We start from the raw sequence: 72,089 nt of genomic DNA, 5'->3' as shown, positions 1-72,089 counted from the left end.
TGGATACACACACACACTGGACACACACACAAAAATACAATTGATACACACACACTGGACAAACACACACACACACTGGACACACACACACACTGGACACACACACACACACACACACTGGACACATTTCCATGTGTTGGATGTTGATGAAAGGAAATCCCATATAGCCTACTGGACAGGACTTTGCTATGGCATCTTCTGTTTGGGTGTCTCAGGTCAGGTCTGAGCCATGATCAGAATGTGTCTCTGTGTCTATTTCCAGCCCTGCCATTTCTACCTGTCCTGATCTAGTGTTTCACCCCTGACCTCCTCACACCGTCTCACTGTCCATGTCTGCTTTTAGCTCCCACCTCTACTTCACTGTGTTATAATGGACCTTATGCTTGTTATGTCACCTCTGGAACCAGTTATCAAACATACTGACCTTTCTGACCCTATCCCATGGCCCTACTTTCTAGAAATGAACATTTAATGAGTTTTGTTTTGTGTCCATTTACTTATGTATTTGTTGTATATTGGGGTTGTGCTGCAGAGCATCATGGGGGTTTGTATGTGTTGAGATGATCACGTTCCAGATAAATGGTTGAACTGATTCCTGTCTCCTGTCTCATCATTATTGAATTGTTATACAGACGTGGTTATGAAACCCACCAGACATAACAAAAGATTGGTGATGAGTAAGTCTGAATCTACAGGAACTATTCTGTCTGGAAGAAGTGGGTTTTTACAACTGTTTAAAACTGTTATTTTCTGGGGTACAGAAAAGGCTAATGTTAGCACAGTGTATTGATAGCAGAGGCAGGTGCATAGTCTAGCTAGCTAAGAGAGAGAGTTAACAGGACTGGAGACGGACGTCAGAGCGGGAAAACAAAATTATTAAAAGGGAGGAACATACAGTGATTAATAATAATTGGTCATTTATCAGACGCTCTTATCCAGAGCGACTTACAGGAGCAATTAGGGTTAAGTGCCTTGCTCAAGGGCACATCGACAGATTTTTCACCTAGTCGGCTCGGGGATTAGAACCAGCGACCTTTCGGTTACTGGCACAACGCTCTTAACCACTAAGCTACCTGCCGCCCATTAAAGGAAAGGACATTTATTCTACTGTGAAGATGAACTTTGGAATAAAGAATTGCTAAATGAGCGAACTTAGGAGGAAACGTCAGTGAGTGAAGTGAATGAAGATCACGTGACTGAGGAAAATATTGCTTTGGTTGAGGACAATATTGAAGTGAGTGACAATCAGGAGCTTAATGAGAAACTAAAAATTATTGGAATTGTTGGAAACATTGGACAGTTTGATGAAAGTATTGAACAGTGGAGCTCATATACAGAACGGTTTGAATATATTGTTCTTGTAAATGACATGGATGAGGATAACATTGTGCCTACAAGTTTTAGTGTAATGGGGCCAAAGACATTTAATTTACTAGGCAGCCTGCTACAGCCAGACAGAACAGGTAATAAGACGTATGGGGATATTGTGGAGATACTTAAAGGACATTTTTCACCAGAACCACTAGTTAATGCTGAAAGGTTCAGGTACCACAGGAGACATCAGGAAGAGGGAGAATCAGTAACAATGTTTGCTGCTGCATTAAAGAAACTACCAGAACACTGTGAGTTTAATGCTGTTCTAAATGACATCATTAGAGACAGACTAGTATGTGGGCTACGGAGTGAAGCTACACAAAAGACACTGTTGACTTGTCATCAGCAGTATCCTCATCTCTAATCGTCAGGTTCCTCGTAGCCTTCTGTTGCATCGGTTGACATGATACCTGTTCAATCTCCCCTCTATCCATACCTCCGTTGGTGTAGACTGTGTGATGATGCATGAACATTCTTCCTTCACTAGTTCTATGATCATGCAGAGTCCTTCTCCATTTATCACCGTCTCTCTGTTGTTGTGTCCTTCTGTCAGCGTACCAATAGTCTCTGCTGCAAAAACACACAGACAAAACAAAAACAATGCTCCGCCGAAGCGGTGCCACCTTCCTCCTCTGCGTTAGAAAAGTCCTACAATGGTCCATATAGATCTAGGAATCTCTCTCTCTTACTTGCCCCTCCATCAAGGTAGCCATCAACACCTATTACTAACCTTCCCACTTGGGTGTTGAACATCAATTACTTCCTTAATCCTTTACCACCACATCGTCTCCAAGTCGCAGAAAATGTCCAGATTCTCCTGGTAGGTCTGGCAGACAAACCTTCACCTTTTCTAAAGAAAGTCTGCATAACATTGTTAGTTGAGACACAGCATGCTACTTCATCCTGTCTTCTTATCAGTCCTGATCAGCCTTTTATATTAGGAAGTACACATTCTCAGTTTGTTACCTGTATAAAAGACACCTGTCCACAGAAGCAATCAATCAATCAGATTCCAAACTCTCCACCATGGCCAAGACCAAAGAGCTCTCCAAGGATGTCAGGGACAAGATTGTAGACCTACACAAGGCTGGAATGGGAATATGTGGTCCTCTGTAGCTCAGCTGGTAGAGCACGGCGCTTGTAACGCCAAGGTAGTGGGTTCGATCCCCGGGACCACCCATACACAAATATGTATGCACGCATGACTGTAAGTCGCTTTGGATAAAAGCGTCTGCTAAATGGCATATTATTATATTATTATGGGCTACAAGACCATCGCCAAGCAGCTTGATGAGGAAGGTGACAACAGGTGACAACAGTTGGTGCGATTATTCGCAAATGAAAGAAACACAAAAGAACTGTCAATCACAAAATCAGCAGGGGATCAAATACTTTTTTCCCTCACTGTATGTGTGTATGTATGTGTGTATGTATGTGTGTATATATGTATATATATGTATATATATATATATATGTGTGTATATGTATGTGTATGTGTATTATCTCCCGAGTGGCGCAGTGGTCTACTAGAGATCCTGGTTCAAATCCAGGCTCTGTCGTAGCCGGCCGCGACCGGGAGACCCATGGGGCGGTGCACAATTCGCCCAGCATCGTCCAGGGTAGGGGAGGGAATGGCCGGCAGGGATGTAGCTCAGTTGGTAGAGCATGGCGTTTGCAACGCCAGGGTTGTGGGTGTTCGATTCCCACGGGGGGCCAGTATGGAGAAGAAAAAAAAAATTATGTATGCACTCACTCACTCTGGATAAGAGCGTCTGCTAAATGACGTAAATGTAAATATGTGTGTGTGTGTATATATATAAAAAACATGGGGGATTGGAAGTGATGCAGACAATTACATTGATGGAAGATACAATCTATCTGCAATATTAAACTGATCTACCCCCTTAAAAAAAACAAATAAATAAAATAATAATATTAATTACCTGAAAATTGTATGTCATCCAGTCTTAAAATGTCTGCAAAAACCAAATATTGAAATACTGTTAAATATTTAAAAAACCATTGTTATCCATTGAGTGAATGGTTATCCATTGAGAGAGGGATATAGAATAGTATACTAACGTGCTGGGTAATTTTTTTCTACAACTGTGATGTAACTGAACATCCACTAGGTGGAGCCAGTGGTCCACTCTTGATTAGACACTTCACATAAAATATAAATTTGTTTGGTAAAAACAGTAGGATAAATACATATGTAGGTAGATATATATATATATATATATATATATATATATATATATATATATATATATATATATATATATATATATATATATATATATATTATACTAACATTCTAGATACACACACACACACACACACACACACATATTGAGGGAAAAAGTATTTGATCCCTTGCTGTCCTTCAATTGACTAGTAGTTTTTCTATAACTGTGATGTAACTAAATATCCACTAGGTGGAGCCAGTGGTCCACTCTTGAGTAGAGACTTGGTTTGGCATGCATTTTCATGGGTTCTGAGACACCTTGAAACATGTCACATAAAATTGACATTTGTTTGGTATAAACAGTAGGATATATACATATGTATGTAGAGTCCATTCTCGTTTAAAAAAATCAATAAAACAACATCTCATTCATTATATACCATATCATTTTATACAATACATTATTAAAAACATTCATTTATAATATACAACATAATATATATATATATATATATATATGCATAGTTAGATATAGAAGCCTTCATCATATTGAAAATTCAACTCACCTTCAAAATGCTCCATGAGGAATAAATGATTCAAGGAGTCTCTTTAAGATGTATGTCTTCAGGCCTTCTGGTCCTCTGGGTCTTTTTTCTTGGTTGACTGAGACATCCCACGGATGCTCTTTTATGGGGTCAAATGGATCTGTTTAGGTCAGCAGTAAAACGGGACATCTTAAAGAATACAATTACCTTTTTTGTTTTTTATTGACTGAGACATCCACTGGACATTCCATCCTTGGACGCCTCCCGGACATTCCCGGACGCCCCCCCCCCGAGAGCTATTTTTAAAAGGTTAAAGGTTAAACAGGTTTAAAAAAGTAGTTTCAACGACACTTGGGGGACCCCATGTGTACATACAGTTCCCTTGTGTGTAAGGGACTCCCTAGATGAGCAAACTGTTGACCATTAAAATATGGATAGCTGAGAACTCTTTCTAAAAGGGTTAACAGGTTTAAAAAACAGTTGTTTGAAAGACACACCACACACGCTCACACACACACACACACAACCCAAGGATGATGCTACAGAAATGGAAGCATTTATATACAAGTGATTAAAGTTCACTTTACAATATTGAATATTAAACTATGACACTAATGTTTACTACTAAACCTTTGTATAGATCATAAAGTGTATTATTACACAATACTACACCGTACTAAACAATACATATTTAAATGTATAATTATTATAATAATTTTTTTCTTAGAAAGAAAGCAGAATCAGCATTTTTCTCCTTTTCAGGGGCCTTTTGTAACCCGACACCCGCATCAGTCTCCAAATCCCCGTCTTCAAGCTGTGAGGGACTCAGACGTTGCCTCTTCCACGCAGGCTCTCCATGGCCTTCAAGGTTTCACATGTTTTCTTTTCGATGATAGATCAACCTTCTTGCCGATAAGCCCAAGTTTTGTCTTGAGGACAGAAGGGACCATCTTCGTAAATGTTCACGATGGTGGAAAAACTGTTGCACTTGTTTCATCATATCAAGCACCTTAAACCAATCTCGCCACTTGAAGCTAAAGACAGGCACAAAATAGCTGACCTCTGTGCAAGTGTTTTGACCTCACCCTCTCACCGTCCCCCCCTACTCACAAGGCAGGCAATACGCTTGACCTCATCTTTACTAGATGCTGCTCTTCTACTAATCTCACTGCAACTCCCCTCCATGTCTCCGACCACTACTTTTTATCCTTTTCTCTCTCGCTCTCCTCCAACACTACTCACTCTGCCCCTACACAGATGGTAATGCGCCGCCGCAACCTTCGCTCTCTCTCTCCCACTACTCTCTCCTCTTCCATCCTATCATCTCTTCCCTCTGCTCAATCCTTCTCCCTCCAATCTCCTGATTCTGCCTCCTCAACCCTCCTCTCCTCCCTTTCTGCATCCTTTGACTCTCTGTGTCCCCTATCCTCCCGGCCGGCTCGGTCCTCCCCTCCAGCTCCGTGGCTTGATGACTCATTGCGAGCTCACAGAACAGAGCTCCGGGCAGCGGAGCGGAAATGGAAGAAAACTAAACTCTCTGCCGACCTGGCATCTTTTCACTCCCTCCTCTCTACATTTTCTTCATCTGTTTCTGCTGCTAAGGCCACTTTCTACCACTCTAAATTCCAAGCATCTGCCTCTAACCCTAGGAAGCTCTTTGCCACATTCTCCTCCCTGCTGAATCCCCCCCCCCCCCCCCTCCTCCCTCTCTGTGGATGACTTCGTCAACCACTTTGAAAAGAAGGTTGACGACATCCAATCCTCTAATGACACTTATGGTCCTGCTCACACTGCCCTACCCTATGCTTTGACTTCTTTCTCCCCTCTCTCTCTAAAATCTTGCGACTTGTGACTGCAGGCCGCCCAACAACCTGCCCGCTTGACCCCATCCCCTCCTCTCTTCTCCAGACCATTTCCTGTGACCTTCTCCCCTACCTCACCTCGCTGATCAACTCATCCTTGACCGCTGGCCATGTCCCTTCCGTCTTCAAGAGAGCGAGAGTTGCACCCCTTCTCAAAAAACCAACACTCGATCCCACTGATGTCAACAACTATGCTCGCTATGGCAAGCTTCTATGCTCGCTTCGAGGCAAGCAACACTGAAACATGCATGAGAGCACCAGCTGTTCCGGACGACTATGTGATCACGCTCTCCGTAGCCGATGTGAGTAAGACTTTTAAGCAGGTCAACATTCACAAGGCCGCAGGGCCAGACGGATTACCAGGACGTGTACTCCGAGCATGTGCTGACCAACTGGCAAGTGTCTTCACTGACATTTTCAACATGTCCCTGACTGAGTCTGTAATACCAACATGTTTCAAGCAGACCACCATAGTCCCCGTGCCCAAGAACTCTAAGATAACCTGCCTAAATGACTACCGACCCGTGGCACTGACGTCTGTAGCCATGAAGTGCTTTGAAAGACTGGTCATGGCTCACATCAACAGCATAATCCCAGAAACCCTAGACCCACTCCAATTTGCATACCGCCCCAACAGATCCACAGATGATGCAATCTCTATCGCACTACACACTGCCCTTTCCCACCTGGACAAGAGGAACACCTACGTGAGAATGCTATTCATTGACTACAGCTCAGCATTCAACACCATAGTGCCCTCAAAGCTCATCACTAAGCTAAGGATCCTGGGACTAAACACCTCCCTCTGCAACTGGATCCTGGACTTCCTGACGGGCCGCCCCCAGGTGGTAAGGGTAGGTAACAACACATCTGCCACACTGATCCTCAACACGGGGGCCCCTCAGGGGTGCGTGCTCAGTCCCCTCCTGTACTCTCTGTTCACCCATGACTGCATGGCCAGGCACGACTCCAACACCATCATTAAGTTTGCCGACGACACAACAGTGGTAGGCCTGATCACCGACAACGATGAGTCAGCCTATAGGGAGGAGGTCAGAGATCTGGCCGTGTGGTGCCAGGACAACAACCTCTCCCTCAACGTGACCAAGACAAAGGAGATGATTGTGGACTACAGGAAAAAAAAGAGGACTGAGCACGCCCCCATTCTCATCGACGGGGCTGTAGTGGAACAGGTTGAGAGCTTCAAGTTCCTTGGTGTCCACATCACCAACGAACTATCATGGTCCAAACACACCAAGACAGTCGTGAAGAGGGCACGACAAAGCCTATTCCCCCTCAGGAGACTAAAAAGATTTGGCATGGGTCCTCAGATCCTCAAAAAATTCTACAGCTGCACCATCGAGAGCATCCTGACTGGTTGCATCACCGCCTGGTATGGCAACTGCTTGGCCTCTGACCGCAAGGCACTACAGAGGGTAGTGCGTACGGCCCAGTACATCACAGGGGCAAAGCTCCCTGCCATCCAGGACCTCTATACCAGGCGGTGTCAGAGGAAGGCCCTCAAAATTGTCAAAGACTCCAGTCACCCTAGTCATAGACTGTTCTCTCTGCTACCGCACGGCAAGCGGTACCGGAGTGCCAAGTCTAGGTCCAAAAGACTTCTCAACAGCTTCTACCCCCAAGCCATAAGACTCCTGAACAGCTAATCATGGCTACCCGGACTATTTGCACTGCCCCCCCACCCCATACTTTTTACGCTGCTGCTACTCTGTAGTAGCAGTATTTATGCATAGTCACTTTAACTCTACCCACATGTACATATTACCTCAACTACCTCAACTAGCCGGTGCCCCCGCACATTGACTATGCAACTGTACCCCCCTGTATATATAGCCTCCCTACTGTCACTTTATTCTATTGTATATATAGCCTCCCTACTGTCACTTTATTTTTACTTCTGCTCTTTTTTTCTCAACACTTTTTTTGTTGTTGTTTTATTCTTACTTTTTTTGTTTAAAATAAATGCACTGTTGGTTAAGGGCTGTAAGTAAGCATTTCACTGTAATGTCTGCACCTGTTGTATTCGGCGCATGTGACCAATAAAATTTGATTTGATTTGAACTACAGACCAGTATCCCTTCTTTCTTTTCTTTCCAAAACTATTGAGCGTGCCGTCTTTAGCCAACTCTCTTGCTATCTCTCTCAGAATGACCTTCTTGATCCAAACCAGTCAGGTTTCAGGACTGGTCATTCAACTGAGACTGCTCTTCTCTGTGTCACGGAGGCTCTCCGCACTGCTAAAGCTAACTCTCTCTCCTCTGCTCTTGTCCTTCTAGACCTGTCTTCTGCCTTTGATACTGTGAACCATCAGATCCTCCTCTCCACCCTCTCCGAGCTGGGCAACTCCGGCGCGGCTCACTCCTGGATTGCGTCCTACCTGACCGGTCGCTCCTACCAAGTGGCGTGGCGAGAAGCTGTCTCCGCACCACGTGCTCTCACCACTGGTGTCCCCCAGGGCTCAGTTCTAGGCCCTCTCCTATTCTCCCTATACACCAAGTCACTTGGCTCTGTCATATCCTCACATGGCCTCTCCTATCATTGCTACGCTGACGATACACAACTAATCTTCTCCTTTCCCCCTTTACGATAACCAGGTGGCGAATCGCATCTCTGCATGTCTGGCAGACATATCAGTATGGATGACGGATCACCACCTCAAGCTGAACCTTGGCAAGACGGAGCTGCTCTTCCTCCCGGGGAAGGACTGCCCGTTCCATGATCTCGCCATCACGGTTGACAACTCCGTTGTGTCCTCCTCCCAGAGTGCGAAGAGCCTTGGCGTGACCCTGGACAACACCCTGTCGTTCTCCGCTAACATCAAAGTGGTGACCCGATCCTGCAGGTTCATGCTCTACAACATTCGGAGAGTACGACCCTGCCTTACACAGGAAGCGGCACAGGTCCTAATCCAGGCACTTGTCATCTCCCGTCTGGATTACTGCAACTCGCTGTTGGCTGGGCTCCCTGCCTGTGCCATTAAACACCTACAACTCATCCAGAATGCCGCAGCCCGTCTGGTGTTCAACCTTCCCAAGTTCTCTCACGTCACCCCGCTCCTCCGCACACTCCACTGGCTTCCAGTTGAAGCTCGCATCTGTTACAAGACCATGGTGCTTGCCTACGGAGCTGTGAGGGGAACGGCACCTCTCTACCTTCAGGCTCTGATCAGTCCCTACACCCAAACGAGGGCATTGCGTTCATCCACCACTGGCCTGCTGGCTCCCCTTCCTCTGCGGAAGCATAGTTCCCGCTCAGCCCAGTCAAAACTGTTCGCTGCTCTGGCACCCCAATGGTGGAACAAGCTCCCTCACGACGCCAGGACAGCGGAGTCACTCACCACCTTCCGGAGACATTTGAAACCCCACCTCTTTAAGGAATACCTGGGATAGGATAAAGTAATCCTTCTAACCCCCCCCCCCCCCCCCAAAAAAAAAAATAATAATAATAATAATTGTGAAGTGGTTATCCCACTGGCTATAGGGTGAATGCACCAATTTGTAAGTCGGTCTGGATAAGAGCGTCTGCTAAATGACGTAAATGTCAATGTAAATGTAAAAATACATACGAACTAACAGATTGGGTGGCATTTGAGCTATTGAATTCAGAACAACCTAAAATTGCCACTTTGGAGTCTGGACTCTACACTACTGAAGAGATTCGTATGACTTTCAAATCATCTGGCCCACAGACTTCCTCTTCCAGTGCGTACCCAGGCAGGGATGTTCCATTCAGGGCCTTTTAGATCTGACATAGAGCAAGTCTTATCTTAAGCCATTCCCTCATGCGAAACGCAGGAGAAAAACTCCCGGTTTTTGGCTGAAAAAGGTTGTTGAGACAGCTGTGTGTGAAAAATTTTCACTGTTGAATCGTCCGGTTGGCCTCCACTCATATCAATCCCACCATTAAAACAATCAGGTGCATCACAAAGAATGGCATCGATGGTTTTGTCCTTGTGGCCCAGACATGAAGGACACAACACATCTAGAATTGGTCTAGGAGACGTGTTTTCTGGAGTTTTCTGTGGTTCATCTCTCTTGAGGTTTTTTGTCGCTCGTAGTGTTCACAGGACAAGTCTAACACTTACTTATACTCAGGCAGACCTACCCAGAAATTACTTTTTCATTCTACAAGGGGTTACAAGCTCACTACACAGCAGCTCCATAAGTTCACTACAAAAAATTCCCAACTGTTTCACATTTTTCAAACAGTTCATACTTGAAGTTCAACTAGGTCAATACACGACACATCAATCACCAGGACATTACTTTTTATTTCAAACATGTTGTAGAGGGTTCTTTGCACAGTGCTGATATTCTCTTATTCTTAAACAAACTTTAAACTTTAGAAAATGACACAGACAACGGCTTCTGAGTATATGTAAAATATCCTTAGTTATGCAATTGCAGGCAGAAGTTAATACAGAGTCAACAGGATTTGTATAGCTCTTCATTAGTTCTGCAAATTGTCCAAAACAATCACTGCTTTTCAAACAAGCACGCCCTGGCAGATCAGGAGCCACCTTGTTTTCTTCTTGTGGCTGTATGGAAGCAACGAGAAATTGAAACAATACAGGTCTACCTGTTCCTCCAGTTGATCTCTATCCCATGTCCTTGACTACACGCCCAGACCAGCTGCAGGGAGCTAGAGGGAACCATCCTTACCAAAAGCACAGCATTGGTAGTTAAGAAATGTCTCTGCTATTGTTAATCATATTCATTGTTAACTATTAATATTTAACAAATCAGGTGAATATGTGCTCTTTCTCTCACAGCATAATAGATCATATATTCCCCATCAATGTGCTTTACTTCAAAGAAACAGCTGCACTATCAAGTTACATAAGCACACCCTAAATAGTGAAGAGAACGTCCAGACAGGATGTCCTTAAAAGGTCATAAACACAGGACACAGGAAAACTCACCAATCACTTTTTGACAGCAACCGTCTACTATATTCTCTCTCACAGGAGTCTGTGAAACAAGACAGTTGGAGATTGAAACATTGTATGTGTATTCCCTTCCCCCAACTGTTCTGTTCACCCAGACAAACAAACCAGACTGCAGTTTCCCACGCAAGAATTGACTTCAAATCCTAAATTACTTGATATCTTTCAGAAATACATAATTTCCCCCTCCTCATAATTCCATAGGTCTATAGGAGTGTCCCAGGTTTTCATTACAACCATTTCTAGTGCATATTGTATATGGTTTCAATATCTTACTATCAGATTTGATAAATAACAGATTATAACATGAAAAGCTCAGTGTTGATTTTAAATATTAACATTAACAGTCCACAAAAAGGGTGTGTAACACATTATGTTGGCTTGGCTGATAAAAAGGGTAGATTGAATTTCTCTTGGCAGTTGTGGCTCCCAGGTCTACAGCCAATCAAGGACTAGCTACCCATCCCCCACTGCTGCTCTCACCCCCCACCCCCCACCCCATCCCCTGACATGCTGGACTCTCAATAATCCCCTCCATGAAGACTGGGGGTCAGCCTGATGAACCAAACTACCCAATAATCCCCTCCATGAAGACTTGGGGTCAGCCTGATGAACCAAACTACCCAATAATCCCCTCCATGAAGACTGGGGGTCAGCCTGATGAACCAAACTACCCAATTATCCCCTCCATGAAGACTGGGGCTCAGCCTGATGAACCAAACTACCCAATAATCCCCTCCATGAAGACTGGGGGTCAGCCTGATGAACCAAACTACCCAATAATCCCCTCCATGAAGACTGGGGGTCAGCCTGATGAACCAAACTACCCAATAATCCCCTCCATGAAGACTGGGGGTCAGCCTGATGAACCAAACTACCCAATAATCCCCTCCATGAAGACTGGGGGTCAGCCTGATGAACCAAACTACCCAATAATCCCCTCCATGAAGACTGGGGGTCAGCCTGATGAACCAAACTACCCAATATTCCCCTCCATGAAGACTGGGGGTCAGCCTGATGAACCAAACTACCCAATAATCCCCTCCATGAAGACTGGGGGTCAGCCTGATGAACCAAACTACCCAATAATCCCCTCCATGAAGACTGGGGGTCAGCCTGATGAACCAAACTACCCAATAATCCCCTCCATGAAGACTGGGGGTCAGCCTGATGAACCAAACTACCCAATAATCCCCTCCATGAAGACTGGGGGTCAGCCTGATGAACCAAACTACCCAATAATCCCCTCCATGAAGACTGGGGGTCAGCCTGATGAACCAAACTACCCAATAATCCCCTCCATGAAGACTGGGGGTCAGCCTGATGAACCAAACTACCCAATAATCCCCTCCATGAAGACTGGGGGTCAGCCTGATGAACCAAACTACCCAATAATCCCCTCCATGAAGACTGGGGGTCAGCCTGATGAACCAAACTACCCAATAATCCCCTCCATGAAGACTGGGGGTCAGCCTGATGAACCAAACTACCCAATAATCCCCTCCATGTAGCCTGATTCTCTCTCACACACATACATAATCAAACATGGTTTTTCTTCCAGCCTCACCTGAACACAGTTTTTACCTGTTTATTTTCATATCAGCCCTTTGGGCTTCCAGCCTCACCTGAACACCGTTTTTACCAGTTTATTTTCATATCAGCCCTTTGGGCTTCCAGCCTCACCTGAACACCGTTTTTACCTGTTTATTTTCATATCAGCCCTTTGGGCTTCCAGCCTCACCTGAACACTGTTTTTACCTGTTTATTTTCATATCAGCCCTTTTGAGCTTCCAGCCTCACCTGAACACCGTTTTACCTGTTTATTTTCATATCAGCCCTTTGGGCTTCCAGCCTCACCTGAACACTGTTTTTACCTGTTTATTTATCTGCAGTGTTTTGTCTTTCACTTATTTTCTTTGGTGTGAATAAATAAAACCTAAAACCTAATTGAGAAATGTTTTCACTTGCAATGACTTGTTATGTTTAAACCGTGATTTAAACTGAGACTCAGTGATATGACATGTAAGGCTGTGTGTCTGCCTGTATTCATATATGGACCTGATTTCCATTCAGACTGCTTTGTCCAGCCAAGTGGCACTTTGTGGGATACATTGAATGTAATGGAGTTGAAGTTGTGTTCCCAGCAGTCCACAGGATGGTGCCAGAGCAGCATAACTGGACTGGTGAGACCTGAGTAATATCCCAGGGAAATACACTATATATGAAATAAAATAAAATCAAATTTTATTGGCCACATGCGCCGAATACAACAGGTGCAGACATTACAGTGAAATGCTTAATTAACCAACAGTGCATTTATTTTTAAATAAAAAAAGTAAAATAAAACATCAACAAAAAAGTGTTGAGAAAAAAAGAGCAGAAGTAAAATAAAATAACAGTAGGGAGGCTATATACAGGGGGGGTACCGGTGCAGAGTCAATGTGCGGGGGCACTGGCTAGTTGAGGTAGTTGAGGTAATATGTACATGTGGGTAGAGTTAAAGTGACTATGCATAAATAATTAACATAATATACACAAGTATGTGGACCTTCTTCAAATGAGTGGATTCTGCTATTTCAGCCACACCTGTAACTGACAGGTGTATACAATCAAGCACACATAGTTACACAGTGATTTCGGAAAGTATTCAGACCCCTTGACTTTTTCCACATTTTCAGCATTATTCTAAAATTGATTAAATAGTTTTTTTTACTCATCAATCTACACAAAACATCCTATAATGACAAAGTTATGGGTTTTTAGAACTCCTGTGTTGTCTTGGTTGTGTGCTTAGGCTCCTTGTCCTGTTGGAAGGTGAACCTTCACCCCAGTCTGAGGTCCAGAGCGCTCTGGAGCAGGTTTTCATCAAGGATCTCTCTGTACTTTGCTCTGTTCATCTTTCCCTCGATTCTGACTAGTCTCCCAGTCCCTGCCACTGAAAAACATCCACACAGCATGCTGCCACCACCATGCTTCACCATAGGGATGGTGCCAGGTTACCTCCAGACGTGACGCTTGGCATTCAAGCCAAAGAGTTCAATCTTGGTTTCATCAGACCAGAGAATCTTGTTTCTCATTGTCTGAGAGTCTTTTGGCAAACTCCAAGCGGGCTGTCATGTGCCTTTTACTGAGGAGTGGCTTACGTCTGGCCACTCTACCATAAAGGCCTGATTTGTGGAGTGCTGCAGAGATGTCCTTCTGGAAGGTTCTCCCATATCCACAGAGGAACTCTGGAGCTCTGTCAGAGTGACCATCGGGTTCTTCGCGGGTTCTTCGTCACCTCCCTGACCAAGGCCCTTCTCCCCCGATTGCTCAGTTTGGCCGGGCGGCCAGCTCTAGGAAGAATCTAGGTGGTTCCAAACTTCTTCCATTTAAGAATGATGGAGGCCACTGTGTTCTTGGGGACCTTCAATGCTGCAGAAATTTTTTGGTACCCTTCCCCAGATCTGTGTCTCGACACAATCCTGTCTCGGAGCTCTACGGACAATTCCTTCGACCTCATGGCTTGGTTTTTGCTCTGACATGCACTGTCAACTGTGGGACCTTATGTAGACAGGTGTGTGCCTTTCCAAATCATGTCCAATCAATTGAATTTACCACAGGTGGACTCCAATCAAGTTGTAGAAACATCTCAGGGATGATCAACGGAAACAGGATGCACATGAGCTCAATTTCGAATCTCATAGCAAAGGGTCTGAAAACTTCTGTAAATAAGGTATTTCTATATATTTGCAAACATGTCTAAAAACCTGTTTTCACTTTGTCATTATGGGGTATTGTGTGTAAATTGATGAGGAAAAATAACTATTTTAATCTATTTTAGAATAAGGCTGTAACTTAACAAAATGTGGAAAAAGTCAAGGGGTCTGAATACTTTTTGAATGCACTGTAGATATGGTGTGGACTGTATACTCAATACAATCTAAATCTGATACGTCACTGTCTGTCTTTTGACTGATACTGCTTTTTAAACTGCTCTGGTCAGTCTACTCAAATATTTGTACTATACATCTACAAGCAATACTTTGATAATTTGTCATTTCTAATAATGAAACATCCATTTATGAATAGATAGGGCAGGTTTCAGGACACTGATTTAACTGAAAATGTTGAAAAATATACTGCCAATATCTTCACCACCAAAGAATAGCAGTGAGGTTTTAATATGATTTGACTCTGTGCAGGCTGTCAGGCTGTCTAGTCACAGAGGAAGGCTGTGCTTCTCTGGTCTCAGCTCTGAGGTCAAACCCCTCACACCTGAGAGAGCTGGATCTGAGTAACAATGACCTGAAGGATTCAGGAGTGAAGCTGCTCTCTGCTGGACTGGGGAATCCCCACTGTAAACTGGAGACTCTGAGGTCAGTATTCCTGTAGTTGGTCAACAAGTGGTAACTGTTCACCAGATCCACATGTGTTTACCAGGCACACATAGTCCACACCACACCATATGTGTTTGGACAGTGAAGCTTACAGTTTTAAATTTGGCGCTCTTCTCCAGCATTTTGGATTTGAGATAGAACGTTTCATATTAGGCAACAATATAGAATGTCACCTTTTATTTTAGAGTATTCATACATACCTGTTTTTCCCTTTCAGAAATTAAAGTACTTTATGTATCTAGTATTTAAGTAGTCAACAGTTTAGTATTTGGTCCCATGTTCCTTGCCTGCAGTGATTACATCAAGCTTGTGACTACAAACTTGTTGAATGAATTTTTTGTTAGTTGCTAACATGATTTTAATAATCATGAATGAATCGTAAATAATGATGTATGAGAAAGTTTCAGAGGCACAAAGATCATCCCCCCCCCCCCCCCCCCCACCCCAGATTTCAGGACAATGATACTCTATATCTGAAAATATTATAAAATACACTGCCACTCTATTTCCACCACCTAAGAATAGCAGTGTGGTTTTAATATGATTTGACTCTTTGCAGGCTGTCAGGCTGTCTAGTCACAGAGGAAGGCTATGCTTCTCTGGCCTCAGCTCTGAGGTCAAACCCCTCACACCTGAGAGAGCTGGACCTGAGCTACAATCACCCAGGAGACTCAGGAGTCAGACTGCTCTCTGCTGGACTGGAGGATCCACACTGCAGACTGGAGAAACTTAAGTATATAGAGGGTTTATGTCAATGTTCATATCAGACATGTTGGAGTTATCAGGCTAGTTAAGACAAACATTCTTACCACCACTTGGGCAAAGTTATATGCTGACCGTGTGTGTGTGTGTGTGTGTGTGTGTGTGTGTGTGTGTGTGTGTGTGTGTGTGTGTGTGTGTGTGTGTGAGTATGTGTGTGTGTGTGTGAGTTAAGGTGTATCCCTCAATGACTGTCTGTTCTTCTGCTTACCGCTACAGTGTGGAACATGGTGGAGAGAACACAATGAAACCTGGACTGAGAAAATGTCAAAGACCACCATCATTACTTACTTGGTCATATTAAATATCAGCTGTAGTTCTACAGAAGCAGAAATCAGGGACACCAAAGTTCAGAAAGAGTTGCTTTGACAATGTGTGTGTGTGTGTGTGTGTGGCGCATTCGTGTTACTTAAGAAATGTGTGTTTGTGTTCATGCACATTAACAGATAGGGGTCTATATTATAGACAGTTGTCCTAACCCTAACCCTGTTGGGTGATGGTATATATATACATCTATATCTATATTATAGACAGTTGTCCTAACCCTAACCCTGTTGGGTGATGGTATACAGTGGGGGAAAAAACTATTTAGTCAGCCACCAATTGTGCAAGTTCTCCCACTTAAAAAGATGAGAGAGGCCTGTAATTTTCATCATAGGTACACGGCAACTATGACAGACAAAATGAGGAAAAAATTCAGAAAATCACATTGTAGGATTTTTAATGATTTTATTTGCAAATTATGGTGGAAAATAAGTATTTGGTCAATAACAAAAGTTTCTCAATACTTTGTTATATACCCTTTGTTGGCAATGACACAGGTCAAACGTTTTCTGTAAGTCTTCACAAGGTTTTCACACACTGTTGCTGGTATTTTGGCCCATTCCTCCATGCAGATCTCCTCTAGAGCAGTGATGTTTTGGGAATGTCGCTGGGCAACACGGACTTTCAACTCCCTCCAAAGATGTTCTATGGGGTTGAGATCTGGAGACTGGCTAGGCCACTCCAGGACCTTGAAATGCTTCTTACGAAGCTACTCCTTCGTTGCCCGGGCGGTGTGTTTGGGATCATTGTCATGCTGAAAGACCCAGCCACGTTTCATCTTCAATGCCCTTGCTGATGGAAGGAGGTTTTCACTCAAAATCTCACGATACATGGCCCCATTCATTCTTTCCTTTACACGGATCAGTCGTCCTGGTCCCTTTGCAGAAAAACAGCCCCAAAGCATGATGTTTCCACCCCCATGCTTCACAGTAGGTATGGTGTTCTTTGGATGCAACTCAGCATTCTTTGTCCTCCAAACACGACGAGTTGAGTTTTTACCAAAAAGTTATATTTTGGTTTCATCTGACCATATGACATTCTCCCAATCCTCTTCTGGATCATCCAAATGCACTCTAGCAAACTTCAGACGGGCCTGGACATGTACTGGCTTAAGCAGGGGGACACGTCTGGCACTGCAGGATTTGAGTCGCTGGCGGCGTAGTGTGTTACTGATGGTAGGCTTTGTTACTTTGGTCCCAGCTCTCTGCAGGTCATTCACTAGGTCCCCCCGTGTGGTTCTGGGATTTTTGCTCATCGTTCTTGTGATCATTTTGACCCCACGGGGTGAGATCTTGCGTGGAGCCCCAGATATAGGGAGATTATCAGTGGTCTTGTATGTCTTCCATTTCCTAATAATTGCTCCCACAGTTGATTTCTTCAAACCAAGCTGCTTACCTATTGCAGATTCAGTCTTCCCAGCCTGGTGCAGGTCTACAATTTTGTTTCTGGTGTCCTTTGACAGCTCTATGGTCTTGGCCATAGTGGAGTTTGGAGTGTGACTGTTTGAGGTTGTGGACAGGTGTCTTTCATACTGAAAACAAGTTCAAACAGGTGCCATTAATACAGGTAACAAGTGGAGGACAGAGGAGCCTCTTAAAGAAGAAGTTACAGGTCTGTGAGAGCCAGAAATCTTGCTTGTTTGTAGGTGACCGAATACTTATTTTCCACCATAATTTGCAAATAAATTCATAAAAAATCCTCCAATGTGATTTTCTGGATTTTTTTCTCTCTCAATTTGTCTGTCAAAGTTGACGTGTACCTATGATGAAAATTACAGGCCTCTCTCATCTTTTTAAGTGGGAGAACTTGCACAATTGGTGGCTGACTAAATACTTTTTTCCCCCACTGTATATATATATCTATATCTATATTATAGACAGTTGTCCTAACCCTAACCCTGTTGGGTGATGGTATATATATATATATATATATATATATATATATATATATATATATATATATATATATATATATATAAATAATTTAAAGTCAATGCTACCAAATACTAATTGAGTGTATGTAAACTTCTGACCCACTGGGAATGTGATGAAAGAAATAAAAGCTGAAATAAATCATTCTCTCTACTATTATTCTGACATTTTATATTCTTAAAATAAAGTGGTGATCCTAACTGACCTAAGACAGGAAATTTCTACTAGGATTAAATGTCAGGAATTGTGATAAACTGAGTTTAAATGTATTTGGCTAAGGTGTATGTAAACTTCCGACTTCAACTGTATCTATAAAAGTGCTGATCCAATGAGGCGTGGTGGTTGACAACATATTTTTAGCTGCTGTCAAACCTGACAACATTAAACGTCTTTTCTGTAATGATAGTGGTGAATTATCATTAAGTGATAACAGTTTTGGGGAACAAAGTATGATGATATCCACTACAGCAGATAAGACAGAGGGTATCACTTTCCCAAACAATGTCCCCTGGTCACTCCCAGTACATATGATTAAAGGAGTCCAAGGCACCTTGATTACATAGATCACACGGAGAGGTTATGATTTTCATTAAATTATGTTTTCTAGGTGGAAGGTTTACCCTGTGTATGAGATTAAAATGTATCAGCTGATGATTAGGATTGTTAGATGAACCCACTAAGTTCCTGATGAACTCAACTGGTGAGCCTCTTTAGCAGCTAGTTCCATGGACACACTGATTTCAATGTCCTTTGCCAAGGTCAGATGACTTTCAGTCAACAGTCTCTTTTGTGTAGCTTCACTCCGTAGCCCACATACTAGTCTGTCTCTAATGATGTCATTTAGAACAGCATTAAACTCAGTGTTCTGATAGTTTCTTTAATGCAGCAGCAAACATTGTTACTGATTCTCCCTCTTCCTGATGTCTCCTGTGGAACCTGAACCTTTCAGCATTAACTAGTGGTTCTGGTGAAAAATGTCCTTTAAGTATCTCCACAATATGCCCATACGTCTTATTATCTGTTCTGACTGGCTGTAGCAGGCTGCCTAGTAAATTAAATGTCTTTGGCCCCATTACACTAAAACATGGAGGCACAATGTTGTCCTCATCCATGTCATTTACAAGAACAAAATATTCAAACCGTTCTGTATTTGAGCTCCACTGCTCAATACTTTCATCAAACTGTCCAATGTTTCCAACAATTCCAATAATTTTTCGTTTCTCAATAAGCTCCTGATTGTCACTCACTTCAGTATTGTCCTCAACCACAGCAATATTTTCCTCAGTCACGTGATCTTCATTCACTTCACTCACTGACGTTTCCTCCTAAGTTCGCTCATTTAGCAGATTTAATTAAAAGGTTTGTCTTCACAGTTGAATAAATGTCCTATCCTGGTTTTTCCGCTCCAATGTCCGTCTCCAGTCATTTTCTGCCGTCCATGACGATGTTAACTCCAGTGGTGGAAAAAGTACCCAATTGTCATACTTGAGTAAAAGATACCTTAACAGAAAATGACTCAACTAAAAGTGAAAGTCACTCAGCATTTGTGTTTAGTGAGTCTGCCAGATCAGAGGCAGTAGGGAGGTTCTCTTGATAAGGGCGTGAATTGGACCATTTTCTGTCCTGCTAAGCATTCACAATGTAACGAGTACTTTTGGGTGTCAGGGAAAATGTATGGAGTAAAAAGTACATTATTTTCTTTAGGAATGTAGTGAAGTAAAAGTAAAAGTAGTCAAAAATATAAATAGTAAAGTCAAGTACAGATACCCCAAAAAACTACTTAAGTAGTACTTTAAAGTATTTTTACTTAAGTACTTTACACCACTGGTTAACTCTCTTTCTTAGCTAGCTCGACAATGCACTTGCCTCTGCTAGCAATACACTGTGCTAACATTAGCCTATTCTGGACCACAGAAAATAACAGTTTTAAACAGTTGTAAAAACCCACTTCTTCCAGACAGAATAGTTCCTGTAGATTCAAACTTACTCATCACCAATGTTTTGTTATGTCTCGTGGGTTTCATAACCACGTCTGTATAACAATTCAATAATTATGAGACAGGAGTGTCACGATCGTCTACTAATGAGGAAGCGGACCAAAGCGCAGCGTTGCGAGTGAACATGACTTTAATTAGAAATACGCACAGAAATACAAAACAAAAGACGAATCGTGAAGTCCAACTTACAACGACTAAAACGGAAACACTGGAAACAAAAACCCACAAACACAAGGTGAAAACACACAGTTTAAATATGGCTCCCAATCAGAGATAACGAGCCGACAGCTGACACTCGTTACCTCCGATTGGGAGTCATTGACGACAACATACAACAACCTAGAAATACAACCCACAGACATGCAAACATAGAAATACACCCAACAGAACTACCAACATAGAAATACACCCAAATCCCCAACAAAACAACATACACTCTAGCTCACATACACAAGTCCTGGAGCCAGTACCCCCCCCTAAAGGTGCGAACTCCGGGCGCACCAGCCTAAAGTCTAGGGGAGGGTCTGGGTGGGCGTCTGTCCACGGTGGCGGTTCTGGCTCCGGCCTAGACCACCACCCCACCATAGTCACTACCCGCTTATGTAGCCTCCTCCAAATGACCCCCACCGGTTTAAGGAGCAGCAACTGACTAAGAGGCAGCACCGGACTAAGGGGCAGCACCAGACTAAGGGGCAGCACCAGACTAAGGGGCAGCACCAGACTAAGGGGCAGCACCAGACTAAGGGGCAGCACCAGACTAAGGGGCAGCACCAGGCTGAATGGCGGATCCTGGCTGGACGGCTCATGGCTGGCCGACGGATCTGGCTGCTCATGGCTGGCTGACGGATCTGGCTGCTCATGGCTGGCTGACGGATCTGGCTGCTCATGGCTGGCTGACGGATCTGGCTGCTCATGGCTGGCTGACGGATCTGGCTGCTCATGGCTGGCCGACGGATCTGGCTGCTCATGGCTGGCCGACGGATCTGGCTGCTCCTGGCTGACCGAAGGCTCTGGCTGATCCTGTCTGGCGGAAGGCTCTAGCGGCTCCGGTCTGGCGGACGGCTCTGAAGGCTCATGGCAGACGGGCGGCTTATGCAGCGCTTGGCAGACGGACAGTTCAGACGGCGTTGGGCAGACAGGCAGTTCAGGCGCCGTTGGGCAGACGGGCAGTTCAGGCGCCGTTGGGCAGACGGGCAGTTCAGGCGCCGTTGGGCAGACGGGCAGTTCAGGCGCCGTTGGGCAGACGGCAGACTCTGGCCATCTGAGGCGCACCGTAGGCCTGATGCGTGGTACCGGAACTGGAGGTACCGGGCTGAGGACACGCATCTCAGGGCTAGTGCGGGGAGAAGCAACAGGACGCACAGGACTCTGGGGACACACAGGAGGCTTGGTACGTGGCGCAGGGACAGGCCGGGCTGGGCTGACGACGCACACCGTAGGCTTCCTACGTGGCACAGGAACCGGCCGGGCTGGGCTGGCGACGCACACCGTAGGCATCCTACGTGGCGCAGGGACAGGCCGGGCTGGGCTGGCGACGCGCACCGTACACTTAGTGCGAGGGGCCGGAACAGGCCGGGCTGGGCTGGCGACGCACACCGTAGGCTTCCTACGTGGCACAGGAACCGGCCGGGCTGGGCTGGCGACGCACACCGTAGGCATCCTACGTGGTGCAGGGACAGGCCGGGCTGGGCTTGCGACGCGCACCGTACACTTAGTGCGAGGGGCCGGAACAGGCCGGGCTGGGCTGGCGACGCGCACCGTACACTTGGTGCGGGTGGCAGGAACAGGCCGAACCGGGCTGGCGACGCGCACCGTACACTTAATGCGAGAGGCCGGAACAGGCCGTACCGTACGGGGAACACACACTACTGGCTGTACCTCGGGACCAGGAACGGGCCGGACCGGACTGGTTACACACCCCAGTACCTCTCGCCGTGCCTCTACACCTTCCTTCCCTGCTTTTCCCAGTAGCCCCCTTAACCTGGTAGCCTCCTGAATCCGTCCCTTCTCTGCCTCCGTCAGCCCCCTTAACCTGGTAGCCTTCTGACTCTGCCTTGTGGCAGCCTCCTGCTGCTCCGTCGCCCAAGCCATGTGCCCCCCCCAAAAAATTTCTTGGGGTTGCCTCTCGTCCACGGGCTCCCAGCCTCGACTCCGTGCTGCCTCCTCATACCACCTCCTCTCTGCTTTGGCTGCCTCCAGCTCTTCACGAGGGCGGCGATATTCTCCTGGTTGTGCCCAAGGACCCTTTCCATCCAATATCTCCTCCCAAGTCCAAAAATCCTTTACAGGTGGATACTGTTGCCGCTTGACACGCCGCTTCGTCCTTTTGAAGGTGGGTTTTTCTGTCACGATCGTCTACTAATGAGGAAGCGGACCAAAGCGCAGCGTTGCGAGTGAACATGACTTTAATTAGAAATACGCACAGAAATACAAAACAAAAGACGAATCGTGAAGTCCAACTTACAACGACTAAAACGGAAACACTGGAAACACAGGAAACAAAAACCCACAAACACAAGGTGAAAACACACAGTTTAAATATGGCTCCCAATCAGAGATAACGAGCCGACAGCTGACACTCGTTACCTCCGATTGGGAGTCATTGACGACAACATACAACAACCTAGAAATACAACCCACAGACATGCAAACATAGAAATACACCCAACAGAACTACCAACATAGAAATACACCCAAATCCCCAACAAAACAACATACACTCTAGCTCACATACACAAGTCCTGGAGCCAGAGTGTCACAAGGAGACAGGAATTAGTTCAACCATTTATCTGGAATGTGATCATCTCAACACATACAAACCCCCATGATGCTCTGCAGCACAACCCCAATATACAACAAATACATACATAAGTAAATGGACACTAAACAAAACTCATAGAGGAATTTAAATGTTCAGTTGTAGAAAGTAGGGCCATGGGATAGGGTCAGAAAGGTCAGTATGTTTGATAACTGGTTCCAGAGGTGACATAACAAGCATAAGGTCCATTATAACACAGTGAAGTAGAGGTGGGAGCTAAAAGCAGACATGGACAGTGAGACAGTGTGAGGAGGTCAGGGGTGAAACACTAGATCAGGACAGGTAGAAATGGCAGGGCTGAAAATAGACACAGAGACACATTCTGATCATGGCTCAGACCTGACCTGAGACACCCAAACAGAAGATGCCATAGCAAAGTCCTGTCCAGTAGGCTATATGGGATTTCCTTTCATCAAAATACAACACATGGAAATGTGTCCAGTGTGTGTGTGTCCAGTGTGTGTGTGTGTCCGGTGTGTGTGTGTGTGTCCAGTGTGTGTGAGTGTGTGTGTCCAGTGTGTGTGTGTGTGTGTGTCCAATGTGTGTGTCCTGTGTGTGTGTGTGTCCAGTGTATGTATGTGTGTCCAGTGTGTGTGTGTGTGTGTGTCCTGTGTGTGTGTGTGTGTGTGTGTGTGTATGTGTCCAGTATGTGTGTGTGTTCAGTGTCAGTGTGAGTGTGAGTGTTTCCAGTGTGTGAGTGTGTGTGTTTCCAGTGTGTGAGTGTCCAGTGTGTGTGTGTGTGTGTGAGTCCTGTGTGTGTTTGTCCAGTGTGTGTGTGTGTTCAGTGTGTGTGTGTCCAATGTGTATGGATGTGTGTGTCCAGTGTGTGTGTGTGTGTGTGAATCCAGTGTGTGTGTATGTGTGTGTGTGTCCAGTGTGTGTGTGTGGATGCGTGTCCAGTGTGTGTGTGTGTGTCCAGTGTGTGTGTGTCCAGTGTGTGTGTGTGTCCAGTGTGTGTGTGTCCAGTGTGTGTGTGTGTCCAGTGTGTGTGTGTGTCCAGTGTGTGTGTGTGTCCAGTGTTTGTGTGTGTCCAGTGTGTGTGTCCTGTGTGTGTGTTTGTCAGGTGTGTGTGTCCTGTGTGTATGTGTGTGTGTGTCCAGTGTGAGTGTGTGTGTGTGTGTGAGTGTGTGTGTGTGTGTGTCCTGTGTGTGTGTGTGTGTCAGGTGTGTGTGTGTGTCCAGTGTGTGTGTGTGTGTGTCCTGTGTGTGTGTGTGTTTGTGTGTGTCCAGTGTGTGTGTGTCCAGTGTGTATGTGTGTGGGTCCAGTGTGAGTGTGTGTGTGTGTGTGTGTGTTTGTGTGTGTCCAGTGTGTGTGTGTGTGTGTGTGTGTATGTGTGTGTCAAGTGTGTGTGTTTGTCCAGTGTGTGTGTGTCCTGTGTGTGTGTGTGTGTGTGTCCAGTGTGTGTGAGTGTGTGTGTGTGTGTGTGTGTCCAGTGTGTGTGTGTGTGTCCTGTGTGTGTGTGTCAGGAGTGTGTGTGTGTGTGTGTGTCCAGTGTGTGTGTGTGTCCTGTGTGTGTTTCCTGTGTGTGTGTCTGTGTGTGTGTCCAGTGTGTGTGAGTGTGTGTGTCCAGTGTGTGTGTGTGTGTGTCCAGTGTGTGTGTCCAGTGTGTGTGTGTGTGTGTGTTTGTCCAGTGTGTGTGTGTGTGTGTCCAGTGTGTTTGTTCAGTGTGTGTGTGTGTGTCCAGTGTGTGTGTGTGTCCAGTGTGTGTGTGTGTGTCAGTGTGTGTGTGTGTGTGTGTGTCTAGTGTGTGTATGTGTGTACAGTGTCCAGTGTGTGGGTGTGTTTGTCCAGTGTGTGTGATCAATGTATGTGTGTCCTGTGTGTGTGTGTGTGTGTGTGTGTGTGTCCAGTGTTTGTTTGTCCGGTGTGTGTGTGTGTTCAGTGTGTTTGTTCAGTGTGTGTGTGTGTGTGTGTGTGTGTGTGTGTGTGTGTACAGTGTGTGTGTATCAAGTGTGTTTGTGTGTCCAGTGTGTGTCAGTGTGTGTGTCCAGTGTGTGTGTGTGTTCAGTATGTGTGTGTGTGTGTCCAGTGTGTGTGTGTGAGTGTCCAGTGTGTGTGTGTGTCCAGTGTGTCAGTGTGTGTCCAGTGTATGTGTGTGTGTGTGTGTGTGTCCAGTGTATGTGTGTGTGTCTAGTGTGTGTGTGTGTGTACAGTGTCCAGTGTGTGTGTGTGTCCAGTGTGTATTTAACATAGGGACACCGAGTCCCAAACCCTAAACCCTGGATAGAGGGGCTCAGTGAATGTGGAGTGGAATGTGTTCAGGCGGGTCAGTGTGTCAGAGGAGACTCTGTAGAAGGACAGAGTGCCGGCTGGCCAGTCCAGATACACTCCTACTCTGTGGGATCTGGAGGAGGGGACGTCTATGGTAGTGGACTTATTATTGTGCCAGGCATAGTAACTGTTGTCAGAGCAGATCAGACTCCAGGACTTGTCATTGTATCCAATCCTACAGTCACCCCTTCCTCTCCTGATGATTCCTTTATATGCCACTCCTATATCAGCCCTTCTCCCACTCCACTCTACCTCCCAGTAACAGCGCCCAGTCAGATCCTCTCTACACAGCACCTGTTCCCTGTCCTCAAATCTCTCTGGGTGATCAGGATACGGCTGCTCCTCTCTCCTACATGTCACCTTTCTGTTCTCCTCAGACAGAGAGAGGAATCTGTTTACTGTGTTTGGGTCCAGTGTGAGATCACAGACATCTGATGGATGAAACCAGACACAATATTAGAAATCATCATCATTCACATTAGAATGTTAACTCACTTTTCACTAATTCATTTAATGTAGATGTTTCTAGGTATCAAAAGGAGAAGTTAAGGTAACTTGAGACTTGTTGAATGATCATATGTTATACTGTATGGTAATATAAAACATACTTATTCCCATTAATTACACACACACACATCCTGAAGACACACACACACATCCTGTACACACACAAACACATTGAACACACACTCACACCTGTATGCATGCATGAACACACACACACATCCTGAACACACACACACTGGAAACACATCCTGAACACACACACCCTGGACACACACACATCTTCATGCATGAACACACACACACATTTCTAAAGTAACACGAACACGCCACACACACACACACAGACACACACATTGTCAAAGCAACTCTTTGTAAACTTTGGTGTCCCTGATTTGTGCTTCTGTAGAACTACAGCTGATATTTAATATGACCAAGTAAGTAATGATGGTGGTCTTTGACTTTGACTTCACTTGAATTAAGACTTATTCTTAGTCATATTCTTCACAGCAGTCAACACTCACATTTTCTAAGTCCAGGTGTCATTGTGTTCTCTCCACCATGTTCCACACTGTAGCGGTAAGCAGAAGAACAGACTGTCATTGAGGGATACACCTGAACTCACACACACACACACACACACACACACACACACACTCACACACACACACACACACACACACACACACACTCACACTCACACTCACACTCACACTCACACTCACACTCACACTCACACTCACACTCACACTCACACTCACACACTCACACTCACACTCACACTCACACTCACACACACACACACACACACACACACACACACACACACACACACACACACACACACTGGACGGACACACACACACACACACACACACACACACACACACACACACACACACACACACACACACACACACACACACACACACACACAGTCTTTATATAACTTAGTCCAAGTGGTGGTCAGAATGTTTGTCTTAACTAGCCTGATAACTCCAACATGTCTGATATGAACATTGCCATAAACCCTCTACATACTTTAGTTTCTCCAGTCTGCAGTGTGGATCCTCCAGTCCAGCAGAGAGCAGTCTGACTCCTGAGTCTCCTGGGTGATTGTAGCTCAGGTCCAGCTCTCTCAGGTGTGAGGGGTTTGACTTCAGAGCTGAGACCAGAGAAGCACAGCCTTCCTCTGTGACTAGACAGCCTGACAGCCTGCAAAGAGTCAAATCATATTAAAACCACACTGCTATTCTTTGGTGGTGAAAATAGTGGCAGTATATTTTTTCAACATTTTCATTTATACCAGTGTCCTGAAACCTGCCATATATATATATATATTATTATTAGAAAAAATCATAATATTGTGTGTAGAGAGAAAAATGTACAGTACAAATATTTGAGTAGACTGACCAGAGCAGTTTAAAAAGCAGTATCAGTCAAAAGTCAGACAGTGAGGTATCAGATTTAGATTGTATTGAGTATACAGTCCACACCATATCTATTTTGACAGTGAAGATAACATTTTAAATTTGGCTCTATACTCCAGCATTTTGGATTTGAGATCAAATGTTTCATATGAGGTGACAGTATATAATGTCACCTTTTATTTGAGGATATTTTAATACATATCTGTTTCACCGTTTAGAAATGAAAACACTTCATGTATCTAGTCCCCCTATTTGAAGAAGTCATAAGTATTCTGACCAATTCACTTATAGTGTATTAAAGTAGTCAAAAGTTTAGTATTTGGTCCCAAACTCGTTGGTTGCATTTTGTTTTGGTTGTGTTTTGGGTTATGTTTTGCCCGATAGTAACTGAATGGTGGATGATGACTGGATTAATTTTCTGTCTAAGTGAGTAGATAACATGTTTCTAAACATTACTAAATTAATCCTGATGATGCCATGATTAAGAATAATCATGAATGAATAATGAATAAAAATGAATGAGAAAGTTACAGAGGCTACAACAAAACATGCTAACCTCTCACCATTAACCTTAAATAAAAGGTGACATTCTGTACTGTTGCCTAATATGAAACATTCTATCTCAAATTCAAATATGCTGGAGCATAGCACCAAATGTAAAACTGTAAGCTTCACTGTCCAAACACATATGGTATGGACTATGTGTGCCTGGTAAACACATGTGGATCTGGTGAACAGTTATCACTTGTTGACCAACTACAGGAATACTGACCTCAGAGTCTCCAGTTTACAGTGGGGATTCCCCAGTACAGCAGAGAGCAGCATCACTCCTGAATCCTTCAGGTCATTGTTACTCAGATCCAGCTCTCTCAGGTGTGAGGGGTTTGACTTCAGAGCTGAGACCAGAGAAGCACAGCCTTCCTCTGTGACTAGACAGCCTGACAGCCTGCAAAGAGTCAAATCATATTAAAATCACACTGCTATTCTTTGGTGGTCAAAATAGTGCCAGTATATTTTTTTCACCGTTTAGAAATGAAAACACTTTATGTATCTATTCCCCCTATTTGAAAAAGTCATAAGTATTCTGACCATTTGACTTATAGTGTATTAAAGTAGTCAAAAGTTGAGTATTTGGTTGTGAACTCATTGGTTGCATTTGCAGTTTGTTTTGGTTGTTTTTGGGTTATGTTCTGTCCAATAGTAACTGAACGGTGGATGATGACTGGGGTAATTTTCTGTCTAAGTGGGTAGATAACATGTTTCTAAACACTACTAAATTAATCCTGATGATGTTATGATTAATAAAAATCATGAATGAATCATGAATAATAATGAATGAGAAAGTTACAGAGGCTACAACAAAACATGCTAACCTCTCACCATTACCAATAACAGAGGGGGGTATGATCCTTGTTCCTCTGTAACTTTCTCATTCATCATCATTCACCATTCATTCATGATTATTCATAATCATGGTAGCATCCACATGAATGTAGAAGTGTTCAGAAACATATTCTATTCTTACTGACAATACAAGTGAAGTGACTCCAAAATGACAGGACATTATTCACCATTCAGTTTCTATTGGGAAAAACATCATCCAAAACACAACCAAGACAAACTGCAAATGCATTCAACACGTTTGTAGAATCACAAGCTTGATGTAATCACTGCAGGCAAAGAATATTGGACCAAATACTAAACTTAAGACTACTTTAAGTAGTCCAAATTATTAAGACTTTTTTCAAATGGAAGAAATAGATACATAAAGTGCTTTCATTTCTAAATGGTGAAACAGATATGTATGAAAATACCCTCAAATAAAAGGTGACATTATATACTGTCACCTCATATGAAACATTTGATCTCAAATCCAAAATGCTGGAGCATAGCACCAAATGTAAAACTGTAAACTTCACTGTCCAAAGACATATGGTGTGGACTATGTGTGCCTGGTAAACACATGTGGATCTGGTGAACAGTTATCACTTGTTGACCAACTACAGGAATACTGACCTCAGAGTCTCCAGTTTACAGTGGGGATTCCCCAGTCCAGCAGAGAGCAGCTTCACTCCTGAATCCTTCAGGTCATTGTTACTCAGATCCAGCTCTCTCAGGTGTGAGGGGTTTGACTTCAGAGCTGAGACCAGAGAAGCACAGCCTTCCTCTGTGACTAGACAGCCTGACAGCCTGTAAAGAGTTAAATCATATTAAAACCACACTGCTATTCTTTGGTGGTGAAAATAGTGGCAGTATATTTTTTTCAACATATTCAGATATATCAGCGTCCTGAAACCTGCCATATCTATTCATAAATGAATGTTCCATTATTGGAAATGACAAATTATCAAAGTATTGCTTGTAGATAGAAAAATGCATATGACAAATATTTCAGTAGACTGACCAGAGCAGTTTAAAAAGCAGTATCAGTCAAAAGACAGACAGTGAGGTATCAGATTTAGATTGTATTGACTATACAGTCCACACCATATTTAGTTTGACAGTGAAGATAACATTTTAAATGTGGCTCTATACTCCAACATTTTGGATTTGAGATCAAATGTTTCATATGAGGTGACAGTATATAATGTCACCTTTTATTTGAGGGTATTTTCATACATATCTGTTTCACCATTTAGAAATGAAAGCACTTTATGTATCTAGTCCCCCTATAACAGAGGGGGTATGATCCTTGTTCCTCTGTAACTTTCTCATTCATCATCATTCACGATTCATTAATGATTATTCATGATCATGGTAGCATCCACATGAATGTAGAAGTGTTCAGAAACATCTTCTATTCTTACTGACAATACAAGTGAAGTGACTCCAAAATGACAGGACATTATTCACCATTCAGTTTCTATTGGGAAAAACATCATCCAAAACACAACCAAGACAAACTGCAAATGCATTCAACACGTTTGTAGAATCACAAGCTTGATGTAATCACTGCAGGCAAAGAATATTGGACCAAATACTAAACTTAAGACTACTTTAAGTAGTCCAAATTATTAAGACTTTTTTCAAATGGAAGAAATAGATACATAAAGTGCTTTCATTTCTAAATGGTGAAACAGATATGTATGAAAATACCCTCAAATAAAAGGTGACATTATATACTGTCACCTCATATGAAACATTTGATCTCAAATCCAAAATGCTGGAGCATAGCACCAAATGTAAAACTGTAAACTTCACTGTCCAAAGACATATGGTGTGGACTATGTGTGCCTGGTAAACACATGTGGATCTGGTGAACAGTTATCACTTGTTGACCAACTACAGGAATACTGACCTCAGAGTCTCCAGTTTACATTGGGGATTCCCCAGTCCAGCAGAGAGCAGCTTCACTCCTGAATCCTTCAGGTCATTGTTACTCAGATCCAGCTCTCTCAGGTGTGAGGGGTTTGACTTCAGAGCTGAGACCAGAGAAGCACAGCCTTCCTCTGTGACTAGACAGCCTGACAGCCTGTAAAGAGTTAAATCATATTAAAACCACACTGCTATTCTTTGGTGGTGAAAATAGTGGCAGTATATTTTTTTCAACATATTCAGATATATCAGCGTCCTGAAACCTGCCATATCTATTCATAAATGAATGTTCCATTATTGGAAATGACAAATTATCAAAGTATTGCTTGTAGATAGAAAAATGCATATGACAAATATTTCAGTAGACTGACCAGAGCAGTTTAAAAAGCAGTATCAGTCAAAAGACAGACAGTGAGGTATCAGATTTAGATTGTATTGACTATACAGTCCACACCATATTTAGTTTGACAGTGAAGATAACATTTTAAATGTGGCTCTATACTCCAACATTTTGGATTTGAGATCAAATGTTTCATATGAGGTGACAGTATATAATGTCACCTTTTATTTGAGGGTATTTTCATACATATCTGTTTCACCATTTAGAAATGAAAGCACTTTATGTATCTAGTCCCCCTATAACAGAGGGGGTATGATCCTTGTTCCTCTGTAACTTTCTCATTCATCATCATTCACGATTCATTCATGATTATTCATAATCACGGTAGCATCCACATGAATGTAGAAGTGTTCAGAAACATCTTCTATTCTTACTGACAATACAAGTGAAGTGACTCCAAAATGACAGGACATTATTCACCATTCAGTTTATATTGGGAAAAACATCATCCAAAACAGAACCAAGACAAACTGCAAATGCATTCAACACGTTTGTAGAATCACAGGCTTGATGTAATCACTGCAGGTAAGGAATATGGGACCAAATACTAAACTTTTGACTAAATTAATTTGTCTAAATAATTATGACTTTTTCAAATGGGAGAACTACATAATAAAGTACTTTCATTTCTAAACGGTAAAATATACAGTGAGGGAAAAAAGTATTTGATCCCCTGCTGATTTTGTACGTTTGCCAACTGACAAAGACATGATCAGTCAATCATTTTAATGGTAGGTTTATTTGAACAGTGAGAGACAGAATAACAACAAAAAAATCCTGAAAAACACATGTCAAAAATGTTATAAATTGATTTGCATTTTAATGCGGGAAATAAGTATTTGACCCCTCTGCAAAACATGACTTAGTACTTGGTGGCAAAACCCTTGTTGGCAATCACAGAGGTCAGACGTTTCTTGTAGTTGGCCACCAGGTTTGCACACATATCAGGAGGGATTTTGTCCCACTCCTCTTTGCAGATCTTCTCCAAGTCATTAAGGTTTCGAGGATGACGTTTGGCAACTCGAACCTTTCGCTCCCTCCACAGATTTTCTATAGGATTAAGGTCTGGAGACTGGCTAGGCCACTCCAGGACCTTAATGTGCTTCTTCTTGAGCCACTCCTTTGTTTCCTTGGCCGTGTCTTTTGGGTCATTGTCATGCTGGAATACCCATCCACAACCCATTTTCAATGCCCTGGCTGAGGGAAGGAGGTTCTCACTCAAGATTTGACGGTATATGGCCCCGTCCATCGTCCCTTTGATGCGGTGAAGTTATCCTGTCCCCTTAGCAGAAAAACACCCCCAAAGCATAATGTTTCCACCTCCATGTTTGACGGTGGGGATGGTGTTCTTGGGGTCATAGGCAGCAGTCCTCCTCCTCCAAACACGGCGAGTTGAGTTGATGGCAAAGAGCTCGATTTTGGTCTCATCTGACCACAACACTTTCACCCAGTTCTCCTCTGAATCATTCAGATGTTCATTGGCAAACTTCAGACGGCCATGTATATGTGCTTTCTTGAGCAGGGGGACCTTGCAGGCGCTGCAGGATTTCAGTCCTTCACGGCGTAGTGTGTTACCAATTGTTTTCTTGGTGACTATGGTCCCAGCTGCCTTGAGATCATTGACAAGATCCTCCCGTGTAGTTCTGGGCTGATTCCTCACCGTTCTCATGATCATTGCAACTCCACGAGGTGAGAACTTGCATGGAGCCCCAGGCCGGGGGAGATTGACAGTTCTTTTGTGTTTCTTCCATTTGCGAATAATCGCACCAACTGTTGTCACCTTCTCACCAAGCTGCTTGGCGATGGTCTTGTAGCCCATTCCAGCCTTGTGTAGGTTTACAATCTTGTCCCTGACATCCTTGGAGAGCTCTTTGGTGGAGAGTTTGGAATCTGATTGATTGATTGCTTCTGTGGACAGGTGTCTTTTATACAGGTAACAAGCTGAGATTAGGAGAACTCCCTTTAAGAGTGTGCTCATAATCTCAGCTCGTTACCTGTATAAAAGACACCTGGGAGCCAGAAATCTTTCTGATTGAGAGGGGGTCAAATACTTATTTCTCTCATTAAAATGCAAATCAATTTATAACATTTTTGACATGCGTTTTTCTGGATTTTTTTGTTGTTATTCTGTCTCTCAATGTTCAAATAAACCTACCATTAAAATTATAGACTGATCACTTCTTTGTCAGTGGGCAAATGTACAAAATCAGCAGGGGATCAAATACTTTTTTCCCTACCTGTATATGTATGAAAATCTTTAAATAAAAGGTGACATTCTGTACTGTTGCATAATATGAAACATTGTATCTAAAAACCAAATTTAAAACTGTAAGCTTCACTGTCCAAAGACATATGGTGTGGACTATGTGTGCCTGGTAAACACATGTGGATCTGGTGAACAGTTATCACTTGTTGACCAACTACAGGAATACTGACCTCAGAGTCTCCAGTTTACAGTGGGGATTCCCCAGGACAGCAGAGAGCAGCTTCACTCCTGAATCCTTCAGGTCATTGTTACTCAGATCCAGCTCTCTCAGGTGTGAGGGGTTTGACTTCAGAGCTGAGACCAGAGAAGCACAGCCTTCCTCTGTGACTAGACAGCCTGACAGCCTGTAAAGAGTCAAATCATTTTAAAACCACACTGCTATTCTTTGGTGGTGAAAATAGTGGCAATATATTTTCTCAACATATTCAGATATATCAGTGTCCTGAAACCTGCCATATCTATTCATTAATTAATGAATGTTTCATTATTAGAAATGACAAATTATCAAAGTATTGCTTGTAGATAGAAACATGTATAGTACGAATATTTGAGTAGACTGACCAGAGCAGTTTAAAAAGCAGTATTAGTCAAAAGACAGACAGTGAGGTATCAGATTTAGATTGTATTGAGTATACAGTCCACACCATATCTATTTTGACAAAGATAACATTTTAAATGTGGCTCTATACTCCAGCATTTTGGATTTGAGATCAAATGTTTCATATGAGGTGACAGTATATAATGTCACCTTTTATTTGAGGGTATTTTAATACATATCTGTTTCACCGTTTAGAAATGAAAGCACTTTATGTATCTAGTCCCCCTATTTGAAGAAGTCATAAGTATTCTGACCTATTAACTTATAGTGTATTAAAGTAGTCAAAAGTTTCGTAGTTGGTTCCAAACTCGTTGGTTGCATTTGCAGTTTGTTTTGGTTGTGTTTTGGGTTATGTTTTGCCCAATAGTAACTGAATGGTGGATGATGACTGGAGTAATTTTCTGTCTAAGTGAGTAGATAACATGTTTCTAAACACTACTAAATTATTCCTGATGATGCCATGACTAAGAATAATCATGAATGAATTATGAATAATAATGAATGAGAAAGTTACAGAGGCTACAACAAAACATGCTAACCTCTCACCATTACCAATAACAGAGGGGGACTGATCCTTGTTCCTCTGTAACTTTCTCATTCATCATCATTCACAATTCATTCATGATTATTCATAATCATGGTAGCATCCACATGAATGTAGAAGTGTTCAGAAACATCTTCTATTCTTACTGACAATACAAGTGAAGTGACTCCAAAATGACAGGACATTATTCACCATACCAGTTTCTATTGGGAAAAACATCATCCAAAACACAACCAAGACAAACTGCAAATGTATTCAACAAGTTTGTAGAATCACAGGCTTGATGTAATCACTGCAGGTAAGGAATATGGGACCAAATACTAAACTTCTGACTAAATGAATTTGTCCAAATAATTACGACTTCTTCAAATGGGAGAACTAGACACATAAAATGCTTTCTTATCTAAACGGAAAAACAGATATGTATGAAAAACCTAAAATAAAAGGTGACATTCTGTACTATTGCCTAATATGAAACAATCTATCTCAAATCCAAAATGCTGGAGCATAGCACCAAATGTAAAACTGTAAGCTTCACTGTCCAAACACATATGGTGTGGACTATGTGTGCCTGGTAAACACATGTGGATCTGGTGAACAGTTATCACTTGTTGACCAACTACAGGAATACAGACCTCAGAGTCTCCAGTTTACAGTGGGGATTCCCCAGTCCAGCAGAGAGCAGCTTCACTCCTGAATCCTTCAGGTCATTGTTACTCAGATCCAGCTCTCTCAGGTGTGAGGGGTTTGACTTCAGAGCTGAGACCAGAGAAGCACAGCCTTCCTCTGTGACTAGACAGCCTGACAGCCTGTAAAGAGTCAAATCATATTAAAACCACACTGCTATTCTTTGGTGGTGAAAATAGTGGCAATATATTTTTTCAACATATTCAGATATATCAGTGTCCTGAAACCTGCCATATCTACTCATAAATTAATGAATGTTTCATTATTAGAAATGATCATATATTGATTGTAGAGAGAAACATGTATAGTACAAATATTTGAGTAGACTGACCAGACCAGTTTAAAAAGCAGTATCAGTCAAAAGACAGACAGTGAGGTATCAGATTTAGATTGTATTGAGTATACAGTCCACACCATATCTAGTTTGACAGTGAAGCTAACATTTTAAATGTGGCTCTATACTCCAGCATTTTGGATTTGAGATCAAATGTTTTATATGAGGTGACAGTATATAATGTCACCTTTAATTTGAGGGAATTTTCATACATATCTGTTTCACCATTTAGAAAAATAAAAGCCCTTTATGTATCTAGTCCCCCTTTTTCAAGAAGTAAAGTATTCTGACCAATTAACTTATAGTGTATTAAAGTAGTCAAAAGTTTAGTATTTGGTCCCATATTCTTTGAATGCAATGACTAAATCAAGCCTGTGACTGCCATGATTGCGAAAGATCATGAATGAACCATGAATAATAATGAGTGAGAAAGTTACAGAGGCTACAACAAAACATGCTAACCTCTCACCATTACCAATAACAGAGGGGGTATGATCCTTGTTCCTCTGTAACATTCTCATTCATCATCATTCACGATTTATTGATGATTTTTCATAATCATGGTAGCATCCACATGAATGTAGAAGTGTTCAGAAACATCTTCTATTCTTACTGACAATACATGTGAAGTGACTCTAAAATGACAGGACATTACATTTACGTCATTTAGCAGACGCTCTTATCCAGAGCGACTTACAGGAGCAATTAGGGTTAAGTTCCTTGCTCAAGGGCACATCGACAGATTTTTCACCTAGTTGGCTCGGGGATTAGAACCAGCGACATTTCGGTTACTGGCACAACACTCTTAACCACTAAGCTACCTGCCACATTATTCACCATTCAGTTTCAATTGGGAAAAACATCATCCAAAACACAACCAAGACAAACTGCAAATGCATTCAACAAGTTTGTAGAATCACAAGCTTGATGTAATCACTGTGGGTAAGGAATATGGGACCAAATACTAAACTTCTGACTAAATGAATTTGTCCAAATAATTACGACTTCTTCAAATGGGAGAACTAGACACATAAAATGCTTTCCTATCTAAACGGAAAAACAGATATGTATGAAAAACCTCAAATAAAAGGTGATATTATATACTGTCACCTAATATGAAACATTCTATCTCAAATCCAAAATGCTGGAGCATAGCACCAAATGTAAAACTGTAAGCTTCACTGTCCAAACACATATGGTGTGGACTATGTGTGCCTGGTAAACACATGTGGATCTGGTGAACAGTTATCACTTGTTGACCAACTACAGGAATACAGACCTCAGAGTCTCCAGTTTACAGTGGGGATTCCCCAGTCCAGCAGAGAGCAGCTTCACTCCTGAATCCTTCAGGTCATTGTTACTCAGGTCCAGCTCTCTCAGGTGTGAGGGGTTTGACTTCAGAGCTGAGACCAGAGAAGCACAGCCTTCCTCTGTGACTAGACAGCCTGACAGCCTGCAAAGAGTCAAATCATATTAAAACCACACTGCTATTCTTTGGTGGTGAAGATATTGGCAGTATATTTTTTCAACATATTCAGATATATCAGTGTCCTGAAACCTGCCATATCTATTCATAAATTAATGAATGTTTCATTATTAGAAATGATCATACAGTGGGGGAAAAAAGTATTTAGCCAGCCACCAATTGTGCAAGTTCTCCCACTTAAAAAGATGAGAGAGGCCTGTAATTTTCATCATAGGTACAAGTCAACTATGACAGACAAAATGAGAAAAAAAAATCCAGAAAATCACATTGTATGATTTTTAATGAATGTATTTGCAAATTATGGTGGAAAATAAGTATTTGGTCACCTACAAACAAGCAAGATTTCTGGCTCTCACAGACCTGTAACTTCTTCTTTAAAGGCTCCTCTGTCCTCCACTCGTTACCTGTATTAATGGCACCTGTTTTAACTTGTTATCAGTATAAAAGACACCTGTCCACAACCTCAAACAGTCACACTCCAAACTCCACTATGGCCAAGACCAAAGTGCTGTCAAAGGACACCAGAAACAAAATTGTAGACCTGCACCAGGCTGGGAAGACTGAATCTGCAATAGGTAAGCAGCTTGGTTTGAAGAAATCAACTGTGGGAGCAATTCTTAGGAAATGGAAGACATACAAGACCACTGATAATCTCCCTCGATCTGGGGCTCCACGCAAGATCTCACCCCGTGGGGTCAAAATGATCACAAGAGCGGTGAGCAAAAATCCCAGAACCACACGGGGGGACCTAGTTAATGACCTGCAGAGAGCTGGGACCAATGTAACAAAGCCTACCATCAGTAACACACTACGCCGCCAGGGACTCAAATCCTGCAGTTCCAGACGTGTCCCCCTGCTTAAGCCAGTACATGTCCAGGCCCGTCTGAAGTTTGCTAGAGTGCATTTGGATGATCCAGAAGAGGATTGGGAGAATGTCATATGGTCAGATGAAACCAAAATATAACTTTTTGGTAAAAACTAAACTCGTCGTGTTTGGAGGACAAAGAATGCTGAGTTCCATCCAAAGAACACCATACCTACTGTGAAGCATGGGGGTGGAAACATCATGCTTTGGGGCTGTTTTTCTGCAAAGGGACCAGGACGACTGATCCGTGTAAATGACAGAATGAATGGGGCCATGTATCGTGAGATTTTGAGTGAAAACCTCCTTCCATCAGCAAGGGCATTGAAGATGAAACTTGGCTGGGTCTTTCAGCATGACAATGATCCCAAACACACCACCCGGGCAACGAAGGAGTGGCTTCGTAAGAAGCATTTCAAGGTCCTGGAGTGGCCTAGCCAGTCTCCAGATCTCAACCCCATAGAAAATCTTTGGAGGGAGTTGAACGTCTGTGTTGCCCAGCGACAGCCCCAAAACATCACTGCTCTAGAGGAGATCTGCATGGAGGAATGGGCCAAAATACCAGCAACAGTGTGTGAAAACCTTGTGAAGACTTACAGAAAACGTTTGACCTGTGTCATTGCCAACAAAGGGTATATAACAAAGTATTGAGAAACTTTTGTTATTGACCAAATACTTATTTTCCACCATAATTTGCAAATAAATTCATGAAAAATCCTACAATGTGATTTTCTGGATTTTTTTTCCCTCATTTTGTCTGTCATAGTTGACGTGTAACTATGATGAAAATTACAGGCCTCTCTCATCTTTTTAAGTGGGAGAACTTGCACAATTGGTGGCTGACTAAATACTTTTTTCCCCCACTGTATATTGATTGTAGAGAGAAAAATGTATACTACAAATATTTGAGTAGACTGACCAGAGCAGTTTAAAAAGCAGTATCAGTCAAAAGACAGACAGTGAGGTATCATATTTAGATTGTATTGAGTATACAGTCCACACCATATCTATTTTGACAGTGAAGCTAACATTTTAAATGTGTCTCTGTACTCCAGCATTTTGGATTTGAGATCAAATGTTTCATATGAGGTGACAGTATATAATGTCACCTTTTATTTTAGGATATTTTCATATATATCTGTTTCACCATTTAGAAATGAAAGCACTTTATATATCTAGTCCCCCTATTTGAAGAAGTCATAAGTATTCTGACCAATTCACTTATAGTGTATTAAAGTAGTCAAAAGTTGAGTATTTGGTTGTAAACTTGTTGGTTGCATTTGCAGTTTGTTTTGGTTGTGTTTTGGGTTATGTTTTGCCCGATAGTAACTGAATGGTGGATGATGACTGGAGTAATTTTCTGTCTAAGTGAGTAGATAACATGTTTCTAAACACTACTAAATGAATCCTGATAATGACATGATTAATAAAAATCATGAATGAATCATGAATAATAATGAGTGAGAAAGTTATAGAGGATACAACAAAACATGCTAACCTCTCACCATTATCAATAACAGAGGGGGTATGATCCTTGTTCCTCTGTAACTTTCTCATTCATCATCATTCACGATTCATTCATGATTATTTATAATCATGGTAGCATCCACATGAATGTAGAAGTGTTCAGAAACATATTCTATTCTTACTGACAATACAAGTGAAGTGACTCCAAAATGACAGGACATTATTCACCATTCAGTTTCTATTGGGAAAAACATAATCCAAAACACAACCAAGACAAACTGCAAATGTATTCAACAAGTTTGTAGAATCACAAGCTTGAGGTAATCACTGTGGGTAAGGAATATGGGACCAAATACTAAACTTATGACTAAATGAATTTGTCCAAATAATTACGTATTTTTCAAATGAGACAACTACCTACATAAAGTGCTTTCATATCTAAACAGTAAAACAGGTATGCATGAATACTCTCAAATAAAAGGTGACATTTTTATAGTGTATTAAACTAGTCAAAAGTTGAGTATTTGGTCCAAACTCGTTGGTTACATTTGCAGTTTGTTTTGGTTGTGTTTTGGGTTATGTTTTGCCCAACAGTAACTGAATGGTGGATGATGACTGGTTTAATTTCCTGTCTAAGTGAGTAGATAACATGTTTCTAAACACTACTAAATTAATCCTGATGATGACATGATTAAGAAAAATCATGAATGAATCATGAATAATAATGAATGAGAATGTTACAGAGGCTACAACAAAACATGCTAACCTCTCACCATTAACCTCAAATAGAAGGTGACATTCTGTAATGTCACCTAATATGAAACGTTTTATCTCAAATCCAAAATGCTGGAGTATAGAACCAAATGTAAAACTGTAAGCTTCACTGTCCAAAGACATATGCTGTGGACTATGTGTGCCTGGTAAACACATGTGGATCTGGTGAACAGTTCTCACTTGTTGACCAACTACAGGAATACTGACCTCAGAGTCTCCAGTTTACAGTGGGGATTCCCCAGTCCAGCAGAGAGCAGCTTCACTCCTGAATCCTTCAGGTCATTGTTACTCAGATCCAGCTCTCTCAGGTGTGAGGGGTTTGACTTCAGAGCTGAGACCAGAGAAGCACAGCCTTCCTCTGTGACTAGACAGCCTGAAAGCCTGCAAAGAGTCAAATCATATTAAAACCACACTGATATTCTTTGGTGGTGAAAATAGTGGCAGTATATTTTTTCTACATGTTGAGATACATCAGTGTCCTGAAACCTGCCATATCTATTCATAAATGAATGTATCGTTATTAGAAATGACAAATTATCAAAGTATTGCTTGTAGATGGAAACATGTATATTACAAATATTTGAGAAGACTGACCAGACCAGTTTAAAAAGCAGTATCAGTCAAAAGACAGACAGTGAGGTATCAGATTTAGATTGTATTGAGTATACATGGGACCAAATACTAAACTTATGACTACTTTAATACAATATAAGTGAATATGTCCAAATTATTACGACTTTTTCAAATGGGAGAACTAGATACATGAAGTGCTTTCGTATCTAAACACTAAAACAGATATGTATGAAAAACCTCAAATAAAAGGTGACATATACTAATATGAAAAATAGTCAACAGTATGTAGTCAAAGCCTTCCTCTGTGACTAGACAGCCTGACAGCCTGCAAGAGTAAAATCATATTAAAACCACACTGTTATTCTTTGGTGGTGTAAAAAAAAAAATATATTTTAAACTTTTTCAGATACATCAGAGTCCTGAAACCTGCCATATCTATTCATATATGTACAGTGGGGGAAAAAAGTATTTAGTCAGCCACCAATTGTGCAAGTTCTCCCACTTAAAAAGATGAGAGAGGCCTGTAATTTTTATCATAGGTACACGTCAACTATGACAGACAAAATGAGAATTTTTTTTCCTGAAAATCACATTGTAGGATCTTTAATGAATTTATTTGCAAATTATGGTGGAAAATAAGTATTTGGTCAATAACAAAAGTTTCTCAATACTTTGTTATATACCCTTTGTTGGCAATGACACAGGTCAAACGTTTTCTGTAAGTCTTCACAAGGTTTTCACACACTGTTGCTGGTATTTAAGTTGGGAGAGTTTTTGTTCGGGTGGTTCAGTGAAACAATTATAGTTTCTGAGGTGGAAGTTTTGGTGAGGGAGGCCCTGCTCTCTCCTCTCCCAGATGTTTAGTTCATTTCATTCCGATCTCCTCTGCATTATTGTAGCCATTTGCTACAGCCTGTCAACTATGCCTCTGCCTATCCCTGTTCTCTCCTCTCTGCACAGGCTACACAAACGCCCCACACCGCGTGGCTGCTGCCTCTCTAACCTGGTGGTCCCTGCACGCACCCCACACCTGGAGTTCCAGGTCTCAGGCAGCCTCTGGAACTGCCGTTCTGCTGCCAACAAAGCTGACTTCATCCCAGCCTATGCTAACCTCCAGTCCCTCGACTTCCTGGCGCTGACGGAAACATGGATTACCACTGAAAACACTGCTACTCCTACTGCTCTCTCCTCGTCTGACCATGTGTTCTCGCATACCCCGAGAGCATCTGGTCAGAGGGGTGGTGGCACAGGAATCCTCATCTCTCCCAAGTGGACATTCTCAATTTTTCCCCTAACCCATCTGTCTATCTCCTCATTTGAATTCCATGCTGTCACAGTCACTAGCCCATTTAAGCTTAATATCCTTGTCATCTATCGCCCTCCAGGTTCCCTTGGAGAGTTCATCAATGAGCTTGACGCCTTGATAAGTTCCTTTCCTGAGGATGGCTCACCCCTCACAGTTTTGGGGGATTTCAACCTCCCTACGTCCACATTTGACTCATTTCTCTCTGCCTCCTTCTTTCCACTCCTCTCCTCTTTTGACCCCACCCTCTCACCGTCCCCCCCTACTCACAAGGCAGGCAATACGCTTGACCTCATCTTTACTAGATGCTGCTCTTCTACTAATCTCACTGCAACTCCCCTCCATGTCTCCGACCACTACTTTGTTTCCTTTTCTCTCTCGCTCTCCTCCAACACTACTCACTCTGCCCCTACACAGATGGTAATGCGCCGCCGCAACCTTCGCTCTCTCTCTCCCACTACTCTCTCCTCTTCCATCCTATCATCTCTTCCCTCTGCTCAATCCTTCTCCCTCCAATCTCCTGATTCTGCCTCCTCAACCCTCCTCTCCTCCCTTTCTGCATCCTTTGACTCTCTGTGTCCCCTATCCTCCCGGCCGGCTCGGTCCTCCCCTCCAGCTCCGTGGCTTGATGACTCATTGCGAGCTCACAGAACAGAGCTCCGGGCAGCGGAGCGGAAATGGAAGAAAACTAAACTCCCTGCCGACCTGGCATCTTTTCACTCCCTCCTCTCTACATTTTCTTCATCTGTTTCTGCTGCTAAGGCCACTTTCTACCACTCTAAATTCCAAGCATCTGCCTCTAACCCTAGGAAGCTCTTTGCCACATTTTCCTCCCTGCTGAATCCCCCCCCCCCCTCCTCTCTCTCTGTGGATGACTTCGTCAACCACTTTGAAAAGAAGGTTGACGACATCCGATCCTCGTTTGTTAAGTCTAATGACACTGCTGGTCCTACTCACATTGCCCTACCCTATGCTTTGACTTCTTTCTCCCCTCTCTCTCCAGATAAAGTCCTGCGACTTGTGACTGCAGGCCGCCCAACAACCTGCCCGCTTGACCCCATCCCATCCTCTCTTCTCCAGACCATCTCCGGTGACCTTCTCCCCTACCTCACCTCGCTGATCAACTCATCCTTGACCGCTGGCCATGTCCCTTCCGTCTTCAAGAGAGCGAGAGTTGCACCCCTTCTCAAAAAACCAACACTCGATCCCACTGATGTCAACAACTACAGACCAGTATCCCTTCTTTCTTTTCTTTCCAAAACTATTGAGCGTGCCGTCTTTAGCCAACTCTCTTGCTATCTCTCTCAGAATGACCTTCTTGATCCAAACCAGTCAGGTTTCAGGACTGGTCATTCAACTGAGACTGCTCTTCTCTGTGTCACGGAGGCTCTCCGCACTGCTAAAGCTAACTCTCTCTCCTCTGCTCTTGTCCTTCTAGACCTGTCTGCTGCCTTTGATACTGTGAACCATCAGATCCTCCTCTCCACCCTCTCCGAGCTGGGCATCTCCGGCGCGGCTCACTCCTGGATTGCGTCCTACCTGACCGGTCGCTCCTACCAAGTGGCGTGGCGAGAAGCTGTCTCCGCACCACGTGCTCTCACAACTGGTGTCCCCCAGGGCTCAGTTCTAGGCCCTCTCCTATTCTCCCTATACACCAAGTCACTTGGCTCTGTCATATCCTCACATGGCCTCTCCTATCATTGCTACGCTGACGATACACAACTAATCTTCTCCTTTCCCCCTTCTGATAACCAGGTGGCGAATCGCATCTCTGCATGTCTGGCAGACATATCAGTATGGATGACGGATCACCACCTCAAGCTGAACCCTGGCAAGACGGAGCTGCTCTTCCTCCCGGGGAAGGACTGCCCGTTCCATGATCTCGCCATCACGGTTGACAACTCCGTTGTGTCCTCCTCCCAGAGTGCGAAGAGCCTTGGCGTGACCCTGGACAACACCCTGTCGTTCTCCGCTAACATCAAGGCGGTGACCCGATCCTGCAGGTTCATGCTCTACAACATTCGGAGAGTACGACCCTGCCTTACACAGGAAGCGGCACAGGTCCTAATCCAGGCACTTGTCATCTCCCGTCTGGATTACTGCAACTCGCTGTTGGCTGGCCTCCCTGCCTGTGCCATTAAACCCCTACAACTCATCCAGAATGCCGCAGCCCGTCTGGTGTTCAACCTTCCCAAGTTCTCTCACGTCACCCCCCTCTTCCGCACACTCCACTGGCTTCCAGTTGAAGCTCGCATCCGTTACAAGACCATGGTGCTTGCCTATGGAGCAGTGAGGGGAACGGCACCTCTGTACCTTCGGGCTCTGATCAGTCCCTACACCCAAACGAGGGCATTGCGTTCATCCACCTCTGGCCTGCTGGCTCCCCTTCCTCTGCGGAAGCATAGTTCCCGCTCAGCCCAGTCAAAACTGTTCGCTGCTCTGGCACCCCAATGGTAGAACAAGCTCCCTCACGACGCCAGGACAGCGGAGTCCCTCACCACCTTCCGGAGACATTTGAAACCCCACCTCTTTAAGGAATACCTGGGATAGGATAAAGTAATCCTTCTACCCCCCCCCCCCCCCCCAAATAAAATAAAAAAATAAATAAAATTAAAAAAGTGTAAAGTGGTTTTCCCACTGGCTATAGGGTGAATGCACCAATTTGTAAGTCGCTCTGGATAAGAGCGTCTGCTAAATGACGTAAATGTGCCCTTCAGCAAGGCACTTAACCCTAATTGCTCCTGTAAGTCGCTCTGGATAAGAGCGTCTGCTAAATGACTAAAATGTAAATGTAAATGTATTTTGGCCCATTCCTCCATGCAGATCTCATCTAGAGCAGTGATGTTTTGGGGCTGTCGCTGGGCAACACAGACTTTCAACTCCCTCCAAAGATTTTCTATGGGGTTGAGATCTGGAGACTGGCTAGGCCACTCCAGGACCTTGAAATGCTTCTTACGAAGCCACTCCTTCGTTGCCCGGGCGGTGTGTTTGGGATCATTGTCATGCTGAAAGACCCAGCCACGTTTCATCTTCAATGCCCTTGCTGAAGGAAGGAGGTTTTCACTCAAAATCTCACGATACATGGCCCCATTCATTCTTTCCTTTACACGGATCAGTCGTCCTGGTCCCTTTGCAGAAAAACAGCCCCAAAGCATGATGTTTCCACCCCCATGCTTCACAGTAGGTATGGTGTTCTTTGGATGCAAATCAGCATTCTTTGTCCTCCAAACACGACGAGTTGAGTTTTTACCAAAAAGTTATATTTTGGTTTCATCTGACCATATGACATTCTCCCAATCCTCTTCTGGATCATCCAAATGCACTCTAGCAAACTTCAGACGGGCCTGGACATGTACTGGCTTAAGCAGGGGGACACGTCTGGCACTGCAGGATTTGAGTCCCTGGCGGCGTAGTGTGTTACTGATGGTAGGCTTTGTTACTTTGGTCCCAGCTCTCTGCAGGTCATTCACTAGGTCCCCCCGTGTGGTTCTGGGATTTTTGCTCACCGTTCTTGTGATCATTTTGACCCCACGGGGTGAGATCTTGCGTGGAGCCCCAGATCGAGGGAGATTATCAGTGGTCTTGTATGTCTTCCATTTCCTAATAATTGCTCCCACAGTTGATTTCTTCAAACCAAGCTGCGTACCCATTGCAGATTCAGTCTTCCCAGCCTGGTGCAGGTCTACAATTTTGTTTCTGGTGTCCTTTGACAGCTCTTTGGTCTTGGCCATAGTGGAGTTTGGAGTGTGACTGTTTGAGGTTGTGGACAGGTGTCTTTTATACTGATAACAAGTTCAAACAGGTGCCATTAATACAGGTAACGAGTGGAGGACAGAGGAGCCTCTTAAAGAAGAAGTTACAGGTCTGTGAGAGCCAGAAATCTTGCTTGTTTGTAGGTGACCAAATACTTATTTTCCACCATAATTTGCAAATAAATTCATTAAAAATCCTACAATGTGATTTTCTGGATTTTTTTCTTCTCAATTTGTCTGTCATAGTTGACGTGTACATATGATGAAAATTACAGGCCTCTCTCATCTTTTTAAGTGGGAGAACTTGCACAATTGGTGGCTGACTAAATGCTTTTTTTCCCCACTGTATATATACACTATCAGTCAAAAGTTTGAACACACCTACTCATTCAAATTTGTAAAAAATAAAAATAAAAAATGTTTTACATTGTAGAATAATAGTGAAGACATCAAAACTATGAAATAACACATATGGAATCATGTAGTAACCAAAGAAGTGTTAAACAAATTAAAATATATGTTATATTTGAGATTCTTCAAATAGCCACCCTTTGCCTTGATGACAGCTTTGCACACTCTTGGCATTCTCTCAACCAGCTTCATGAGGTAGTCACCTGGAATGGCTTTCAATTAACAGGTGTGCCTTCTTAAAAGTTAATTTGTGGAATTTATTTCCTTCGTAATGCGTTTGAGCCAATCAGTTGTGTTGTGACAAGGTAGGGGGGTATACAGAAGATAGCCCTTTTTGGTAAAAGACCAAGTCCATATTATGGCAAGAACAGCTCAAATAAGCAAAGAGAAACAACAGTCCATCATTACTTTAAGACATGAAGGTCAGTCAATAAGGAACATTTTAAGAACTGTTAAAAGTTTCTTCAAGTGCAGTCGCAAAAACCATCAAGCGCTATGATGAAAATGGCTCTCATGAGGACCGCCACAGGAAATGTCACGATTTCCGCTGAAGTTGGTGCCTCTTCTTTTATTTTTATTTTTTTGTCATTTAGCAGACGCTCTTATCCAGAGCGACTTACAGGAGCAATTAGGATTAAGTGCCTTGCTCAAGGGCACATCAACAGATTTTTCACCTAGTTGGCTCGGGGATTAGAACCAGCAACCTTTCGGTTACTGGCACAATGCTCTTAACCACTAAGCTACCTGCCGCCTTGTGTGGGCGGCTATCGGCGGTCGTCGTCACCGGCTTTCTAGCTGCCACCGATCTACATTTCTTTTTCTATTTGTTTTGTCTTGATTGTACACACCTGGTTCCCATCACGTTATGATTATTTCCCTATTTAACCCTCTGCTTCCCCCTGGTTCCCATCACGTTATGATTATTTCCCTATTTAACACCCTGCTTCCCATCACATTATGATTATTTCCCTATTTAACCCTCTGCTTCCCTCATGGATTTGTGCGTGATTGTTCTTTGTTTGTTGTTGTATACTGCTGTGAGCTGTTATGTTTCCCTGCGTGGAAATTAGATTTGTTGTTTTTCAGAGTAAAGTTTGTTATTTACTCAGTTCTGTGTCCTGCGCCTGACTCCGTCCTACCGCTGCACACTGACATCAAATAAGCAAAGAGAAACGACAGTCCATCATTACTTTAAGACATGAAGGTCAGTCAATACGGAACATTTCAAGAACTTTGAAATTGTATTCTGCTGCAGAGGATAAGTTCATTAGAGTTACCAGCCTCAGAAATTGCAGCCCAAATAAATGCTTCACAGAGTTCAAGTCACAGACACAGCTCAACATCAACTGTTCAGAGGTGACTGTGTGAATCAGGCCTTCATTGTTGAATTTCCTCAAATAAATCACTACTAAAGGACCCCAATAAGAAGAAGAGACTTGCTTGGGCCAACAAACACGGGCAATGACATTACACAGGTGGACATTTGTCCTTTGGTCTGGAGTCCAACTTGGAGATTTTTGGTTCCAACCGCCGTGTCTTTGTGAGAAGCGGTGTGGGTGAACGGATGATCTCGGCATGTGTAGTTCCCACCGTAAAGCATGGAGGAGGAGGTGTTATGGTGTTGGGGTGCATTGCTGGTGACACTGTCTGTGATTTATTTAGAATTTAACCACACTTAACCAGCATGGCTACCACAGCATTCTGCAGCAATACGCCATCCCATCTGGTTTAAGCTTAGTGGGACTATAATTTGTTTTTTAACAGGACAATGACTCAACACACCTCTATTTGACCAAGAAGGAGAGTGATTGAGTGCTGCATCAGATGACCTGGCCTCCACAATCCCCCGACCTCAACCCAATTGATATGGTTTGGGATGAGTCGGACGGCAGAGTGAAGGAAAAGCAGCCAACAAGTGCTCAGCATATGTGGGAACTCCTTCAAGACTGTTGTAATAGCATTCCAGGTGAAGCTGGTTGAGAGAATGACAAGAGTGTGCAAAGCTGTCATCAAGACAAAGGGTGGCTATTTGAAGTATTTCAAATATCAAATATATTTTCATTTGTTTAACACTTTTTTGGTTACTACATAATTCCATATGTGTTATTTCATAGTTTTGATGTCTTCACTATTATTTTACAATGTTAAAAATTGTAAAAATAAAGAAAAAACCTTGAATGAGTAGGCGTGTCCAAACTTTTGACTGGTACTGTATATAAATGAATGAATGTATCATTATTAACAGTAGATAACATATTTCTAAACACTACTAAATGAATCTTTGTGTGTGTGTCTGTGTCCAGTGTGTGTGTGTGTGTGTCCAGTGTGTGTGTATGTCCAGTGTGTGTGTGTGTGTGTGTGTGTGTCCAGTGTGTGTGTGTGTGTGTGAGTTTCCAGTGTGTGTGTCCTGTGTGTGTGTGTCCAGTGTGTGTGTGTTCATTGAGTGATACAGGAATACTGACCTCAGAGTCTCCAGTTTACAGTGGGGATTCCCCAGTCCAGCAGAGAGCAGCTTCACTCCTGAATCCTTCAGGTCATTGGTACTCAGATCCAGCTCTCTCAGGTGTGAGGGGTTTGACTTCAGAGCTGAGACCAGAGAAGCACAGCCTTCCTCTGTGAGTCCACAGCCTGACAGCCTGACAAAGAGATCATCATGATTTCACAAACACACTGTTAATTTAACACCAGTTGTGTAGAAGGACAATGGCAGATGCATTTGGTTAATTCTCTCAAACAACCTATAGATTCATCTTCCGTCTCCTAGAATTGCATGGTCATATTCTTATACTAATGTGAAAATCAATGCATTTATTCAATATGTTTTTCAATATAATATTATAGACATATTATAATACATATTTTACTCTAAACTTAATATTTCTTCCTGATGATTAGTTCTTATATGTCATTTTATGTACTCACAGAGCAGCTCTGGAGGCTTTGACCACTGGCAGCAGCCTCAGAAGACCTTCCTCTGATCTGGAGTATTTCTTCAGGTCAAACACATCCAGCTCCTTTTCTGAAGTCAGCAACACCAAGACCAGAGCTGACCACTGTGCAGGTGACAGTTCGGCTTGTGAGAGACTTCCTGATCTAAGGAAGCTTTGGATCTCCTCCACAAGAGAATGGTCATTCAGTTCATTCAGACAGTGGAACAGATTGATGCACCTCTCTGGAGAGGGATTCTCCCTGATCTTCTTCTTGATGTACTTCACTGTTTCTCTATGGCTCTTTGAGCTGCTTCTTGTCTTTGTCAGTAGACCTCGTAAGTGCTTCTGATTGGACTCCAGTGAGAGGCCCAGAAGGAAGCGGAGGAAAAGGTCCAGGTTTCCTGTCTCACTTTGTAAGGCTTTATCCACAGCACTCTTGTAGAAAGTAACTTCAGGCTTGAAGTCTCTGAACAGCGAAGAAAAGTTACTGGACTTTGTTTGCAGTTTGTCCATTAGATTCTCATTGTTGTTGATGAATGAGAGGAACACATATACAGCAGCCAGAAACTCCTGAATGCTCAGATGCACGAAGCAGTACACCTTGACCTGGTACAGCCCACATTCCTCTTTAAAGATCTGTGTGCACAATCCTGAGTACACTGAGGCTTCATTGACATCAATGCCAGCCTCTTTCAGGTCTTCTTCATAGAAAATCAGATTGCCCTTCACAAGCTGTTGAAAAGACAGTTTTCCCAGTGACAGAATGCTCTCTTTATTCCAGTGTGGACCTGTCATTTCTTTCCCTAGATACTTTTCATTCTTCTGTTTGGTATGAAACTCCACAAGGTGTGTGTACATCTCAGTCAGAGTCTTGGGCATCTCTTCTCTCTTATGTTTCAGCATGTGTTCAAGTACTGTTGCAGAAATCCAACAGAAGACTGGAATGTGGCACATGATGTGGAGGCTCCTTGATGTTTTTATGTGTGAGATGATTCTGCTGGCCAGGTCCTCATCACTGAATCTCTTCCTGAAGTACTCCTCCTTCTGTGGGTCATTGAACCCTCGTACCTCTGTCACCTGGTCAACACACCCTGAAGGGATCTTATTGGCTGCTGCAGGTCGGGTAGTTATCCAGAGGAGAGCAGAGGGAAGCAGATTTCCCTTGATGAGATTTGTCAGCAGAACATCCACTGAGGTTGACTCTGTGACGTCACAACAGATCTTGTTCTTCTGGAAGTCCAGGGGCAGTCGGCACTCATCCAGACCATCAAAGATGAACAGAACTTTGTACTTGCCGTAGTTGGAGATTCTTGATTCTTTGGTTTCCATTGAGAAGTGATTGAGAAGTTCAATCAAAGTGTGTTTTTCCTTTTTCATCAAATTCAGCTCCCGGAAAGGGAATGAAAATACAAATTGGACATCCTGATTTGCTTTTCCTTCAGCCCAGTCCAGAATGAACTTCTGCACAAAGACTGTTTTTCCAATGCCAGCGACTCCCTTTGTCAGCACAGTTCTGATAAGTTTGTCTTGTCCAGTTAAGGGTTTGAAGATGTCGTTACATTTGATTGCAGTCTCTGGTCTTGCTTGTTTCCTGGTTGTTGTCTCAATCTGTCTCAGCTCATGTTCATTATTGACCTCTCCTGTTCCACCCTCTGTGATGTAGAGCTCTGTGTAGATCTTATTGAGAAGTGTTGGGTTTCCTTGTTTAGCGATCCCCTCAAATACACATTGAAACTTCTTCTTTAGATTAGATTTGAGTTCACGTTGGCAAATCACAGCAAGCTCATCTGAATGAAGAAATATATATAAGGATATTAATATTACGTCTGTTTTAATGCCTAAAGTATTCTAGGACTGTTATAAAATTTTAAATTATAATAATTTATTCGCTCAACTGACTGTATAAATGTATAAATGTTTTCATAATGCATTACAGACTGGTGTGAGTATTCTCTCTCTCTCTCTCTCTCTCTCCTCTGTCTCTCCTCTTCTCTCTGTCTAAATGAATCAACACAACACATCCCTGCTGCTACTTGATGAGGTCACTAGGTGTTGTGTTAAGGCTGCTACAATATCATATAGTTACACAGCTACTTTAGCTGTACTTTAGCTACAGCATTTAAATGTTCTAAAACAGCATTCAACATGAGGCAGACAGCTCTTACTTTTCTCCAGTGTGTCAGCAAGCTCCTTCTGGTTCATTTTCCTCAGGACGTGCAGTGTGATCTTCAGAGCCCCCTCTCTGGCTCTGCTCTCCTGCTTCTCATCTGTTTGATGACTCTGGGAAGACTGACCACTGAGAATCTCTGACTCTGATATCTCCTGTTGGTTTCTGGGGACAAAAGATGAGATTACATCTCCTCATCCAGGGAGTACACACACACACACACACACACACACACACACACACACACACACAGGGAGGGAACGTTGTGTTTGTTTAATATTGTTTTAGGACTGTGAACATTGAAAAAAGTATTAGCCTATGGATTATGAAAACAACAAAAATAAATGGTATAATGGGAGAGGAGAAATGACTAGAGACAGTGTTGTTTAACTCACTGACCATGACCCATGAGTTCTTCTTACCTTTGTTCACTAGAAAAGTCTCCCTCTCTGAACTCTATAGGTAGATGCATAGACTTGTCACTCTTCATGGACACACAGCTGGGTACAGGGGAGGCTGGTCTCTCCTGCTTGATTGGACTTCAACACAACAGAGACAAACATTACGTCTCTCATCTACTCTGAGCTCAGATGGGGAAACAGAGGAAGAGTTTCATTCCAAAACGCTATATATCCATTTTCAGAAATGTTTGTAAATGATCTTCTATTTGTTTAAAGAAATTATCAAATAAATGGTTGTGTTTTCTCACTAGCTAATCATGGTATGGGGTTGTTCAATGACAGACATGTGTTTGTTTAAAATCGATCAATTAATGGCTTCATTTCAGAGAGACAAATGTTTTTTTTGCAAAATGCTATATATCTGCCTCACTCTCAGAGAAATAAGTAGTACTGCTAGGTTTTACACAGTCAAATGTAATAAATAACTAAATTTTTAATAAAGAACTGTACAAATGATACACTTGTGATATCAATATTTAAATATTGTAAAAATAATAATTCAATACAGTAATATGAGATCTGTATGTAAAACATTTACATTTGACATTTTAGTCATTTAGCAGATGTTTTTGTCCAGGGCCTGGTATCCCAAAAGCATTTTAAGGCCAAGTTCATCATTAGAATCTTCGTAGGAGCATTGTTAAATCTCTGAGCTGTTTCATAAAACTATTGTTATTAACACTTGAAAAGTAAAAACGCCTTCCTTAGTTGTTAGTTTATTTAGCAGAAAAATGTTTCTTAGTTACTTTTTATAAAAACTCTGCTTTGTTGGTTCTTCACTAAGCATTTCACGGTGAGGTCTACACATGTTGTATTCGGCGCATGTGACAAATCAAATTCGGTTAGATTGATTTGTTCATTTTCTAAATGTTCTGTCTTCGGTAGTTGAACACATTATTACTTCAACCTCGTGAAAGTGTGTTAGTCATAAACAACTTTATATCGAAGGAGTGCCTTTGATTTGACGGCCTGCACATGTGCAGTTCGGTACAAGACGACCATTAGACCCAATGACGTATTTCTGCGCATGAGCTTCAAATCAAATCAAATTGTATTTCTCACATGCGCCGAATACAACAGGGGTATACTTTACCGTGAAATGCTTACTTACGAGCCCTTTCCCAACAATGCAGAGTTAAAAAGTCACAAAAATTCACTAAATAAAAAAAGGAAATAGTAACATAATAAAATAACAATAATGAGGCTATAAGGAGTACCAGTACTGAGTCAATGTGCAGGGTACCAGGTAGTTGAGGTAATAACTAGACTATATACAAGGAGTACCAGTACTGAGTCAATGTGCAGGGGTACCAGGTAGTTGAGGTAATAACTAGACTATATACAAGGAGTACCAGTACTGAGTCAATGTCCAGGGGTACCAGGTAGTTGAGGTAATAACTAGACTATATACAAGGAGTACCAGTACTGAGTCAATGTGCAGGGTACCAGGTAGTTGAGGTAATAACTAGACTATATACAAGGAGTACCAGTACTGAGTCAATGTGCAGGGTACCAGGTAGTTGAGGTAATAACTAGACTATATACAAGGAGTACCAGTACTGAGTCAATGTGCAGGGTACCAGGTAGTTGAGGTAATAACTAGACTATATACAAGGAGTACCAGTACTGAGTCAATGTGCAGGGGTACCAGGTAGTTGAGGTAATAACTAGACTATATACAAGGAGTACCAGTACTGAGTCAATGTGCAGGGTACCAGGTAGTTGACGTAATAACTAGACTATATACAAGGAGTACCAGTACTGAGTCAATGTGCAGGGTACCAGGTAGCTGAGGTAATAACTAGACTATATACAAGGAGTACCAGTACTGAGTCAACGTGCAGGGGTACCAGGTAATTGAGGTAATAACTAGACTATATACAAGGAGTACCAGTACTGAGTCAATGTGCAGGGGTACCAGGTAGTTGAGGTAATAACTAGACTATATACAAGGAGTACCAGTACTGAGTCAATGTGCAGGGGTACCAGGTAGTTGAGGTAATAACTAGACTATATACAAGGAGTACCAGTACTGAGTCAATGTGCAGGGGTACCAGGTAGTTGAGGTAATAACTAGACTATATACAAGGAGTACCAGTACTGAGTCAATGTGCAGGGGTACCAGGTAGTTGAGGTAATAACTAGACTATATACAAGGAGTACCAGTACTGAGTCAATGTGCAGGGGTACCAGGTAATTGATGTAATATGTACATGTAGGTAGGGGTAAAAGTGACTAGGCAATCAGGATAGAGATTTCATCTCCTCATCCAGGGAGTGCACACACACACACACACACACACACACACACACACACACACACACACACTCACTCACTGACACACACACACACACACAGGGAAGGAATGTTGTGTTAGTTTAATATTGTTTCAGGACTATGAAAATTGAAAAAAAGTATTAGTCTATAGATTATGAAAACAACAAAAATAAATGGGAAAATGGGAGAGGAGAAATGACTAGAGACAGTGTTGTTTAACTCACTGACCATGACCCATGAGTTCTTCTTACCTTTGTTCAATAGAAAAGTCTCCCTTTCTAAACACTATAGGAAGTTCCATAGACCAGTCACTCTTCATGGACACACAGCTGGGTACAGGGGAGGCTGGTCTCTCCTGCTTGATTGGGCTTCAACACAACAGAGACAAACATTACGTCTCTCATCTACTCTGAGCTCAGATGGGGAAACATAACAAGAGTTTCATTCCAAAATGCTATATATCCATTTTCAGAAATGTTCGTAAATTAGCTTTTATTGTTTAAAGAAATGATGAAAGAGATTGGTGTTTTTTTCAGTAGCTAATCATGGTATGCGATTGTTCAATGACAGACATGTATTTCTTTAAAATCTATCAATTGATGGTTTCATTTCAAAGAGACAAATAATCATGTTTTTTTTGTGCAATTTTCTATACATCTGCCTCACTCACAGATAAATAAGTAGTACTGCTAGGTTTTACACAGTTATAATATATCTGCCTCACTCTCAGATAAATAAGTAGTACTGCTAGGTTTTACACAGTAATAATATATACCTACCTCACTCTCAGAGAAATAAGTAGTACTGCTAGGTTTTACACAGTCAAATGTGACCAACCGGCTCGATTCGGTCTTATGTAGCAACATTTGAAATTGTGTTTTTTACATTGGATAAAAGTAGAGACTCAGCTAGAAAAAGGTATATCATACACTACAGTTGAGGAACAATGGGAAAGCAATTCTGCTTTGAAAGATGATCAACTTGTAACCTCAATTTTGAGGAAATGATCTTTGAAAGTTGTGGTACACATACTGGAGAGCTCTTCTTTATCTACAGTGGTTTTACTTTGGTAGATAATGTCACCCATCTAAATAAATAGTATATATATATATAGTTAACTAAATGTATGGTGTTTTTGGTTTATGTCAGTTTCATTGTTTGTTATGCTATAAATTGTTATTTTATGGTTGTAAGTGGTAAAATTAACTAATTAATTAATTACTACTTTAGTAAGGATATACTTTATTCAGTACTACTGCAGTTGCTAAATAATTCCAATAGATGGCAGCATAAGACCACGAATGACATTTCAGAAGGTTAGTTTAGTTTTCTCCCTGGATACACCACCACTCCCCCTCACAGGAAAACTCCTGCACACGCTTTTTACTGTCCCTTTCCACACTGCTAACGCAAGAGGAACGACTGAAAAAGCATTTAACAGATTACTGTGAAATAATATAATTATGATTAATGTTTATTATTACCTGTTTTTATACTCATGTTTTGAAATCATACTTCATTACTATAATGATTATCAATAAGCCTGAACTTTAATTTAGTCACCTCTGGTCAAGAAAAAAGTATTTTCCTAGTACATTCATTGTCAGATTCATCAACCAGCAGCAAGCACTCTGCCTTCTAGCACAAGCGAGGGGCATGTTGAGGTACATTTGCTAACCGCAAGGGTTGCATGATGTAATTTATTGGCGGGCTGGAAGACGCACTCTTGTCTTATCTATTCCGAGGTTGTTTAATCGCAATATTAGATATTTAAAAAATGCATGTATACTAGGGTTGAGGTTGGAGCATCTGACTAGTGATTATTTACCAGGGGTTCAACACCTGCTATAGTCACTATTTAAATGCTCTTCCAAAAGCATCACAGGCCTAATACGAGATATATAGCTAACTAAAGTAATGAGTGACCATTTTAGAAAATCATGGGACACATAGTATTTGGTTGCATGCTATTTTATGTCAATCATATTGCTGCTTGTAGCTTATAACTGATGCTTCATAGTCTTATGCTGCCATCTATTGGAAATATTTATCAATTAAAAGTTATTAATTCACGTACAGACGTTGGTGAGGCAGCTGAGAAATAAAGTGTATTAGATCAGTCTCAAACCTGCCCCACGCCAATTTCTGGACTTTCACACAGAGGTTACTAGCTCACCCAATTCAAACCACATTTGAAAAATAAAACAAATGTGTCTTATTTATCAAGTGTTCTGTTTTGCAATTATACATATAATAAAATAACAACAAAATAATCCAAACGCTATTTAATACTATAATTGTATTTACTAAGATAATATTATTACTAAAATAGTTTCTAAAAGTGTTCTAGGCTACCCTACCCTAGAATTAGGGGTTAGGGTTACGGCTAAAATAGGTTATAAGTAGGGTAAGAGTTTCTGTATAGCACTTTGTGACAACTGCTGGTGTAAAAAGAGCTTTATAAATACATTTGATTGATTGTTAGGTTTAGGGTTTATATGGCAAAAAACAGTATGGGTTTATGGCACTCCTGCTCCTCCTTGTGGCCGTATGTGGGTACTACATAACTCATTCAACACATTTACATTTTAGTCATTTAGCTCTCTTACCCAGAGCGACTTACAGTTAGTGAGTGCAGACATTATTTATTTATTATTTCATACTGGCCCCCAGTGGGAAGCGAACACACAACCCTGGCGTTGCAAACGCCATGCTCTACCAACTGAGCTACATCCCTGCCGACCCTATGGGTCTCCCGGTTGCGGCCGGCTACGACAGAGCCTGGATACGAACCAGGATCTCTAGACCACTGCGCCACTCCGGAGACCTGACACTTCATGACACTTGCTAGGCTCATAATCTGAGATAGCAACTGTGTCAGATCTACAAATCAATGAGCTAGACCACCCGATTAGACAACAATCACCCCATTATACCCATTTGGTTTGCAACTCAGTGAACCTGCGCAGCATTCGCTCAATTTGATGCCTACAAACAAAGATTTCGATGCATATCAAATTACCCAGCAGCCATTTAGAAACAACAAGTCGTCCAAAAAATGGTTATTTCTTAATTAAAAAATGTCTTCTGGCTGTTTAAATCGGCCACATCTTGAAAAAGACGATAGGGACATGCGTTTTGTTTAGATTGTACACTTTTTTCTTAAAACAAATATGGTTAACCATGACCAGAAAATGTTTAACGTTTGATGGCTCTCCGCCAGCCATTGCATCTTCAACTCAATCTCACCACGCTGTTGGTGCTCATAACATGTACGCAGGTGAACAGTGTGCGCGCTCACCAAGTAGCCGTAACCAAACATGAGGTTAACCTACAGGGTTATCGCTCACCAAGTAGCCATAACCTCGTTAACAACAAGTTACCTGAGGTTAACCTACAGGGTTAGCGCACACCAAGTAGCCGTAACCTTGTTAATAATAAGTTACCTGAGGTTAACCTACAGGGTTAACGCTCACCAAGTAGCCGTAACCTTGTTAATAATAACTTACCTGAGGTAAACCTACAGGGTTAACGCTCACCAAGTAGCCATAACCTTGTTAATAATAACTTACCTGAGGTAAACCTACAGGGTTAACGCTCACCAAGTAGCCGTAACCTTGTTAATAATAAGTTACCTGAGGTAAACCTACAGGGTTAACGCTCACCAAGTAGCCGTAACCTTGGTAATAATCAGTTACCTGAGGTAAACCTACAGGGTTAACGCTCACCAAGTAGCTGTAACCGTGTTAATAATAAGTTACCTGAGGTAAACCTACAGGGTTAACGCTCACCAAGTAGCCGTAACCTTGTTAATAATAAGTTACCTGAGGTAAACCTACAGGGTTAATGCAGGCAGGTCTCATTGATAACAATAGTGAAGCTGGCATTTTGACGCAGAACAATGGACTGGGAATAGAACGTTCTGAAGGCAAGTCGGTGTCACGGAGCTCAATAGAACTAATAGGAGCTGGTAGGGTGAAAAATGCCCAAACATAAGGCCTGTTGTTTCGCGATTACTTCATAACCAGGGACAGAAGGTAATATTATGAAACTTGGCTCCATGGCAGATGCAATGAACAAATTTTATCAGGAATAAACGTTGTAAAAAATGTCACTTGAGGCGCCCCGAAAATAATATTCAAAAGTTCAGTCCTTGGACACAGAGGGGTTAAATGGTAAAGTTACCGTCCATCTATTGAAGAGAGGAGAACCGGACAGAGGGATGGTAGGTAGCCAGCATCCGTCAACGAGAGAGGGAGAAGCCCTCCACGGTATTTAACAGGTGGAAGAAACAACCAGGGAGCTCCATCCGTCCACAAGAAATGCAGGCAGCCGGTGATGATGTAGTGGTAGCTAGGATAACTAGGATGCTGCTGGTAAAGAGTAGCTAGCTTAGCTAGCTGTACCGACTAGCTTGGCTAACTAGCAGGTCGTTCGTCTGTCCCTCGAGGATGATGACGAATCCGGTGAACCACACAATTAAACAAGGATAGCGAGTGAAAAGGATCTGGCTACACTCATACTGTCACTGACCAAAAAGCAAATTGAACAATAAACTTCGGTGTCTCAACACTGTAACGAACTCCATCGTTGTTCCCCAACATCACCTCAGTCCACTCTGCGCGTAACTGGACAATATGCTTGGCGCCAAACCGTACGGGGTCGCGGACAGTTCTGTACGTGGACGCGGACAGTTCCAGAACGCGGACGTGAGCAGAGCAACACAATAAACTAAATCCAGTCTTTACAGTGGCTTACTTTAGTAATATTAATGTGCTATTATCATTATTATTACGTAAAACAAAATTCTTAGTTTTTAAAAACAATATTTTGAGGTCTGGGTTAACAGAAGGTGTCTTGATAATAGGAAAATGCAGTGAGTTCCTGAATGGTTCCTGCGCCACATGTAATTGCTTTGGAGTAGTTAAAATAATGTTTAGATTTTTCTATATGATCAATCCATAAATAATATAGACCTACATGGAACAGTTTCTCTTCTCTTCTTAATAATTATGTATAGTAAGTCTTGGTGATTCAATAGCCTAGTTAATCATTACATGACTTTTAACACACTGTCTATGTTTTGCTCAGTCTGGCAGTAACCCAGAACTATCAGATGCTCTCTCTTGTGGCTGCTGCTGATGACAACTGCATGTATGTTTTCATAATATTGATGTCTGCATAACATTTTGTATTCATTTTGGCAGATTAACTCATGTTTATTTCTGAATATTAACTATTAACCAGCGGCAAATGAGTTGGAGCTGTGGACCTGTGGCCGAAAAGTGTCCGGTTTGAATCCCGGGCCGGGTGCTGGAAAGAACGGGCGGAATTGATCTGACCCCTGGAGGGCTGCTGGGTTCACATCCTCAAAACATTCACCTTTCGTTGGGCCCTTGAGCAAGGCCCTTAACCCCACAACATGCTCTTTATCCAGGGGTGCTGCACTGCAGCTTGAACCTGTGCTGGTCTCAACTGTATGTGTGAGGTCTGCTGTTTGGAGGTGTTAAGAACGGAGCAGATGTGGGCCATCGTTCAAAAAAAGAGATGCCTCCCTGGCCACCAGTGTGTTTTCATATAACCAAGATCAATTCTACCCCCCATACAATACTTTTATACACAGTAATTACTTTTTTATAATAATAATAATAATAATAATAAATTATACACATTACATTTTGGATAGATAGTACTCAGACATCTATAGTTTTTACAGTAATGACTATTACCGATCATGATCTTTTTTAATCCCACCCCTCTGCTACTCTCAGCCCCGCCCACCTATCTCCGTAGAACATCCTCTTTTGATTTCCACCTGCCATATTTTTTCAAATGTGCTGTGATGTCATACATGCATGTTTAACCTTTCTAGTCGCATAGTATCCACAGACTAAATTAAAGGTCAATATTTTTCATAAGAGCATTATTCTATTGTTGATTGATTGACTATGGCTTTCCAAATCCCCAGCAGTTCTGATCAAAGAACCCTATAAAATGTTTCTATATAGAACTTTTAGTGGTTCCATATATTAAGCAGGTGATAGAACCCTTTTTGGTTTAAACAGGACTGAAGAGTGTGTTAATTTGACGGTAATATTGTCAAAATTCCGCTTGTAACAACGATCAGAATTAGTAAAAACAATAAGGTCATGCATGACAACATATTAGACAATAACTAAGAGTAGGCTAAATGATTGTGTCATGCAGAACTTCTATAGATGTGTGTGTGTATGATGGTAAAGATGTGTGTGTGTGTGTGTGTGTGTGTGTGTGTGTGTGTGTGTGTGTGTGTGTGTGTGTGTGTGTGTGTGTGTGTGTGTGTGTGTGTGTGTGTGTGTGTGTGTGTGTGTGTGTGTGCTGGTGAGACATCCACATATCACAGTCAAATATACAGGATACAAACATTTCATTCCAGCTATATAGTGTTTTGCAAAACAAAAATTCATACACAAAAATCTATTAATTAAAATCTTAGAACAACAATATTTGACAGACACATGAAGGTACCCATAAGCAATAATTTCTGATGTAAAATAACAAACGTGAAAAAATTGTGGATATAAAGTTTTAGAAATAAACTCCTTATAAATTCTTAAACAACATTGTCATCTCACCTCTTAGCTTTGGTGTCATGTTCCCCAGAGAGACTCATTTTAGAGGCAGGGCCCCCCTCCTCTCTCTCTCCAGAGAGACTCATTTTAGACCACTGACGTCTAAACAGAGATCCAGCATGTTGGTTGTGGTGAACACAGTGACAACTAATTATTGAAGGTCAATTGTTCTATTTTATTCATTATCTCTTAGAAATCAAACATTTACTAACAGACACGTCCGAACACTCAGGATTTAATGCAATCACATGAACATGTAGTCATGACTGATATTTTTCACCTTTTCTCCATGTAGTGAAGCTAATAATAATAATAATAATAATAATAATAATAATAATAATCATCATCATAATAATCATAATCATAATAATATTAATAATACAATAATAATGATGGATCCAGTTCCAACATATCTCTAACTTTGAAGTATACAGTGGGGTCCCAAATTATTGACTCCCTTGATAAAGATGAGTAAAAATGACTGTATAAAATAAATCATTCAAATACTGAGCTATATTGTATGCTCAAAACAATGGTACATTAAATTATTTTATACTAATACATTTGCTCAGAGAATGAGATTTTGTTTAACAAGTAATACTTTTTTTCTCAAAAAGGTAGGGGTCAAAATTGACCCCCCCTTTCAATACCTCCCTTGCGAGGATAACGGCACTGAGCCTTTTTCTAAAATGTTTTATGAGTTGGAGAACACAGTAGGAGTGATCTTAGACCATTCCTCAATTTAGAATCCTTCCAAATGGCCAACTACAGGAAGGTAAAGGTACAACTAAACACACAATAAAGAAACAAATCTCCCTAATTGACAGGAGGCTTGATTCTTAGTCATTTACCCACTGGCGTCTTACTACTAACTATCCCAATTTATACATTCTACCAACATCATACATAAATAATCCCTGGTAGGATCCTTACTACTATCCCAATGTATACATTCTACCAACATCATACATAAATAATCCCTGGTAGGATCCTTACTACTATCCCAATGTATACATTCTACCAACATCATACATAAATAATCCCTGGTAGGATCCTTACCTTGCAGCCTGAATTCAAAAACAGAACATGTCAAATCATCGAGATTTTCCTTTGTGCTGAGAAAGAAACCTTGGGAAAAGTTTATTCACCTCCCCAATGTCAACTGACTTTGTGTAATTTTTGTTACTGATTAATTTAACATCTGCTAAAGTCTAGTGACATTGACCCCATGTCAGAATAATGAGAAAACCAGTTGAACCTGTTTAGGAGAAAAGCCATGGGTTTCCAACATGGCTGTGTAGCTACTGCTAGAGGTCTCATGGATGGAATGTCATTTCTATTTTTAATAATTTAATAATTAATAAACGGTTTTGTTATATTTCAGTCTTCTGTCATGTATGTAAAGTGTAATATTGGGATGTAAACTCAAAATGTAATACATTTCTACTCTATATCTGACATGGTACAGGTGTCTTCTTTTTATTAAGCCCATAACCATGTGTGTGAGGTGTGTACTTTTGTTTCAAAGTAGATTTGTTTAAGACTACCAAGAAACACTGTGTGACCCTGATTTAGGCCACTGCAGTACAGGGTTAATCATTAAAAACAATACCGTATGAACAACTAGCAGTGTCCAGGACCAGTGATTCAAGTCTGATGCACCGTCCCAAATGGCACCCTATTCCCTACATAGTGCACTACTTTAGACCAGGACCAATAGGGCTGTTGTAGTGCACTATATAGGGTGCCATTTGAAGAGGCAGACTGAGTGTTATCCAGTCTTCTCTCTCTCTCTCTCTCTCTCTCTCTCTCTCTCTCTCTCTCTCTCTCTCTCTCTCTCCCTCTCTCTCTCTCTCTCTCTCTCTCTCTCTCTCTCTCTCTCTCTCTCTCTCTCTCTCTCTCTCTCTCTCTCTCTCTCTCTCTCTCTCTCTCTCTCTCTCTCTCCTCTCTCTCTCTCTCTCTCTCTCTCTCTCTCTCTCTCTCTCTCTCTCTCTCTCTCTCTCTCTCTCTCTCTCTCTCTCTCTCTCTCTCTCTCTCTCTCTCTCTCTCTCTCTCTCTCTCTCTCTCTCTCTCTCTCTCTCTCTCTCTCTCTCTCTCTCTCTCTCTCTCTCTCTCTCTCTCTCTCTCTCTCTCTCTCTCTCTCTCTCTCTCTCTCTCTCTCTCTCTCTCTCTCTCTCTCTCTCTCCCTCTCTCTCTCTCTCTCTCTCTCTCTCTCTCTCTCTCTCTCTCTCTCTCTCTCTCTCCCTCCCTCCCTCCCTCCCTGCCAGGCTGTTAGGTTAATGGACTATGGAAACCTACTGAGAATCTGCCATACAGAGAGAACTACAAATTAACATGACTAAACTATTTTAGTAGAAGGAAATTGCATTAAACCGTGTTAAAAAACATTTCCATGTATGTTGTTCTCTCTCTCTCTGTTTGCAGGACTAGAAATTGGGTTTAAATCAGGTCAATACAGCCAGAGAATGAATGATATATCCTCAAACCGTAGACTCATGTCCGTCCACATGCTGGCTCAAACCTAACCCTAACCCTAACCCAACCCTGTCCCTAACCCAACCCTGTCCCTAACCCTAACCCTAACCCAACCCAACCCTGTCCCTAACCCTAACCCAACCCTGTCCCTAACCCAACCCTGTCCCTAACCCTAACCCTAACCCAACCCTGTCCCTAACCCTATCCCTAACTCCAAGCAATAGCACTGTGGAAAGGACTTATGCCAAGTTGTTTGGATGAATTGTGATCTGCATGATTTTTAACAAGCAACTCCACTCTACTACAAAGTTCATATTCAATGTGATAATAACAACTTGTTCCTTATTTTTTATTTTGTTTTTAGAAACCACTTTTCAGACCTTGTTTTTCCATTACCACATTTAAATGTACCCCTTGATTTCTGTTGAAATATTTAGTGTTTGTGTGTGTATCTTGTTGCCTAGTTTCCAGCAGAAGGGATCCAGGTGGGTATCTGAAGTTCAATTGATCCTGATTGTTTACAGGTTTGATGCCAGGAACAACTAGTGAAGATATATACACTCCATAAAAATATTCTCATGAAATCATATGATTTATAATTAGAGATTAAAGGATTCCTGTGAACGCGGCCTGCTACAAGCAGGAAACCAGTTATGGATGTGTGATCTATCTTGGCATCTTTGTGGGGTAACCACATTGGAACCTTCCAACATTCATCTTTAAGGACATGAACTGGCAGAACAGGTTTCAGCAAAGTATGGAGTCAATGTTTTCAGGAAGGTGTCTCCATGGTGATAGGAGGGACAGGAGGCAGACTAAGGGCAAGGAAAGCCACCTGAACTATTGCCCTACAAAGGCAAAGAGCAGTCTACGCAAACAGTGAATCTGAGAAAAATTGCTATAAAGTTGGGTTTTTTGTCCAATCATATCAAACATGACCACTGATCTGACCTATGACCCCTTAAATGCTGATACTGCACTCTGCCTTTTTATGACCTTAAACAGCTGTATGGGTCATGCAAAAGCAAAGTGCAGTATGTAGAAATCTAAATGTGTTTATCCAGCTTTCTTGTTGTTTTTCTGTTTGATGGAAACAGTTTGAGAGTTGTAACTATATAACAACTTTATTTAATGCTGTTATGTAGTCGTGTTTTCATGTTTTCAATGTTGTATTGGAGTAGGCCTAACCCTCACCAATATTTCTGTTGATGGAGAGAGACACCAGACAAGACATAGAGACAGCAACAGAAGAATAGGATATGATGGAGAGAGACACCAGACAAGACACAGAGACAGCAACAGAAGAATAGGATATGATGGAGAGAGACACCAGACAAGACACAGAGACAGCAACAGAAGAATAGGATATGATGGAGAGAGACACCAGACAAGACACAGAGACAGCAACAGAAGAATAGGATATGATGGAGAGAGACACCAGACAAGACATAGAGACAGCAACAGAAGAATAGGATATGATGGAGAGAGACACCAGACAAGACACAGAGACAGCAACAGAAGAACAGGATATGATGGAGAGAGACACCAGACAAGACACAGAGACAGCAACAGAAGAATAGGATATGATGGAGAGAGACACCAGACAAGACACAGAGACAGCAACAGAAGTATAGGATATGATGGAAAGAGACAGAACAGGCCATAACAGAAGAAAATAGACACAGGAGACAGTAACAAACTATAACCTGAGACAGCAACAGACAAGACACAGATAGAAACAGACAAGACACAGATTGAAACAGACAAGACACAGACATCAACAGACAAGACACAGACAACAACAGACAAGACACAGACAACAGACAAGACACAGACAGCAAAATACAATTTACAGACAGCAACAGACAAGACACAGACAGCAACAGACAAGACATAGACAACAACAGACAAGACACAGACAGCAAAATACAATTTACAGACAGCAACAGACAAAACACAGACAGCAACAGACAAGACACAGAGAAAGTGACAGAAGAGGGCAGATGGAGAGAGAACCAAGGTTGGTTGAGCAGAAGAGGGCATACAAGAGAGACAGCAACAGAAGAGGGGAGACAAGAGAGACAGCAAAAGAAGAGGGTAGACAAGAGAGACAGCAACAGAAGATGGCAGACAAGAGAGACAGCAACAGAAGAGGGGAGACAAGAGAGACAGCAACAGAAGAGGGCTTACAAGAGAGACAGCAACAGAAGAGGGCAGATAAGAGAGACAGCAACAGAAGAGGGCAGACAAGAGAGACAGCAACAGAAGAGGGGAGACAAGAGAGACAGCAACAGAAGAGGGCTTACAAGAGAGACAGCAACAGAAGAGGGCAGACAAGAGAGACAGCAACAGAAGAGGGCAGACAAGAGAGACAGCAACAGAAGAGGGCAGGCAAGAGAGACAGCAACAGAAGAAGGCAGACAAGAGAGACAGCAACAGAAGAGGGCAGACAAGAGAGACAGCAACAGAAGAGGGGAGACAAGAGAGACAGCAACAAAAGAGGGCAGACAAGAGAGAGAGCAACAGAAGAGGGCAGACAAGAGAGATAGCAACAGAAGAAGGCAGACAAGAGAGACAGCAACAGAAGAAGGCAGACAAGATACAAAGCAACAGAAGAGGGGAGACAAGAGAGACAGCAACAGAAGAGGGCAGACAAGAGAGACAGCAACAGAAGAGGGGAGACAAGAGAGACAGCAACAGAAGAGGGCAGACAAGAGAGACAGCAACAGAAGAGGGGAGACGAGAGACAGCAACAGAAGAAGGCAGACAAGAGAGACAGCAACAGAAGAAGGCAGACAAGAGAGACAGCAACAGAAGAGGGGAGACAAGAGAGACAGCAACAGAAGAGGGCAGACAAGAGAGACAGCAACAGAAGAGGGGAGACAAGAGAGACAGCAACATAAGAGGGCAGACAAGAGAGACAGCAACAGAAGAGGGGAGACAAGAGAGACAGCAACAGAAGAGGGCAGACAAGAGAGACAGCAACAGAAGAGGGCAGACAAGAGAGACAGCAACAGAAGAGGGCAGACAAGAGAGACAGCAACAGAAGAGGGCTTACAAGAGAGACAGCAACAGAAGAGGGCAGACAAGAGAGACAGCAACAGAAGAGGCGAGACAAGAGAGACAGCAACAGATGAGGGGAGACAAGAGAGACAGCAACAGAAGAGGGCAGACAAGAGAGACAGCAACAGAAGAGTGGAGACAAGAGAGACAGCAACAGAAGAGGGCAGACAAGAGAGACAGCAACAGAAGAGGGCAGACAAGAGAGACAGCAACAGAAGAGGGGAGACAAGAGTGACAGCAACAGAAGAAGGCAGACAAGAGAGACAGCAACAGAAGAAGGCAGACAAGAGAGACAGCAACAGAAGAGGGGAGACAAGAGAGACAGCAACAGAAGAGGGCAGACAAGAGAGACAGCAACAGAAGAGGGCAGACAAGAGAGACAGCAACAGAAGAGGGCAGACAAGAGAGACAGCAACAGAAGAGGGCAGACAAGAGAGACAGCAACAGAAGAGGGGAGACAAGAGAGACAGCAACAGAAGAGGGCAGACAAGAGAGACAGCAACAGAAGAGGGCAGACAAGAGAGACTGCAACAGAAGAGGGCAGACAAGAGAGACAGCAACAGAAGAGGGCTTACAAGAGAGACAGCAACAGAAGAGGGCAGACAAGAGAGACAGCAAAAGAAGAGGGGAGACAAGAGAGACAGCAACAGAAGAGGGGAGACAAGAGAGACAGCAACAGAAGAGGGCAGACAAGTGAAACAGCAACAGAAGACAGAGAAAGTAATGGAGAGAGGCAGAGGAGGGGAGATCACATAGTAGACTATCACTAAAAGCTGCTCTATAGATTCTATTTACTGCACAGTGAGTGTGTGTGTGTGTGTGTGGGGGGGGGGGGGTATGTGTGTGTGTGTGTGTGTGTCTGTGAGAGTGTGTGTGTGTGAGAAAGAGAGAGGGTAAATAATGGTAAAACATCATTATAATGATAGTCATACAATGTCAAATATTTCTTAAGTATAAACATTCTCCATGATGAAATAACCTTAGGCCTACTGTAATACAACATTGAAAACATGAAAACACAACTACACAACACCATTAAATACAGTTGGAAGGTAGCAACAACTATCAAACAGTTTCCATCAAACAGATAAACAACAAGAAAGTTGGATCAACATATTTAGATTTCTTGATGCTGCATTTTGCCGTTGCATTACCCATATACTTGTTGAAGGTCATACAAAGGCAGATTTCAGTATCAGCATTTTAGGGGTCATAGGTCAGATCAGTGGTTATGGTTGATATGCACGGACATTTGCGTAGACTGCTCTTTGCCTTTGTAGGGCAGTAGTTCAGGTGGCTTCCCTTGCCCTTTAGTCTGCCTCCTGTCCCTCCTATCGCCATGGAGACACCTTCCTGAAAACAATGACTCCATACTTCATGTCGTTAAAGATTAGAATGTTCCAATGTGGTTGGCCAAAAAGATGACAAGATAGATCACACATTCATCATTCAGGGTTACTATCAAACAGAAATGTCACATTTCTGGTTTGTCCATACCTTGTTTCCTGCTTGTAGCAGTGTGCGTTTACAGGAATCGTTCTCTCTAACTATAAGTCACATGATTTCATGAGAATATTTTTCTGCAGTAAGAGGGTAATGCAAGTGAAGGTGTCCTTGGATCAACGTCAACAAGGGTTATGACCAGCATTGTTAAATTAACTGTTGTAATTGCAAAAATATATATATGTTTTTATTGTCAGATACACCAGATAGGTGCAGTTTTACAGGGTCAGTCATAGTAGTACAGCACCCATGAAGCAAGCTAGTGTTAAGTGCCTTGCTTAAGGGCACATCAACAGATTTTCACATTGACGGCTCGGGTATTTGAACCAGCGACCTTTAAGGTACTGGCCCAACGTTCTAACCACTAGGCAATGTGACCACACCATACCAGGTCCCGCCCTAAAAGAAGACAATGTTTAAGTGTTCAAATGTAGTCCATGAAGAGGTATTAGGATTATGTGCACAGCTATTCTGCCGTACAATTGCAAACTGCTGCTACACATTTGGTCAAAGATGAGTTCAGACCTAAATCAGGCTTCATAGTATCTGTTATATCTTGTGACAAAGTCTCCTGGTTCAATTATCTTCAGTTACAGAGAAAATGGAGGGTCAAATTTGCTGTAACTACAAAATCCCAGTAAAAACCAAGGAAACAGCAGTAAGTGAGGTTACTGCCATCTGGCTTTGTTCCACCATGTTCTACTGCAGTTACTACGGTTTTCCTTGGTATTCTATCAGGCTCTGAGTTCAGGCCATCCCGACCATGACACTCACCCTCACACACTCCATGAGACAGCCAGTGATCCAGTTATCAGCAGAATAAACATAGCACAATTCCGCAGAAAATTTTTGGATAATTTTGGTCATAAAGTCAGTCTTGTCCAAAACTGAGTTTAGTGAGACTTGTGGTTGTGACTGCATCACAACATAAATGAAGGTTGCCCACATGCCCACACCAAGTAATAATCAATTCAGAATGCAACTGCACGCGACCCAATCGTAATGCCAGTGGTACATTTGGGTTGACTTTGGATATCCCTATGGGGCTAGTTAGGGACCATCAGTAAATTACACCATGTACATGGGACAACATGTTAAAATTCCAATGGCTCCAGATTTGGATTGCAAAACTAAAGAGAAACACCAGACAAGACACAGAGACAGCAACAGAATAATAGGATATGATGGAGAGAGACCCCAGACAAGACACAGAGACAGCAACAGAAGAATAGGATATGATGGAGAGAGACACTAGACAAGACACAGAGACAGCAACAGAAGAATAGGATATGATGGAGAGAGACACCAGACAAGACACAGAGACAGCAACAGAATAATAGGATATGATGGAGAGAGACACCAGACAAGATACAGAGACAGCAACAGAAGAATAGGATATGATGGAGAGAGACACCAGACAAGACATAGGGACAGCAACAGAAGAATATGATATGATGGAGAGAGACACCAGACAAGACACAGAGACAGCAACAGAAGAACAGGATATGATGGAGAGAGACACCAGACAAGACACAGAGACAGCAACAGAAGAATAGGATATGATGGAGAGAGACACCAGACAAGACACAGAGACAGCAACAGAAGAACAGGATATGATGGAGAGAGACACCAGACAAGACACAGAGACAGCAATAGAAGAACAGGATATGATGGAGAGAGACAGAACAGGCCATAACAGAAGAAAATAGACACAGGAGACAGTAACAAACTATAACCTGAGACAGCAACAGACAAGACACAGATAGAAACAGACAAGACACATATTGAAACAGACAAGACACAGACAGCAACAGACAAGACACAGACAACAACAGACAAGACACAGACAACAGACAAGACACAGACAGCAAAATACAATTTACAGACAGCAACAGACAAGACACAGACAGCAACAGACAAGACATAGACAACAACAGACAAGACACAGACAGCAAAATACAATTTACAGACAGCAACAGACAAAACACAGACAGCAACAGACAAGACACAGGGAAAGTGACAGAAGAGGGCAGATGGAGAGAGAACCAAGGTTGGTTGAGCAGAAGAGGGGAGACAAGAGAGACAGCAACAGAAGAGGGTAGATGAGAAAGACAGCACCAGAAGAGGGGAGACAAGAGAGACAGCAACAGAAGGGGGGAAACAAGAGAGACAGCAACAGAAGAGGGCAGACAGGAGACAGCAACAGAAGAGGGGAGACAAGAGAGACAGCAACAGAAGATGGCAGACAAAAGAGACAGCAATAGAAGAGGGGAGACAAGAGAGACAGCAACAGAAGAGGGGAGACAAGAGAGACAGCAACAGAAGAGGGTAGACAAAAGAGACAGCAACAGAAGAGGGCAGACAAAAGAGACAGCACCAGAAGAGGGCAGACAGGAGACAGCAACATAAGAGGGGAGACAAGAGAGACAGCAACAGAAGAGGGGAGACAAGAGAGACAGCAACAGAAGAGGGGAGACAAGAGAGACAGCAACAGAAGAGGGCAGACAAGAGAGACAGCAACAGAAGAGGGGAGACAAGAGAGACAGCAACAGAAGAGGGGAGACAAGAGAGACAGCAACAGAAGAGGGGAGACAAGAGAGACAGTAACAGAAGAGGGCAGACAAGAGAGACAGCAACAGAATAGGGTAGACAGCAGACAGCAACAGAAGGGGTTAGACAGGAGACAGCAACAGAAGGGGGCAGACAGGAGAGACAGCAACAGAAGAGGGGAGACAAGAGAGACAGCAACAGAAGAGGGGAGACAAGAGAGACAGTAACAGAAGAGGGGAGACAAGAGAGACAGCAACAGAAGGGGGGAGATAAGAGAGACAGCAACAGAAGAGGGGAGACAAGAGAGACAGCAACAGAAGGGGGAGACAAGAGAGACAGCAACAGAAGAGGGCAGACAAGAGAGACAGCAACAGAAGAGGGCAGACAAGAGAGACAGCAACAGAAGAGGGTCAACAATAGAGACAACAACAGAAGACAGAGAAAGCAATGGAGAAAGCCATTTTTCTCAGATTCACTGTTTGCGTAGACTGCTCTTTGCCTTTATAGAGCAGTAGTTCAGGTGGCTTCCCTTGCCCTTAGTCTGCCTCCTGTCCCTCCTATCACCATGGAGACACCTTCCTGAAAACAATGACTCCATACTTCATGTCCTTAAAGATTAGAATGTTCCAATGTGGTTGGCCAAAAAGATGACAAGATAGATCACACATTCATCATTCAGGGTTACTATCAAACAGAAATGTCACATTTCTGGTTTGTCCATACCTTGTTTCCTGCTTGTAGCAGTGTGCGTTTACAGGAATCGTTCTCTCTAACTATAAGTCACATGATTTCATGAGAATATTTTTCTGCAGTAAGAGGGTAATGCAAGTGAAGGTGTCCTTGGATCAAAGTCAACAAGAGTTATAACCAGCATTGTTAAATTAACTGTTGGAATTGCAAAAAATATATATGTTTTTATTGTCAAATACACCCAATAGGTGCAGTGAAATGTGTTGTGTTACAGGGTAAGGCATAGTAGTAAAGCACCCATGAAGCAAGTTAGTGTTAAGTGCCTTGCTTAAGGGCACATCAACAGATTTTCACATTGACGGCTCGGGTATTCGAGCCAGCAACCTTTCAATTACTGGCCCAACGTTCTAACCACTAGGCAATGTGACCACACCATACCAGGTCCCGCCCTAAAAGAAGACAATGTTTAAGTGTTCAAATGTAGTCCATGAAGAGGTATTAGGATTATGTGCACAGCTATTCTGCCGTACAATTGCAAACTGCTGCTACACATTTGGTCAAAGATGAGTTCAGACCTAAATCAGGCTTCATAGTATCTGTTATATCTTGTGACAAAGTGTCCTGGTTCAATTATCTTCAGTTTCAGAGAAAATGGAGGGTCAAATTTGATGTAACTACAAAATCCCAGTAAAAACCAAGGAAACAGCAGTAAGTGAGGTTACTGCCATCTGGCTTTGTTCCACCATGTTCTACTGCAGTTACTACGGTTTTCCTTGGTATTCTATCAGGCTCTGAGTTCAGGCCATCCCGGCCATGACACTCACCCTCACACACTCCATGAGACAGCCAGTGATCCAGTTATCACCAGAATAAACATGGCACAATTCCACAGAAAATTTTTGGATAATTTTGGTCATAAAGTCAGTCTTGTCCAAAACTGAGTTTAGTGAGAATTGTGGTTGTGACTGCATCACAACGTAAATGAAGGTTGCCCACATGCCCACACCAAGTAATAATCAATTCAGAATGCAACTGCACCCGACCCAATCGTAATGCCTGTGGTAAATTTGGGTTGAATTTGGATATCCCTATGGGGCTAGTTAGGGACCATCAGTAAATTACACCATGTACATGGGACAACATGTTAATATTCCAATAGCTCCAAATTTGGATTGCAAAACTAAAGAGAGACACCAGACAAGACACAGAGACAGCAACAGAAGAATATGATATGATGGAGAG

General features: G+C 42.5%; 1 protein-coding gene across 1 annotated transcript; it reads right to left on the bottom strand.

Annotated features, from left to right (window-relative positions):
- Nucleotides 1-25,300: 25,300 nt before the first annotated feature.
- On the bottom strand, nucleotides 25,301-60,660 carry LOC311123392 (NLR family CARD domain-containing protein 3-like). The gene is made up of 9 exons (XM_084197660.1): nucleotides 60,570-60,660; nucleotides 51,640-51,756; nucleotides 51,303-51,382; nucleotides 49,043-50,837; nucleotides 48,583-48,756; nucleotides 40,345-40,462; nucleotides 26,960-27,129; nucleotides 26,443-26,489; nucleotides 25,301-25,845 (listed from the first exon to the last, which is right to left on the bottom strand). Exons 1-9 carry the CDS (start codon nucleotides 60,650-60,652, stop codon nucleotides 25,328-25,330), a joined length of 3,102 nt encoding a protein of 1,033 aa, XP_084053786.1. The 5' UTR covers nucleotides 60,653-60,660; the 3' UTR covers nucleotides 25,301-25,327.
- Between the last annotated feature and the right edge of the window lie 11,429 nt (nucleotides 60,661-72,089).

Source organism: Coregonus lavaretus (genome assembly GCF_964263955.1).
Source record: "Coregonus lavaretus genome assembly, contig: HAP1_SCAFFOLD_241, whole genome shotgun sequence".
NCBI classification, from domain to species: Eukaryota; Metazoa; Chordata; class Actinopteri; order Salmoniformes; family Salmonidae; genus Coregonus; species Coregonus lavaretus.
This window is presented reverse-complemented; position numbering and strand designations above follow the sequence as displayed.

Coding starts and splice junctions, on each gene's coding strand:
- LOC311123392 (XM_084197660.1), bottom strand. CDS start 60,652: ATGAGTCTCTCTGGAGAGAGAGAGGAGGGGGGCCCTGCCTCTAAAATG. Junction 26,490..26,959: donor TGCAGACTGGAGAAACTAAA/GTATGTAGAGGG, acceptor TTACCGCTACAG/TGTGGAACATGGTGGAGAGA. Junction 25,846..26,442: donor GACACCTGGACTTAGAAAAT/GTGAGTGTTGAC, acceptor TTCATCCATCAG/ATGTCTGTGATCTCACACTG.